This window comes from Heterodontus francisci, chromosome 47, assembly GCF_036365525.1.
Source record: "Heterodontus francisci isolate sHetFra1 chromosome 47, sHetFra1.hap1, whole genome shotgun sequence".
Lineage (NCBI taxonomy): Eukaryota > Metazoa > Chordata > Chondrichthyes > Heterodontiformes > Heterodontidae > Heterodontus > Heterodontus francisci.
In genome coordinates, this window is record NC_090417.1 from 52,843 (window position 1) to 124,931 (window position 72,089).

The following is a 72,089-nucleotide window of genomic DNA, read 5'->3' on the forward strand; positions in this document are numbered from 1 at the left end:
AGGCCCCGCACACTGTGTTTATACAGAGACCCCTCACACTGTGTTTATACAGAGACCCCTCACAATGTGTTTATACAGAGAACCCCCCCACACTGTGTTTATACAGAGACCCCCACACTGTGTTTATACAGAGACCACTCACACTGTGTTTATACAGAGACCCCCCTCACTCAGTATTTATACAGAGACCCCTCACACTGTGTTTATACAGAGACCCCCCCTCACACTGTGTTTATACAGAGACCCCCCTCACTCAGTATTTATACAGAGACCCCTCACACTGTGTTTATACAGAGACCCCTCACACTGTGTTTATACAGAGACCCCCTCACACTGTGTTTATACAGAGGTCCCCCACACTGTTTTTATACAGAGATCCCCCACACTGTTTATACAGAGATCCCCCATACTGTGTTTATACAGAGACCACTCACACTGTGTTTATACAGAAACCCCCACACTGTGTTTATACAGAGACCCCTCACACTGTGTTTATACAGAGACCCCTCACACTGTGTTTATACAGAGATCCCCCACACTGACTTTATACAGAGACCCCCCTCACTCAGTATTTATACAGAGACCACTCACACTGTGTTTATACAGAGACCCCCCTCACTCAGTATTTTTACAGAGACCCCTCACACTGTGTTTATACAGAGACCCCCCACACTGTGTTTATACAGAGACCCCTCACACTGTGTTTATACAGAGACCCCCCACTCTATGTTTATACAGAGACCCCTCACACTGTGTTTATACAGAGACCCCCCTCACTGTGTTTATACAGAGATCCCCCTTACTGACTTTATACAGAGAACCCCCCACACTGTGTTTATACAGAGACCACTCACACTGTGTTTATACAGAGACCCCCACACTGTGTTTATACAGAGACCCCTCACACTGTGTTTATACAGAGACTCCCCTCACTGTGTTTATACAGAGATCCCCCACACTGTGTTTATACAGAGATCCCCCACACTGTGTTTATACAGAGACCCCCACACTGTGTTTATACAGACACCCCTCACACTGTGTTTATGCTGAAACCCCTCACACTGTGTTTAAACAGAGACCCCGTTACACTGTGTTTACACAGAGACCCCCCTCACACTGTGTTTATACAGAGACCCCTCACACTGTGTTTATACAGAGACCCCCCACTCTATGTTTATACAGAGACCCCTCACACTGTGTTTATACAGAGACCCCCCACTCTATGTTTATACAGACACCCCTCACACTGTGTTTATACAGACACCCCTCACACTGTGTTTATACAGAGACCCCCCACTCTATGTTTATACAGAGACCCCTCACACTGTGTTTATCCAGACACCCCAGACACTGTGTTTATACAGAGACCCCCTCACACTGTGTTTATACAGAGACCACTCACACTGTGTTTATACAGAGACCCCCCACTCTATGTTTATACAGAGACCCCTCACACTGTGTTTATACAGAGACCCCCCACTCTATGTTTATACAGAGACCCCTCACACTGTGTTTATGCTGAAACCCCTCACACTGTGTTTAAACAGAGACCCCGTTACACTGTGTTTACACAGAGACCCCCTCACACTGTGTTTATACAGAGACCCCTCACACTGTGTTTATACGGTGAACGCCCCCACACTGTGTTTATACAGAGACCCCTTACATTGTGTTTATACAGAGACCCCCCACGCTGTGTTTATGCAGAGAACCCTCTCACTGTGTTTGTACAGAGACCCCTCACACTGTGTTTATACGGTGAACGCCCCCACACTGTGTTTATACAGAGACCCCTCACACTGTGATTATACAGAGACCCCTCACACTGTGTTTATACAGAGACCCCTCACACTGTGTTTATACAGAGACCCCTCACACTGTGTTTATACGGTGAACGCCCCCACACTGTGTTTATACAGAGACCCCTCACACTGTGTTTATACAGAGACCACTCACACTGTGTTTATACAGAGACCCCCTCACACAGTATTTATACAGAGTACCCTCACACTGTGATTATACAGAGACCCCTCACACTGTGTTTATACAGAGACCCCCGACACTGTGTTTATACAGAGACCCCCCACGCTGTGTTTATACAGAGACCACTCACACTGTGCTTATACAGAGACCCCCCACACATTGTTTATACAGAGACCCCCCTCATACTGTGTTTATACAGAGAGCCCCCCACACTGTGATTATACAGAGACCCCTCACACTGTGTTTATACAGAGACCCCCGACACTGTGTTTACACAGAGACACCCCCTCACACTGTGTTTATACAGAGACCCCCCGCACTGTGTTTATACAGAGATCCCTCACACTGTGTTTATACAGAGACCCCCCCACACTGTGTTTAGACAGAGACCACCCCAACACTGTTTTTATACAGAGACCCCCCACACTGTGTTTATACAGAGATCCCTCACACTGTGTTTATACAGAGACCCCCCCCACACTGTGTTTAGACAGAGACCCCTCACACTGTTTTATACAGAGACCCCCACACTGTGTTTATACAGAGATCCCTCACACTGTGTTTATACAGAGACCCCCCCCCCACACTGTGTTTATACAGAGACCCCTCACACTGTTTTTATACAGAGACCCCTCACACTGTTTTTATGCAGAGTCCCCCCACACTGTGTTTATACAGGGACCCCCCTCACACTGTGTTTATACAGAGATCCCTCACACTGTGTTTATACAGAGACCCCCCTCACACTGTGTTTATACAGAGACCCCTCACACTGTTTTTATACAGAGTCCCCCCTCACACTGTGTTTCTACAGAGATCCCTCACACTGTGTTTATACAGAGATCCCTCACACTGTGTTTATACAGAGACCCCTCACACTGTTTTTATACAGAGTCCCCCCTCACACTGTGTTTATACAGAGACCCCCCTCACACTGTGTTTATACAGAGATCCCTCACAATGTGTTTATAGAGACCCCCCTCACACTGTGTTTCTACAGAGACCCCTCACACTGTGTTTATACAGAGATCCCTCACACTGTGTTTATACAGAGACCCCTCACACTGTTTTTATGCAGAGTCCCCCCACACTGTGTTTATACAGGGACCCCCCTCACACTGTGTTTATACAGAGATCCCTCACACTGTGTTTATACAGAGACCCCCCTCACACTGTGTTTATACAGAGACCCCTCACACTGTTTTTATACAGAGTCCCCCCTCACACTGTGTTTCTACAGAGATCCCTCACACTGTGTTTATACAGAGATCCCTCACACTGTGTTTATACAGAGACCCCTCACACTGTTTTTATACAGAGTCCCCCCTCACACTGTGTTTATACAGAGACCCCCCTCACACTGTGTTTATACAGAGATCCCTCACAATGTGTTTATAGAGACCCCCCTCACACTGTGTTTCTACAGAGACCCCTCACACTGTGTTTATACAGAGATCCCTCACACTGTGTTTATAGAGACCCCCCTCACACTGTGTTTATACAGAGTCCCCCCTCACACTGTGTTTATACAGAGACCCCCTCACACTGTGTTTATACAGAGATCCCTCATAATGTGTTTATAGAGACCCCCCTCACACTGTGTTTCTACAGAGACCCCTCACACTGTGTTTATACAGAGATCCCTCACACTGTGTTTATACAGAGATTCCTCACACTGTTTTTATACAGAGTCCCCCCACACTGTGTTTATACAGAGACCCCTCACACTGTTTTTATACAGAGTCCCCCCACACTGTGTTTATACAGAGATCCCTCACACTGTGTTTATACAGGGACCCCCCTTCCCCACTGTGTTTATACTGAGACCCCTCACACTGTTTTTATACAGAGTCCCCCCTCACACTGTGTTTATACAGAGTTCCCTCACACTGTTTTTATACAGAGACCCCTCACACTGTGTTTATACAGAGATCCCTCACACTGTGTTTATAGTGACCCCCCTCACACTGTGTTTGTACAGAGACACCTCACACTGTTTTTATACAGAGTCCCCCCTCACTGTGTTTATACAGAGACCCCCCTCACACTGTGTTTATACAGAGATCCCTCACAATGTGTTTATACAGAGATCCCTCACACTGTGTTTATAGTGACCCCCCTCACACTGTGTTTGTACAGAGACACCTCACACTGTTTTTATACAGAGTCCCCCCTCACTGTGTTTATACAGAGACCCCCCTCACACTGTGTTTATACAGAGATCCCTCACAATGTGTTTATAGAGACCCCCCTCACACTGTGTTTATACAGAGACACACCCCTCCCCTTCACACTACGACCACTTACACCCTGAGCATTATCACGTTGCAGGACCCTGAGACAGAGTACGGAGAGGCTGAGACGAAAACAAAATCCTTCAAACCGGTGGTATGCCGCTCACCCTGAGCTGGACCTCTGAGCTGGAGTGGTGGCAATATCTTCACGGTGTTTATGTTACCCCGAAATACAACACTGTGGACCTTCGTAGCCCTTTAAACTTCCCAATCTCTCTGGACCTTGCTCTCAGCTGCTCCTGTGCTCACGGCTGCCCTCCAGTGACCAACGATGGGTACAGCAGCCCCATTCACATCCAAGTTCTCGAACTGAGCACGGCTGCTCTTGCGAGGCGAGAATGTGCATGGGCAGGGAGGGGCGAGCGCACATGCAAGGTAAGTTGGTGTGAGGCGCAGGAGGAAGCTTTGGGAGGCAGAGTGAGGGAGATTCGGGTCGGACACACACGTTCAAGAGGTACTTAATGGCAAGGGACAGAGGGACCCGGGGGTGCATGTGCATCTTTGAATGTGTCAGACGTATTGAGAGAGACATAGAAACATAGAAAATAGGAGCAGGAGTAGGCCATTCGGCCCTTCGAGCCTGCTCCGCCATTCATTAAGATCATGGCTGATCATCCAACTCAGTAACCTGTTCCCGCTTTCCCCCCCATATCCTTTGATCCCTTTCGCCCCAAGAGCTATATCTAACTCCTTCTTGAAAACGTACAGTGTTCTGGCCTCAACTGCTTTCTGTGGTAGTGAATTCCACAGGCTCACCACTCTCTGGGTGAAGAAATTTCTCCTCATCTGAGTCCTGACAGGTTTACCCCCACATCCTTAGACTATGACCCCTGGTTCTGGACTCCCTGTCAAATCCTGTTAGAATTTTGTAGGTTTCTATGAGACCCCCCCCCGCCCCCCCCCCCTCACTCTTCTGAACTCCAGCGAATAAGGATAAGGATAATAAGGATAAGCCAGGGAACTACAGGCCGGTGAGCCTCACATCAGTGGTGGGAAAGCTATTGGAAGGGATTCTGAGAGACAGGATTTATTTGCATCTGGAAAGGCATGGTCTGATTAGGGATAGTCAGCATGGCTTTGTGCTTGGGAAATCATGTCTCACGAATTTGATTGAGTTTTTCGAGGAGTTGACCAAGAGGAGTGATGAGGGCTGGGCGATGGATGTTGTCTACATGGACTTTAGCAAGGCCTTTGACAAGGTCCCGCATGGTAGACTGGTCTGGAAGGTTCAAACACATGGGATCCAGGGTGAGCTAGCAAATTGGATACAAAATTGGCTAGCTGATAGGAGGCAGAGGGTGGTAGTGGAGGGTTGTTTTTCAGATTGGAGGCCGGTGACCAGTGGTGTGCCGCAGGGATCGGTGCTGGGCCCTCTGTTGTTTGTCATATATATTAGTGACTTGGATGTGAATGTAGGGGGCATGATTAGTAAGTTTGCAGATGACACCAAAATTGGTGGTATAGTGGACAGTGAAGAAGGTTGTCTAAGGTTACAACAGGATATAGATCAACTGGGAAAGTGGGCAAGGGATTGGCAAATGGAATTTAATGTAGACAAGTGTGAAGTGATGCATTTTGGGAAGTTAACCAGGGCAGGACATATACAGTAAATGGCAGGGCCCTGGGGAGTGTTGTTGAGCAGAGACACCTTGGGGTGCAAGTACATAGTTCCCTGAAAGTGGCAACACAGGTAGACAGGGTGGTGAAGAAGGCGTATGGCATGCTTGCCTTCATCGGCCGAGGCATTGAGTACAAGAGTTGGGACGTCATGTTACAGTTGGACATAACGTTGGTTAGGCCGCATTTGGAGCACTGTGTGCAGTTCTGGTCGCCGCACTACAGGAAAGATGTGATTCAGCCAGAGAGGGTGCAGAAAAGATTCACAAGGATGTTGCCTGGTTTGGATGGCTTGAGTTATACAGAGAGATTGGATAGGCTGGGTCTGTTATCCCTGGAGCGAAGGAGGCTGAGAGGGGACATGATAGAGGTATATAAAATTATGAGAGGCATAGATAGGGTAGATAGCCAGAGTCTGTTTCCCATGGTAGGGGTGACTAAAACTAGACGGCATAGATTTAAGGTGAGAGGGTGGAGGTTTAAAGGGGATCAGAGGGGTAAATGTTTCACACAAAGAATAGTGGGTATCTGGAATGAGCTGCCTGAGGAGGTGGTGGAGGCAGGAACAGTAGCGACATTTAAGAGGCATCTGGACAGGTACTTGAATGAGCAAGGCATAGAGGGGTATGGAATTAATGCAGGCAGGTGGGATTAGTATAGATAGGCATTATGGTCGGCATGGACGCGGTGGGCCGAAAGGCCTGTTTCTATGCTGTACGACTCTATGACTCTGAATATAATCCTAACCGACTCGATCTCTCCTCATACGTCAGTCCCACCATCCCAGGAATCAGTCTGGTAAACCTTCGCTGCACTCCCTCTATAGCAAGACCATCCTTCCTCAGATAAGGAGACCAAAACTGCACACAATATTCCAGGTGTGGCCTCACCAAGGCCCTGTATAATTGCAGCAAGACATCCCTGCTCCTGTACTCGAATTCTCTCGCTATGAAGGCCAACATACCATTTGCCTTTTTTAACCGCCTGTTGCACCTGCATGCTTACCTTCAGCGACTGGTGTATGAGAACACCCAGGTCTCGCTGCATATTCCCCTCTCTCAGTTTATAGCCATAGAGAGTGTGGTCAGTAATCTTGGGCTTTATAATTAGAGGCATTGAGTACAAAAGCAGGGAAGTGATGCTGAACCTTTATAAAGCTCTGGTTAGGCCCCAACTGGAGCATTGCGTGTAGTTCTGGTCACCACACTTCAGGAAAGATGATGAGGGTCCTTGCTCTTGTGTGGCTTTTGGGAAGTAGTTTGCCAGTTGGTATTGGCAGTTGCTGCATTATTTCCTGCCCACCCTTATTTTCTTTCCCAGGGTGCTATGCAAACTGTTCCTCTGATCAATACATCTCACAATTACAGCCTTGTGTTGTGAGTTCGTCTGCAGCTTCCACGCTTTCGCGAAATGCGCCAAATGGAACAAGGTCCTCCTCATTACAAATAACGTTTAAAAAAACAGAACAGTGAGCAGCCAAGATGGCCCTGCATATGAGCAGCCAAAGGCTAGCTAGAGGCAAAGGAGTTTGCCCAGCCCAGCCAGAACAACGGCATGCTCTCTGATTCACTTATCTGGGATAATCTTACCAATGGGGGTCATCGAAAGCCATCGGCACCCATTGACTTTGAAAGAGCCAAACCCCTTCCTGCCAAGTATGTTTAAACAGCTTGAGAGGAGGACCTTGAATTTCAAAGCCCCTTCCGGAAACCCTTCCTGAAAAACATAGAAGATTCTCATTCAAACACAAAGAGGTGGTGCTATCACATGACTGCTTGGGCCCCTCTGGATATCTGTGAGTTTTGATTCAGAAGACAGTCAGTAACTGAGGTCCAGCAAGCATCTCTCTCTCTCTCTGTCCAGTAGCTTCCCGGAGAAGACTCGGTTGCAGCTACTAAGCCTGAAGATTACAGATCCTTACAGTCAACAACCAGGGCACATGGATAAAGCCCCTCTTCTGCCTTCCGGAATCTGAGGAACCAGTCCGAAATCTGAGGAACTGTGGCTCAGTGCGGACTGACTTCAGGACTACAATTTCAACTAAAGACACCGGGACTCGGTATTTAGATTCCATTTATTAAGGACTTGACTTCAACCTCTCAACTCTGTTTTTCCCTCTGTAATCTATTTGTGTGTGTTTGGGCATGGATGCGTGTTGTATTTTAGTCATTTTTAACCGGTTCAGTGTGTTAAGGTTAATAAACGTACATCTTTCTTGTTTAAACGCAAGAAAACCTGTCTGATTGGTTCATTTGCGATTATATCCTGTGTCCCCTAGTCCTTGTACCATTATTTAATGGGAGCATTAACTTATTGAAGCCTGTCAGAATCTTGTACACCTCGATTAAATCGCCCCCCCAATCTCCTGTAGGGGGGGGGGGGCCTCGGCTTAACGTCTCATCCGAAAGACGGCACCTCCGACAGTGCAGCACTCCCTCGGTACTGCATTGGGAGTGTTAGCCTTGATTTTTGGGCTCAAGGTGGCAGAGTTTTGGCCGGTCCTGTATTTTCCCACGAACATTTTTGTCATTCTCAGCCACAGTGTTGTCCGATATCGCTCAATCTACTAGCAACCTAGAAACAAATTTCTTGCCAAGAGAAGTAGCTGAACAGCACTTTGTATTTAAAATGGCTAAGTGCACATTAATATTTTATATGCCTCTCTGTTTGACCTGTTCCTTATTATTTATATATGTGTGACAGGCTTTATTCTGTAATAGTCTAGCTTTATAAAGAGTACATTAAAATTTGTCTGTTTACTTTGATCTTTCGGTTACGGAAAATATCTCTTTTCATTCATATTCTTTGCTTTTTTTCCCCGCACTTAAGTGTCCTTGACCAATTTTTAAAATGAGCTCGATAACAGATGCCCAGAATCATTTTCCCAGTCGTGGGCGTTAGCACGATGACAGAGGTCTGTGGACTGGTGAAAAGAAAGTGATGCAAATAAAGTTTGAAGTAAAATCGAGCGTCGGATCCTGTTTTCACACTCTGCTCTGCGCCCATGTTTGGGCCAGAGGGGGACTGGATGGTGAGCGAGGGAGGGTCTGGATAATGATTGGTGTGGACAGTCTGGATGCTGATTGGTGGGGGAAGTTATAGAGTCATCATGGGACAATAGGCGACCATTCGGCCCATCGAGTCCACGTCGGCTCTCTGTCGAGCCATCCAGTCAGATGCACATGCACCCCCGGGTCCCTCTGTCCCGGCACACTCTTTAGAACTGTGCCATTAAGTCTATATTGCCTCTCCCTATTCCTTCTGCCAAAATGCATCACCCTCACACTTGTCTATATTAAATTCCATCTGCCACTTGTCTGCCCATTCTGCTAGCCTATTTATCTCCTGTTGTAGTCAATTGGTATCATTCTCACTGTCAGCCGCACCTCCAAGTTTTCTTTATCCAAGTTAAACTGATCCTCCCATTCCATGATCCTCTATTTTGTTAACCAGCCTTTCAGTTGGTACTTTGTCGAAAGCATTCTTAAAACCATATAGATCACATCTACCACATTCCCTTTATCTACCTTCTTATTACTGCATCAAAAACTTCAATTAGATTAGTCAAGCATGATCTGTCATTAAATTCACCTCTCTGTCATTTCCCTGCAGATGTGCTCCTCGTTCTCCCTATTTGAAGACCTGGAGTTACCAATATGGGTTGCGACTGAGGGGCAGTCTGGTTGCTGATTGGTGGGATGTCGTACGCAGGCCGACATTCTCCGCATTGCTTCTGGTCGAGATTCGACTTCAGTCCGACGGTACCAAAACTGAAATGTTTCACTGGGATGTGGTGCAGAGAAAGATTGCCAAGTTTCTCAATGAATGGTGGTCGATGTTTGGTCGGAAAATATATACATGAAGTGTATATGACCATCGATAACCTGCTCTGTTGATGAATCTAACCTCAAGCTTCATTCTGTAATCTTCTTTTATGTACTAGAGAGCTGGGCCCGCGGCAGAAGAGGTACAAATTTTTCAAGAGGAGTTGAATAATTCAGGGGCTTTAGCTGTGCATTGTGGCAGTACCAGAGGGAGAGGGAAGCGGAGGTTACAAGCTCTGAAAGCAACAACATCAACCTTCCTTGAACTCGTCCTCGGAGTATACTGCAAGTGCTTTTCAGCGCCTCATTTCCTTCTGAATCAAGCTGTCAGATTTTGATTAACTCCGCAACTTTGCTGCCTTATAATTTAACGTGAAATATTGCCCGTTTCTCTATGACAGCGAGATGCAGCAGAGAGGGTGGTAGCTGATCACGGAGCGATTGGAGGAGAGCGCTCAGCACAAAGCCTTGCCTCTGGGTCCTCAGAGAATAATTCTCAGACCTGCACCTCAGCCAGGGGCTGTGTCTGCACTGGCTGCCCTTCACCGAGGAGGTGGCCTCTCATAAGATCATAAGAAGTAGGAGCAGGAGTAGGCCGTCCGGCCCCTCGAGCCTGCTCCGCCATTCAATAAGATCATGGCTGATCTTTTCGTGGACTCAGATCCACTTACCCGCTCTCTCACCGTATCCCTTAATTCCTTTATTGTTCAAAAAGATATCTACCTTAGCTTTAAAGATGTTTACTGAAGAAGCGTCAACTACTTCACTGGGCAAGGAATTCCATAGATTAACAACCCTCTGGGTGAAGAAGTTCCTTCTTAATTCAGTCCTAAATCTGCTCCCTCTAATCTTGAGGCTATGCCCTCTTGTCCTAGCTTCACCTGCCAGTGGAAACATCCTCTCTACTTGTATCTTATCTATTCCCTTCATAATTTTATATGTTTCTATAAGATCCCCCCTCATTCTTCTGAATTCCAATGAATATAATCCCAATCTACTCAGTCTCTCCTCATAAGCCAACCCCCTCAACTCTGGAATCAACCTAGTGAACCTCCTCTGCACCCTCTCCAGTGCCAGTACATCCTTTCTCAAGTGAGGAGACCAAAACTGCACACAGTACTCCAGGTGCGGCCTCACCAGTACCTTATACAGCTGCAACATAACCTCTCTGCTTTTAAACTCAATCCCTTTCGCAATGAAGGACAAAATTCCATTTGCCTTCCTAATTACTTGCTGTACTGCAGACCATCCTTCTGCGATTCATGCACAAGGACACCCATGCATGCTGCAACTTTTTACCATTCAAGTAATAATCCTTTTTACTGTTACTCCTACCGAAATGAATGACTTCACATTTATTAACATTGTATTCCATCTGCCAGACCTTTGCCCACTCACTCAATGTATCTATGTTCCTCTGCAAAGTTTCACAGTCATCTGCACACTTTGCTCTGCCACTCATCTTAGTGTCACCTGCAAACTTTGACACCCTACAAGTGGTCCCCAACTCCAAATCATCTATATAAATTGTAAATAATTGCGGACCCAACACCGATCCCTGAGGCACACCACTAGTGACTGATTGCCAACCAGAATAGCACTCATTTATCCCCACTCTCTGCTTCCTGTTAGTCAACCAATCCTCTATCCATGCTAATACTTTACCCCTGACGCCATGCATCCTTATTTTATACAGCAGCCTCTTATGCGGCACCTTGTCGAAGGCCTTTTGGAAATCTAGGTACACCACATCCACTGGGTCCCCATTGTCCACCTTGCTCGTAATGTCATCATAGAATTCCAAAAGATTTGTCAAGCATGACCTGCCCTTCATGAACCCATGCTGCGTCTGCCCAACAGGACAATTTCTATCGAGATGCCCTGCTATTTCTTCCTTGATGATAGACTCAAGCATCTTCCCCACTACAGAGGAACTGGGCCTGCAGCCACAGAGTGGGGCAAGATTGGCACTGCCATCAAGGTGACTGCAATCCTCATTTCTACGTCTTCCAGACTGGAGCTGGCATCATCGCCAACATTTCACAGCCCGCCATCCATCAGGGAGGTCACTCCTTGTCGGCCAGGAGAGGAGGCTTCATCGTCTCCTTTCTAAGCATGGCGGAGCATGGAGGAGCATGCACATGGCTTTGCCAAGGGCACCAGGCTTCCTCGTGGTGCCATCGACTGTTGCAGCCGCCACATGTCAGTGGGGAAGGGTACCAGAGTGGCAAGCGGTGGCACTCCCTTCATAGGCAGTTGGTGTGCGAGCATGCCCAGGACATCAAGTCGGCGAATGCCCGCTGTCCCTGGCAGCAGCCGTGGGGCTGTCGTCCTGTGCCAGTCAGCACGGCTGCTTGGCAATGAAGACGCCCCCTGCCACACGTGGGCAATGCTCCTACGCTGACAGCCAAACTGGCACCAGGAATGTCAGTGTAGGGGAAAGCAACAAATTTATACTGTTATGTAAACATTGACTCTCAATTCTTCAGGGTCACCAGAGATGAGGTTTAAGCAAGTGTTATCACACGTGGTAAGGAGTGTGGGTGGTCCCCACTGTTGCCCTCCAAACTGACCACAGCAAGTGTTTCTGTTACTTGAGTTTTAACCCCTATCATTTTATTTGTCATGGAAACAGGTTTTCTTGTAAGTTTAAAACAGGTTAACTATTTATTGAGCAACATTCATTTTCGAAATGGTCACAACTGTACCTCATACATCACGCATCCACACATACAAGAGATAGAGAGGAAAGGGAGTAAGTGCTTTGAAGTGAGGTTTTCGGGATTCGTGGGAACCCTGTTGTGTCTTCTCAGAGGTCGATTTCTCTTTTAAAGTTGCAGGCCTGGGTTGTTTGCAGATTTTTCTGTTGGTCGAGATTTCTGACTGGAGATGGTGAAGGCTTTCAGTTCCTTGCTGCGCAAGTTGAAGTGTAGAATTCGCAGTGGGGCATCTGCTTTAGCTTTTGTCAGAGATCTCAGCTCTCGGCTATGCAGGCTTTTGGGGAAGATGTTCTCATTCTCTCTCTCTCTCTCTCTCTCTCTCTCTCTTTCTCTCTCCAGCAAGCTACTTTTTAAGGTCAAAATGGTGCCTCTGCTGGGAGATGTGAGCCCTCTCCATGTGGTGACCAACAATGGCCCAGGATGTGGCTACTTCACACCTTCTTTGTTTCAGGAGAACCCATTCAAGTCAAAATGTCTCTTGATGGGTTCAGGATGAGCGTAATTTAACCTTGTAACCTGGAATGTATCCTTTAGTCCTCAACAGATAGTAAGACAGTTTGAATATACAGGGCCAGGTCAGCTGACCTTTGGCGGCCATTTTGCCGCACATGCTCCGCTTTTTAAAGGAACAGTCAATTTTTTTTTTTACAACTCTTCAGTTTGGGTTCTGTATTTCAGTCGCTGCAGGTCACGTGAGCATGACACGAAGGTTCATGACTTTCCTAACTCGGTTTTATTAATGGTGAAATGCAAAGCAGTTTACGGATATAGACTTAAGCAAGATTTAAGTCAGTGGGACAACGCGAAGCTTAGAATGGTCTCGAGAGACTGTCCGTCGACATCCTGTGTGGTGTTTTGGACCGTCTCTGGCAGATTTTGTGTTCTGTCTCTCGGTCTCACTAAAATGGCTGGCCTTCGTTCTGGTACAAAGCAAGATTCCAGTAATTTTCCATGTGCTGTCTCACTTTCCCATGATTTAAAACAGACTGATAGCTGTTTACGACAACTTGCTGAATGTCTTTTTCCATGTTCCCAGCTTGTCCAACTTTCTTCCTTGATCAGGATGGTTAACAGATCCTTTGTGGAATTAATACCTTTGAGAGTAAACTGTTGGGGTGGTAATCGGTCAGATAGGATCTGTCCTGCTTTTTACGTTCAGGATATACCTGGGCAATTTTCCACATTTCCGGGTTGCCAGTGTTGTAACTGTGCTGTAAAAGCTTGGCTAGGGGCGCGGCAAGTTTTGGAGCAAGTCTTCAGTACTATTGCCGGAATATTGTCAGGGCCCATAGCTTTTGCAGTATCCAGTGCCTTCAGTCGTTTCTTGATATCATGTGGAGTGAATCGAATTGGCTGAAGTCTGGCATCTGTGATGCTGGGGTCTTCAGGAAAAGGCTGAGATGGATCATCCACTTGGCACTTCTGGCTGAAGATTGTTGCAAATGCTTCTGCCTTATCTTTCGCACTGATGTGCTGGGCTCCCCCATCACTGAGAATGGGGATATTTGTGGAGCCACCTCCTCCAGTTAGTTGTTTAATTGTCCACCACCATTCACGGCTGGATGTGGCAGGACTGCAGAGCTTAGATCTGATCCGTTGGTTATGGGATAGCTTAGCTCTGCCTATCGCATGTTTGGTAGCTTCGCCAGGTTGGCACCTCATTTTTTTGGGTGTGCCTGGTGTCGCTCCTGGCATTTTCTTCCATACTCCTCATTGAACCTGGCTTGTTGGTGATGGGAGAGTGAGGGCCAGGCAGGCCATGAGCAAACTCATTTCCTTTAGCAGGTCTCATTAATCCTGGTTTTTAGCCAATCCTTCCAATTCCCTTAAAATTGATATTTTGGTATTCCCAAAGATATTGGAGTACCATCAGTTAATCCAAAATTGGGGGTCAGTCGGATTCAATTTTGTTTTGTTTTGTTGGTGGTCTCCACGGGAATCCCACGCCAGTAGATTTATAGACAGTCTTTAACTTAGATATGGAATAACGGATTTCTTTCATTCAGAGACCTATAAGATGAATAGATCAACATTCCCATTGTATCAATACCTATATATGAATTATGGCCAATTTGACTGCACTGGACAGCTTTGATTGTATTTTATCCAAAGGCTTTTTTGCCGATGGTACTTACTGCTGCCACTATATGCCGGTGACGGAGGGAGTGAACGTTTAAGGTGGTGGATGGGGTGTTTATCACTGGTGTCGAGCTGCTTGAGTGTTGTTAGAGCTGCACTCATCCAGGAAAAGTATTCCATCACACGTCTGACTTGTCGATCATGTTGGGATCCCCGTGGAGACCACCAACAAAACAAAACAAAATTGAATCCGACTGACCCCCAATTTTGGAAACAAAAACCAAACGGACAAGATTTCACTTTCATAAATTTTACTTTAACACTCAAACCAACACCGACATAAATTAAATATGAGCTCACGATCACTGTATCTTAAAGGTTACATGTTAACAATCAGATGCAACACATGTAGTCCTTACTAGTCCTCTGGATAGACTTATCGGCAAGATGGCGTTGAACAGTCCCACAGTACGACAAAATCGGGATCTTCCTCAGGTAATTTTTCAAGTTTTGTCCTCCAGGATGCAATTACAGAAGTAATGAGGTCCCGTCAATAGTGGGCAATGCAATCTTCCCTTTAACGATTTGGTTTTGTCACCTCTCAGACAACCTTGGCCTTTCCCACTATCATCCTGATGGCGTGACTTTACTGATAACATTTCAGTCACCGAAGACAACTGCTGTAAGTTATTCACCAACGGTCAGCCCTCAGTCCAGGCTCCTTTGCATGCAGCCAAACTGCTCCAACCAGATGCTTTGTAGTCTGGTTCTCTAGATAACCAGAAATGTGTAGCTCTCAGTCTCCTTAAAATAATCTGGCTAATTTCCCATCCACTGCAGAGTCCTTTACAATTCCCAAAAGTCCTCTTTTTAAAAACACACACAGCCTTTAGCTGGCTTAACCTCCAGTCACATGTCCTTGGTAAAAAAAAAACTGCTTGCTTGTTCTCAATCACAGGACTGTTTGCTTGTCTAACCTGGATTTAACTCCCAGAACCTGGAAACACCACCTCAAATCAGGGACCGTCTCAAAAACACAAACATAAGTTGTACAGTACTCAGCTTACACACCAAGACTCCATAACAATGGTGGACAGGCTTTGGGAAGACAGGACCTGTTGCAGAACTCCCAGTCTCTGATCTGCTCTTGCAGCCACATTATTTATTACAGCTGGTCAAGTTCAGTTTCTGGTCAATGGTAACCCCCGGGATGTTGATGGTGGGGGATTCAGTGATGGTAATTCCGTTGAATGTCAAGGGGAGATGGATAGACTCTCACTTGTTGGAGATGGTCAAAGCACCAAGAATGCCAAGGGTCTGTGTGACACAGCAATCAATGCTAACACATTTTTTAACTGAGTGACATTGAATAATAATTTGTAATAATTTCAATACTTTATATCAACTAATACTCATACGTCACAGCAAAAAAAAATTGGGTGTCAGTCGGATTCAATTTTGTTTTGTCTTGTTGGTGGTCTCCACGGGGATCACAACACAATCTACAAGTTCCACCTGATTTGAGCTGTTCTTACTATTTCTGACCTATTACAAATGTCCTGCCTGCAGCAACATGCAAGAGCCAAATTATTGAGTCCGAAAAGGTGAAGTTGATGGCATTGTGAATCGCAGCTTCCATTCAACCCTAATTCTGCAACCTGCCGTATAAAAGACCCTTTAAACTTTGGCTATAGTTGTTCAGCTTTTGTTGGCAAATGGAGTCTAATGTGGGATAAAATGTGAAATTGTCCACTTTGGCAGGAGGAATGAAAAAGAAGCACATTATCTAAATGGTGAGAGATCGCAGAGCTCTGAGATGCAGAGGGATCTGGGGTGTCCTCGTGCATGAATCGCAAAAGGTTAGTATGCAGGTTCAGCAAGTGATGAGGAAAGCTAATAGAATGTTATCATTTATTGCAAGGGGAATTGAATATAAAAGTAGGGCGGTTATGCTTCAACTGTACAGGGCATTGGTGAGACCACATCTGGAGTACTGTGTACAGTATTGGTCTCCTTATTTAAGGAAGGATGTAAATGTGTTGGAAGCAGTTCAGTGAAGGTTTACTAGACTAATACCTGGAATGGGTGGGTTGTCTTATGAGGAAAGGTTGGACAGGCTAGGCTTGTATCCGCTGGAGTTTAGACGAGTAAGAGGTGACTTGACCCCTGAGGGGTCTTGACAGGGTGGATGTGGAAAGGATGTTTCCTCTTGTGGGAGAATCTGGAACTAGGGCTCACTGTTTAAAAATAAGGGGTCGCCCACGATGGGCCGAATAGCCTCCTTCTGCTCTTCACTTGCAGCCAACTGTGCGACAGCAGATGGCACTGGGGAAGCTGTGCGAGTTTGAAAGAATTAAGTGCAGCTCAGCTCGGATGAAATTCAACGCTTTGACCTGAGGCTGTTTCACAGCGACTGAGTGAGAATACAGCTAGTGGCGAGACAAGAAAAGACCCTGGGGTGGTTCAGCCTGTCCCACACATCTGGAATGTCCTTGAGCATCGCAATATGTAAACTCTCCACTCCACTCAAAATGACGTGATCCCCTGGGTAAAGCTAGATTAAAAACCTAGACTAACTCGGAGGAGGACAGCTCTGGAAAATTGCCCATTGGATCCAGCCTCCTTTCAGCTGACAGGCTTCCCCCCTTGCAGGTGAACCTCGACTAGGACTTTGAGCCACAAGGCTTATGGTGCAGTTTTAGAAGTGATCACAAGCAATATCACAGGATCTGTGTCATAAATAGATCACACACTGACTTCTATTGATTGGAGATTATTCGTCCATGTGCCTAAATATGTTCATCGAGGCTAGAAGAGTTAAGAATACAAAGTTCATCTCTTTACATCATACACAACTACTTCCTGCCTTCCATTAACAATGACACCTTCGCAAGAAAGGTCACTGGGGCCAGAGAAAACTATATTTCCACATCCATTGTCAAAATTCCTTGATGGATTCCCACAGACACTTTTCACAACTCACTGCACTTAAACTGTAGACAGATACTGCAACCGTGGTTTCCCTCATTCCCCCTGCTGTTTAATACAACCAGGGGGTCTCTTATCACCGCAAACAGGCTTTCTTAGGTTTAAAGTTGACATTTTATTCAACTTAAACTCTAATTCAATTGACGCCTATGGATACACGACGCGCCCACGCCAGCATTCATATGCAATGCAGATAGAGACAATAAAGAGCAGAAGAAAAATAAAGTGGGAAAGTTTGAGGCAGTATCTGAAGAGTTTTTGTTATGCGCCATCGAGCTCACTGCAGAGTCCTTGGTTGTCGGTAGATCTTGCTTTTCGTTGGGGCCCAGTATTCTTCTTAAACCTTGTTCGCTGTCGGAGACTTTTCTCTCTTGGGGGTTTATGCGTCTTCAGTCGGTTTTTGGAGTTCTGTTAGAAAGAGATGGGAACAGCCAAGAGAGGGGTCATTTCAATCCAGGTGCTAACAGCTTTCTGCAGGCTCTCAATTCAAACTGCACGACTCAGAAAGAAAAAACCCAGACTGCCAAGCAGGTTAGTCATGTGACCAACGGGTCTGACCACGTCTGTTTGTGGATTGTATTGGAGTAGGGGATAGCTCCTTTGTTCCCAAACACTGTCTGTTAATGTGCATCGGGCGATACCAGGAGGTCTCGGGGCCAGTCCTGGAAGTCCCAAGGCCACCACCCACCCCCCGCCCCCCCCCCACAATCATCCCTGATTGGTGCTTATGATATTTCTCTCAAATGGATGAAGTGCATCTAACTATTGAGTTAGATACAAATCTTCCTGCTGTATAATAAATCCAATTCAAAAGAGCTCGGCAGAAGGCAGTGTTAGGTGCTCTGACTGGAGTATCTTGAGATGGACTCCTTAGAAGGAGTGCCTGTTTTGGGTACGTCATGTGCCTGAAACACACAGGGTCAGATCATGCATTGTCTTAAGGGAATAAAGGAATAAAATTTTTAGATTAGAGATACAGCACTGAAACAGGCCCTTCGGCCCACCGAGTCTGTGCCGAACATCAACCACCCATTTATACCAATCCTACACTAATCCCATATTCCTACCAAACATCCCCACCTGTCCCTATATTTCCCTACCACCTACCTATACTAGTGACAATTTATAATGGCCAATTTACCTATCAACCTGCAGGCCCCTGGATCTCCTGAATCCTAACGTTTCGGACCTGGACATCTATTCGATCATGTTCGTCAAGGGTTATGGCGGGGGGGGTGCAGGAAAGTGGAGTTAAGGCCACAATCTGACCTTATTGAATGGTGGAGCAGGCTCGAAGGGCCGAATGGCCTACTCCTGCTCCGATTTCCTATGTTGTTATGTAGGACCTGAATCTATGGAGGGCAACTACCTGACTCCTGATGAGTGGGTCCCGAGTGACTATCAGGTGAGGATAGGATTGGATGTGACGCCATCACAGTTGAACAGCCTGCTTTTTCTCCTGGTTTCCATATGGTCATTTGGGCACAGCAGAGACTCCCAACCTCTAGTCAGGAGGTCGTGGGTTCAAGTCTCACTCTCGAGACTCGCGCACAAAATCTCGGCTGACACTCCATTGCACTACTGAGGGAGGGCTGCACTGTCGGAGGTGCCGTCTTTCAGTTGCAACGTTAAGCCGACGCCCCGTCTGCCCTCTCGGATCCCAAGGCCCTATTATCCTGGACAGTACTCATCTCTCAATCGACATCACTCACACTGCCTATTTGCTTATTATCTCATTGCTGTTTGTGGGAGCTTGCTGTGCGTAAATTGGCAGCCACCTTTCCGACACGACAACACTGACGACACTTCCAAAGTCCTTCATTGTTTATAAAGCACTTTATTGGAATGCAAGCAATATTTTTTGTGATGTTTTTTAATCTTGGGAATACTTGACACTTCAGGACTGTGTGAAGAATCTATATTTTAATTCGGGCACTAAAGTGGCCCAAGGGAGTGGTCCTCAGTCCTATAAGATATGCATATAGTTTGAACGCGGAGCTTTAATGGAGACTTGCTGTTGCCTCAGCTTACACGATAGGAATGTAAAGCCTTTCACGTCAAATTCTGCAATTTTGAACACCTCTATCAGATCTCCGCTTAACCTTCTCTGCTCTAAGGAGAACAAGCCCAGCTTCTCCAAGTCTCTCCACATACCTGAAGTTCCCCCATCCCTGGTACCTGGGTTCTTTGTGAATAACGCCAGTGCCATTTGGTGGAACGTTGGTCCTTGTCTACGTCAGTCTGGAGTCTGCAAACATTTATGAATTATTATACACTCTTGACCATTATAAAAAAGAAACCCATTAATACTGAATGAGTCCTCATTGGAAACCCTGAGGTCATTTTTGTATCCACATCCATCCGTTTTAAGAATTCCTGGAAACGAAATCCCTTTAAATAGTAAATCTCTTCCGAGTCAATATAGGCTAGGTACACCCACAGTGCTGTTAGGGAAGGGAGTTCCAGGATTTTGATCCAGTGAGAGTGAAGGAACGGCGAAATAGTTCCAAGTCAGGATGGTGTGTGACTTGGAGGGGAACTTGCAGGTGGTGGTGCTCCCATGCATCTGCTGTCCTTGTCCTTCGAGGTGGTAGAGGTCGCGGGTTTGGAAGGTGCTGTCTAAGGAGCCTTGGTGCGTTGCTGCAGTGCATCTTGTAGAGGAGTTACTGTCTTACATTAACTGTCTTCTGCAGGTTCTTCAAGGCACTGCGGGCCATCAGCAGCAGAATTGTGTTCCACCACAATCTGTTATTCATGGCCTGGCATGTCCCTCTCTCTACCTGCCCACCCATCGACGGCTGGGTCCAGGACCTGCTGCAGTCCCAGCAGCTGCCACCGCTCCTGGTGGCACTGCCAGCACGGAAGAGCTGCCGCCCTCTGATTGGCCAGATGTCCCGCCTCCGACGGGGTGGAAGCCACAACTGCAGGGAGTTAGTTGCCTGAGGGCCGTAATGTAAGATCGTGGTTTTCAGGGACAGCAGAGGAGGGCTCACCCTGAGCTTTCCAGTCAGTGGCCTCCTTGTAAAATCCCAGCCTATGACTCTAAGAGCGGGTCAGTGGCTGGGAAGTCTGCAGTGAGTAACTCACCTCCTGACTGTCCCAAAGCCTGTCCACCATCTACAAGGCACAAGTCAGGAGTGTGATGGAATACTCTCCACTTGCCTGGATGGGGGCAGCTCCAACAACACTCAAGAAGCTCGACACCATCCAGGACAAAGCAGTCCGCTTGATCGGCACCCCATCTACAAACATTCACTCCCTCCACCACCGACGCACAGTGGCAGCAGTGTGTACCATCTACAAGATGCACTGCAGCAACGCACCAAGGCTCCTTAGACAGCACCTTCCAAACCCGCGACCTCTACCGCCTAGAAGGACAAGGGCAGCAGACGCATGAGAACACAACGGCATTCCTTGTTTGAAACTGCTCGGCATTAATCGTCACCAATTGTCACTCGAATTGAACAGTCAGCTCCCTTAAGCAATCCCTGCTAATCAGGCAGTTCACACCGATGTTGCTGGAGGTGGCAGTTTTGGCTCCCTAAACTCTGGAATCCCCTTCCTAAACCTCTCTGCCTCCCCCTCCTCCTTTAAGACCTACCTCCTTGACCAAACTTTCAAAGAGAGTTTGCCAATACTGCTGTGAAAGCACCCTGAGACTTTTATTTTACTCGGATAAAGGCGCTATATAAATGCAGGACCCCCCTGCAAGTGACATGTTCCTGGGCCAGAAAGCTGACGGCAAATCGAATACTGCTTTCCCCAGCTCGGCGTTATTACCTGGAGCCCCGTCCGCAACTTAACAAAGACGACCCCTCGTACAGGCTGCCTCCGTACCAAGCCCATCAGTGTTTAAGGTTGAGTGCCTGAATCCTGTAAACCTCACTGGTAAACCCCACTGGTAAACCCACGAGCGTATATGTGTGGGAGATTAGTAAAAGCAAGTAATGTTAAGTGAGGCAAAAGTCACACCATAGCTACAGAAACTGCGTACAGCAAGATCCCACAAACAGCAATGTGATAGAAGTGATATTGAGAGCGATTGGCTGGGATACCCCTGCTCTTATTTGAGATGCAATCCTTTATGTGCACTAGAGACGGCAGGTCAGTTTCACATTTCCTCCAAAAGATGGCACCGCTGACTGTGCAACACTCCCTCAGGACTGCCCCTCAGTACCTCCTGTACCCGCCCTCGGGGCACCGACCACTCTGACCAAGTGCAGATGAATTCGAATCATTGTGACAGTCACGGTGGTGATACTGAAAGTATTGTCAGCAAGTTGCAACTGTTACCCTGTCTGCAGCTAGCGTGCCTCACAGTCACAGGCATTTTAAAGTTCAGCTTTTAATTGCAGACTCTCACTAGTGAGGGAACATGTTCTGCATTCATCTGTCCATTCCAATTATACTTCTGCTGTGAGGCAAGGGAGGGCTGTGGGAGGAAAGTGCATTAAGTTGCTGTGGCATTGAGTCATTTAACAAAGAGACAAGAAGCCCAGCCCAGCGGGTGTCTTAACAGCAAGCAGGAATCATTACTGAAGAGTTGTCGCTGAGCAGCTGACAGGAAAGAAGTGGATTTCCCCGTGGATTAACACACAAGGAGGGGGAGGGGGGGCGGGCTAGGGGCCAGCCCAGGGAGGTGTGGCTCTGCTTCTGTGTTTGTGAGCTAAGATCGTACTGCTGTCACTGTTGAGCAGACTGCGATAGAAGGACAGTCTTTGTGTGGGTCTGGCAGCGTTTGCCGAACTCGCCCTCCTGTGCAACCCCTGCGCCCGCTCCGAGAGGCACAAAGTCGCCGGTTGCAACCAAGAGATGGTCACTCGCCCTTTTCAAAGGTAACTCGTCCACCCTTTTCCTACTTTTGAAGACGCCAGCGGCTTAAATGCTGTTTGTGCGATTTGGATTCGTTTTAATTACAACGGGGTTTTGAGCGTGTTCAATTTGAATGTTGTCGGGACGGGGCGTTGGGGGGCTGGTGGGTCAAAGTCCTGAATGAGGAAGCTTGTGGCACCAATACCCGTCTGCAGACGCGGTAGGGTCCCGTTCTCCACGTCTGCCGATGAACAAGTCGGAATCGAGTGGCGTGTTTCTGTGCTGCAGTCTATTCTCCTCGCACTGTGTACGTTAACACAAAACGGTGTAGTTACCAGGCAACTACATAATGTTCCCTGTGCATCAGGAACCCTTGTCTTTCGATCTGTTCTATATATAGCAAATGGGAAAAAAATAATATTTTCAATGTTTCAATTGTCTCTGGAATTCCTGCCCTAAGCTGCTCCAGCTGGTTACCTCTCTCCCTTCTTTTAAGACAAGAAGTTGCATTTGTATGGCAGCTTTAACAAAGTAATGTTGCACATCTGGCAGACGACCAAAAGCTCAGTTCAAGGACCTTGAATTTTAAGGATCAGCTTAAAGTGGAGAGGTTCAGGGTAGGAACGGCAAAGCTTGGGGCCCAGGCAGCTCAATGCACGCTACCAATGGTGGGATGATTAAAATCGGGGATGCTCACGAGGCGTGCAGAGAGAAAGAGCTTTTTTTTTCATTCATTCGTGGGATGTGGGCATCGCTGGCCAGGTCGAAGTGCCCTCGAGAAGGGGGTGGTGAGCTGCCTTCTTGAACCGCTGCAGTCCATGTGGGGTAAGTGCGCCCACAGTGCTGTTAGGGAGGGAGAGCCAGGATTTTGACCCAGCGACAGTGAAGGAACGGCGATATAGTTCCAAGTCAGTCCTATGTGTCTGCTGCCCTTGTCCTTCTAGTTGGTAGAGGGCGCGGGTTTGGAAGGTGCTGTCGAAGTTGGTGAGTTGCTGCAGTGCATCTTGTAGATGGTACACACTGCTGCATCTGTGCGTCGGTGATGGAGGGAGTGAATGTTTGTGGATGGGGTGCCGATCAAGCGGGCTGCTGTGTCTTGGATGGTGTCGAGCTTCTTGAGTGTTGTTGGAGCTGCACCCATCCAGGCAAGTGGAGAGTATTCCACCACACTCCTGACTTGTGCCTTGTAGATGGTGGACAGGCTTTGGGGAGTCAGGAGGTGAGTTACTCACCACAGAATTCCCAGCCTCTGACCTGCTCTTGTAGCCATAGTATTTATGTAGCTGGTGCAGTTCAGTTTCTGGTCAATGGTAACCCCCAGGATGTTGAGAGTGGGGGATTCAGTGATGGTAACGCCATTGAACGTCAAGGGCAGATGGTTAGATTCTCTCTTGTTGGAGATGGTCATTGCCTGGCACGTGTGTGGCGCAAATGTCACTTGCCACGTATCAGCCCAAGCCTGGGCATTGTCCACGTCCTGCTGAGGCTGTTGATTCAGTTCCGAGCCTCTGCTAGAATTCCTAACCCCCTTAAACCTGCTGATGTAAAGCCGGGAGAATTAGCTGTATGTCATTTGGTTGTGTCACAAAGTTTTGAAGCACACTTTCAACACGACCCCCAAGAAGGATCTAAATCGCCAAGAATATTGCAACCCTTTCTCTCATTACTTCCTCATTAACAGTTGTTCTTCAGTTTAAAATGTGTGGTCTCTGACTGTATCCTTCCGATGAAGAATTGACAAAGAGGATCAACAGCCTATCAGCAGACTGGAAAATACAGTTCTATTGACTTGCATCTTGGGAGCTATGAACCCATTGGTTAGCTGGGATTATTGACTGGTTACTGATCGTGTCCAGTCAGTATGAAGCTTTTACCGACCAATTGAAGTCAAAAGTTTAGGGGTGGTGTCGTGGTAATGCCATTAGACTAGTAAGGCTCCTTTAATGTGGCACCCAGAATTGGATGCAATACTCCAGTTGAGGCCAAACTAGTGTCTAATACAAGTTTAACATAACTTCCTTGCTCTTGTACTCTATACCTCTATTAATACAGCCCAGGATACTGTATGCTTTATGGACCACGCTCTCAACCTGTCCTGCCACCTTCAATGATTTATGCACATCTACACTGAGGTCCCTCTGCTCCTGCATCCCCTTTAGAATCGTACCCTTTATTCCATATTGTATCTCCATGTTCTTCCTATCAAAATGAATCACATTTCTCTGCATTGAACTTCATCTGCCACCTGTCTGCCCATTCCCCCATCTTGTCTGTGTCCTTTTGAAGTTCTACACCATCCCCCTCACACGTCACAATGATGGCCATGAAACCATTGCCACTTGTTATAAAAACTCAACTGGTGCACTAATGTCCTTTAGGGAATGGAAATCCGCCATCCTTCCCTGGTCTGGCCTACATGTGAATCCAGACCCACAGCAATGTGGTTGGCTCTTAAATGCCCTCACGCTACACAGTGACGGCAGTGTGTACCAGCTACAAGATGCACTGCAGAAACTCGTCTAGGCTCCTTTGACAGCACCTTCCAAACCCGCGACCTCTACCACCTAGAAGGACAAGGGCAGCAGGTGCATGGGCGCACCACCGCCTGCAAGTTGCCCTCCAAGCCACACACCATCCTGTCTTGGAACTATATCGCCGTTCCTTCACTGTCGCTGGGTCAAAAGCTGGTTGCTTCTCACTTTAAATATCCTTCACGCACAAGCGCCAAATAAATACATCCAATTTAATTAAAAGCAAAATACTGCGGATGCTGGAAATCTGAAATAAAAACAAGAAATGCTGGAATCACTCAGCAGGCCTGGCAGCATCTGTGAAAAGAGAAGCAGAGTTAACGTTTCGGGTCAGTGACCCTTCTTCGGAACTGACAAATATTAGAAAAGTCACAGGTTATAAGCAAGTGAGGTGGGGGTGGGGCAAGAGATAACAAAGGAGAAGGTGTAGATTGGACCAGGCCACATAGCTGACCAAAAGGTCACGGAGCAAAGGCAAACAATATGTTAATGGTGTGTTGAAAGACAAAGCATTAGTACAGATAGGGTATTAATGCACTGAATATTGAACAGCAGCAAGTCCAAACCTGAGAAAAACAGTGGGTAAGCAAACTAAACAAACTAAGATGAAATGAAATAAATGCAACAAAAAAAAAAGATTGTAAAAAGAAGAAAAAATAACTAAAAATGAAAGTAAAATGGGGGGCTGTCATGCTCTGAAATTATTGAACTCAATGTTCAGTCCGGCAGGCTGTAGTGTGCCTAATCGGTAAATGAGATGCTGTTCCTCGAGCTTGCGTTGATGTTCACTGGAACACTGCAGCAATCCCAGGACAGAGATGTGAGCATGAGAGCCGGGGGGAGTGTTGAAATGGCAAGCAACCGGAAGCTCAGGGTCCTGCTTGCGGACTGAGCGGAGATGTTCCGCAAAGCGGTCACCCAGTCTGCGCTTGGTCTCCCCAATGTAGAGGAGACCACACTGTGAGCAGCGAATACAGTATACTACATTGAAAGAAGTACAAGTAAATCGCTGCTTCACCTGAAAGGAGTGTTTGGGGCCTGGGATAGTGAGGAGAGAGGAGGTAAATGGGCAGGTATTACACCTCCTGCGATTGTAGGGCAAAGTGCCATGGGACGGGGTCGAGGTGGTGGGGGTAATGGAGGAGTGGACCAGGGTGTCGCGGAGGGAATGATCCCTTCGGAATGCTGACAGGGGAAGGGAGGGGAAGATGCGACTGGTAGTGGCATCACGCTGGAGGTGGCGGAAATGACGGAGGATGATCCTTTGGATATGGAGGCTGATGGGGTGGAAAGTGAGGACAAGGGGAACCCTGTCACGGTTCTGGGAGGGAGGGGAAGGGGTGAGGGTAGAGGTGCGGGGAATGGGCCGGACACGGTTGAGGGCCCTGTCAACCACAGTCGGGGAAATCCTCGGTTGAGGAAAAAGGAGGTCATATCAGAAGCACCGTCATGGAAGGTAGCATCATCAGAGCAGATGCGTCGGAGACGGAGAAACTGGGAGAATGGAATGGAGTCCTTACAGGAGGTAGGGTGTGAAGAAGTGTAGTCGAGGTAGCTGTGGGAGTCAGTGGGCTTATAATGGATATTGGTAGACAACCTATCCCCAGAGATGGAGACAGAGAAGTCGAGGAAGGGAAGTGTCAGAGATGGACCATGTAAAGGTGAGAGAAGGGTGGAAATTGGAAGCAAAGTTGATAAAGTTTTCCAGTTCGGGGTGGGAGCAGGAAACGGCACCGATACAGTCATCAATGTACCGGAAAAAGAGTTGGGGGAGGGGGCCTGAGTAGGACTGGAACAAAGAATGCTCGACATATCCCACAAAAAGACAGGCATAACTAGGACCCATGCGGGTACCCATAGCGACACCTTTTCCTTGAAGGAAGTGCGTGGAGTTGAAGGAGAAGTTGTTCAATGTGAGAACAAGTTCAGTCAGGCGGAGGAGGGTGTTGGTGGATGGGGACTGGTTGGGCCTCTGTTCCAGGAAGAAGCGGAGAGCCCTCAAACCATCCTGGTGGGGGATGGAGGTGTCGAGCGATTGGACGTCCATAGTGAAGAGGAGGCGGTTGGGACCAGATAACTGGAAATTGTCAAAATGACGTAGGGCGTCAGAAGAGTCACGGATGTAGGTGGGAAGAGACTGGACCAGCGGAGAAAAGATAGACTCTAGATAGGAAGAAATAAGTTCAGTGGGGCAGGAGCAGGCTGACACAATGGGTCTGCCGGGACAGTCCCGTTTGTGGATTTTGGGAAGGAGGTAGAAGCGGGCTGTCCGGTGTTGTGGGACTATGAGGTTGGAAGCTGTAGAGGGAAGATCTCCAGAGGAGATGAGGTCAGTGACAGTCCTTTGGACGGTGGCTTGATGTTCGGTGGTGGGGCCTTGGTCCAGAGGGAGGTAGGAAGACGTGTCTGTGAGTTGGCGTTGAGCTTCTGCAAGTGAGAGGTCGGTACGCCATACGACAACACCACCCTTGTCTGCAGGTTTGATGACCATGTCAGGGTTAGACCTGAGAGAACGGAGTGCCTCAAGTTCAGAGGGGGACAGGTTAGAGTGAGTGAGGGGGGGCAGAGAAATTGAGATGACCAATGTCTCGCCGACAGTTTTCAATGAAGAGATCAAGAGCGGGTAAGAGGCCAGGGGGAGGGGTCCAGGTAGAGGGAGAATGCTGGAGGCGGATGAATGGGTCTGCTGGTCGTGCCGAGGACTCCTGGTCAAACATCCAATTTAACTCTGGCCTTCCCATCCCTTGACGGGTTAACTATTTTCACTGAAGTTCTTGGCCACAGAATTCAGACACCTCCATTACTCGGTGCTAGTTGCTGCCGTCAACTCTCTATGAACTGCAGTGTCAGCCTGGTTTTTTTTTTCGTGCTTAAGCCCTGGAGGGATTTGAACCCACAAACCTTCTGACAGGTTTCTGAGTGGTGCGGTCCATGTTGAGGAACGTTGTCTTGACATCAACGATAGTGCAGGAGCCATTTGTTCCCATGCAATCGGGGCAGTAGTACATACACACGCCCTTGGACTACAGCATGACAGAGAGAATGAGCAGAGGCCACAGAGCGTGGGATAGGCTGCTGGAAGAGGGAGGAGGGTGAGGTCAAGCGGGGGTCGGGTGCTGCCCTCTAGTGTCTCAGCTCACACATGACAAATGGTCACCTGGGCAAAGCCCATTCTCACATCACATGGAACTGATGGGATGACACGTTGTTTCAAGAACAATTTCCATGAATCGGCAACTTGTAACTAGGCAACAATGGGCAATAGTGAGTGTTGGCAGGATGTTTGGCCATGGTGTACATAGCTGCTCAGCCAATCCCATCAGCCAAAGTCATCAGTATCTGCGCATGTCCAACAAGCACTGACCTAAAAGCCAATGGACCTTCCCGTCCCCACCCCACAGGAGGGGAAACATAATTGTAGCTCCCTTTACCGCTGTTCCGGGCACCAGTAAATGGGGAATTGGGGGAGGGGCACCAGTAAATTGGGGAAATGTTCGAGGCAGCAGTAAGTGGGGGAAATTGGGAGGGGCACCAGTAAATTGGGGAAATGTTCGAGGCAGCAGTAAGTGGGGGAAATTGGGAGGGGCACCAGTAAATGGGGAATTGGGACGGAGTCACCAGTAAATAGGAGAATAGGGGGAGGGGCACCAGTAAATGGGGAATTGGAACGGAGTCACCAGTAAATAGGAGAATAGGGGGAGGGGCACCAGAAAATGGGGAATTGGAGGAGGGGCACCAGTAAATGGGGGAGTTGGGAGGCACCAGTAAGTGGGGGAATTGGGGGAGGGGCACCTGTAAATGGGGAATTGGGACGGAGGCAGGAGTAAATGGGGAATTGGGACGGAGTCACCAGTAAATAGGAGAATAGGGGGAGGGGCACCAAAAAATGGGGAATTGAGAAGTGCACCAGTAAATGGGGGAATTGGGGGAGGTGCACCAGTAAATGGGGGATTGGGGAGGGACACCAGAAAATGGAGGAATTGGGGGGGTACCAGGAAATGGGGGAATTGGGGGAGGGGCACCAGTAAACGGGGGAATTGGGGGAGGGTCACCGTTAAATGGGGAATTGGGGGAGGGGCACCAGTAAATGGAGGATTGGGGGAGGGGCACCAGTAAATTGGGGAAATGTTCGAGGCAGCAGTAAGTGGGGGAAATTTGGGAGGGGCACCAGTAAATGGGGAATTGGGACGGAGTCACCAGTAAATAGGAGAATAGGGGGAGGGGCACCAGTAAATGGGGAATTGGGACGGAGTCACCAGTAAATAGGAGAATAGGGGGAGGGGCACCAGTAAATGGGGGAATTGAGAAGTGCACCAGTAAATGGGGGATTGGGGGGGGGGTACCAGGAAATGGGGGAATTGGGGGAGGGGCACCAGAAAATTGGGGAAATGTTCGAGGCAGCAGTAAGTGGGGGAAATTGGGAGGGGCACCAGTAAATGGGGAATTGGGACGGAGTCACCAGTAAATAGGAGAATAGGGGGAGGGGCACCAGTAAATGGGGAATTGGGACGGAGTCACCAGTAAATAGGAGAATAGGGGGAGGGGCACCAGAAAATGGGGAATTGGAGGAGGGGCACCAGTAAATGGGGGATTGGGGAGGGACACCAGTAAATGGGGGAATTGGGGGGGGACACCAGTAAATGGGGGAATTGGGGGAGGGGCACCAGTAAATGGATTGGGGGAGGAGCACCAGTAAATGGGGGAATTGGGGGAGTGGCACCAGTAAATGGGGGAATTGGGGGAGTGGCACCAGTAAATGGGGGAATTGGGGGAGTGGCACCAGTAAATGGGGGAATTGGGGGAGTGGCACCAGTAAATGGGGGAATTGGGGAAGGGGCACCAGTAAATGAGGAATTGAGGGAGGGACACCAGTAAATGGCGAATTGGGGGGTGGGCACCAGTAAATGGGGGATTGCGGAGGGTGCCAGTATATAGGGGATTGGGGCAAGGGACCAGTAAATGGGGAATTGGGGGAGGGGGCACCAGTAAATGGGGGAATTGGGGGAGGGGCACCTGTAAATGGGGGAATTGGGAGGTACCAGGAAATGGGAGAATTGGGGGAGGGGGCACCAGTAAATGGGGAAGGGGCACCAGTAAATGGGGAATTGGGCTAGGGGCACCAGTAAATGGGGGAATTGGGGGAGTGGCACCAGTAAATGGGGAATTGTGGGAGGGGCACCAATAAATGGGGGAATTGGGGGAGCGACACCAGTAAACGGGGAATAGGGGGAGGGGCACCAGTAAATGGGGGAATTGGGGGAGTGGCACCAGTAAATAGGGAATTGTGGGAGGGGCACCAGTAAATGGGGGAATTGGGGGAGTGGCACCAGTAAATAGGGAATTGTGGGAGGGGCACCAGTAAATGGGGGAATTGGGGGAGCGACACCAGTAAATGGGGAATAGGGGGAGGGGCACCAGTAAATGGATTAGGGCAGGGGCACCGGTAAATGGGGAATTGGGGGAGGGGCACCTGTAAATTGGGGAATTGGGGGTGGAGCACCAGTAAATGGGGAATTGGGGGAGCGGCACCGTTAAATGGGGAATTGGGGAGGGGCACCAGTAAATGGAGGATTGGGGGAGGGGCACCAGTAAATTGGGGAATTGGGGAGGGGCCCCAGTAAATGGGGAATTGGGGAGGGTGCCAGTAAATAGGGGATTGGGGCAAGGGACCAGTAAATGGGGAATTGGGGAGGGGCACCAGTAAATTGGGGAATTTTGGGAAGGTCACCGTTAAATGGGGAATTGGGGGAGGGGTACCAGTAAGTGGCAGATTGGGGGAGGGGCACCAGTAAATGAGGAATTGAGGGAGGGACACCAGTAAATGGCGAATTGGGGGAGGGGCACCAGTAAATGGGGGATTGGGGAGGGTGCCAGTATCTCGGGGATTGGGGCAAGGGACCAGTAAATGGGGAATTGGGGAGGGGCACCAGTAAATTGGGGAATTTTGGGAAGGTCACCGTTAAATGGGGAATTGGGGGAGGGGTACCAGTAAGTGGCAGATTGGGGGAGGGGCACCAGTAAATGAGGAATTGAGGGAGGGACACCAGTAAATGGCGAATTGGGGGAGGGGCACCAGTAAATGGGGGATTGGGGAGGGTGCCAGTATCTCGGGGATTGGGGCAAGGGACCAGTAAATGGGTAATTGGGGGAGGGGCACCAGTAAATGGATTAGGGCAGGGGCACCGGTAAATGGGGAATTGGGGGAGGGGCACCAGTAAATGGGGAAGGGGCACCGGTAAATGGGGGAATTGGGGGAGTGGCACCAGTGAATAGGGAATTGAGGGAGGGGCACCAGTAAATGGGGGAAATAGGGGGAGGGGGCACCAGTAAATGGAGGAATTGGGGGAACGACACCAGTAAATGGGGGAATTAGGGGAGTGGCACCAGTGAATAGGGAATTGAGGGAGGGGCACCAGTAAATGGGGGAATTGGGGGTGGGGCACCAGTAAATGGATTAGGGCAGGGGCACCGGTAAATGGGGAATTGGGGGAGGTGCACCAGTAAATTGGGGAATTGGGGGAGGGTCACCGGTAAATGGCGAATTGGGGGAGGGCACCAGTAAATGGGGGATTGGGGAGGGAGCCAGTAAATTGGGGAATTGGGGGAGGGTCACCGGTAAATGGCGAATTGGGGGAGGGACACCAGTAAATGGCGAATTGGGGGAGGGCACCAGTAAATGGGGGATTGGGGAGGGAGCCAGTAAATAGGGGATTGGGGGAGGGTCACCGTTAAATTGGGGAATTGGGGGAGGGCACCAGTAAATGGGGGATTGGGGAGGGTGCCAGTAAATGGGGGATTGAGGCAAGGGACCAGTAAATGGGGAATTGGGGGAGGGGCACCAGTAAATGGGGAATTGGGGGAGGGGCACCAGTAAATAGGGAATTGGGGGAGGGGCACCAGTAAATGGGGAATTGGGGGAGGGGCACCAGTAAATGGGGAATTGGGGGAGGGGCACCAGTAAATGGGGGGAATTGGGGGAGGGGCACCAGTAAATGGGGAATTGGGGAGGGGCACCAGTAAATGGGGAATTGGGGAGGGGCACCAGTAAATGGGGAATTGGGGAGGGGCACCAGTAAATGGGGAATTGGGGGAGGGGCACCAGTAAATGGGGAATTGGGGGAGGGGCACCAGTAAATGGGGAATTGGGGGAGGGGCACCAGTAAATAGGGAATTGGGGATGGGGCACCAGTAAATGGGGAATTGGGGGAGGGGCACCAGTAAATGGGGAATTGGGGAGGGGCACCAGTAAATGGGGAATTGGGGGAGGGGCACCTGTTAATGGGGGAATTTGGGGGAGGGGCACCTGTAAATGGGGGATTGGGGAGGTACCAGTAAATGGGGGATTGGGGAGGTACCAGTAAATGGGGGAATTGGGGGCGGGACACCAGTAAATGGGGGAATTGGGGGCGGGACACCAGTAAATGGGGGAATTGGGAGGTACCAGGAAATGGGGGAATTGGGGGAGGGGCACCAGTAAACGGGGGAATTGGGGGAGTGGCACCAGTAAACGGGGGAATTGGGGGAGTGGCACCAGTAAATAGGGAATTGAGGGAGCGGCACCAGTAAATGGGGGAATTGGGGGAGGGGCACCAGTAAATGGGGGATTGGGGAGGGTGCCAGTAAATAGGGGATTGGGACAAGGGACCAGTAAATGGGGAATTGGGGGAGGGGCACCAGTAAATGGGGGAATTGGGAGGGACACCAGTAATTGGGGAGGGGCACCTGTAAATAGGGAATTGGGGGAGGGGCACCAGTAAATGGAGGATTGGGGGCGGGGCACCAGTAAATGGGGGAATTGGAGGAGGGGCACCAGTAACTGGGGGTTTGGGGGAGGGGTTCCAGCAAATGAGGGTATTGGGAGAGGGCACCCGTAAATGGGGGATTGGGTGCAACCCCCAACTGGATGGCCAGTGGCCTCAGCTGCGGCAATGATATGGCAGTTGAGGGCGGAGGGTTCGAGCAAGATGGAGGACTGGCCACATTCCCCAACCTCACGGCCCCCCCCCCCCCCCACCCCACCCCGCAAATCCTGGCCTGCCACTTGCTGTTCCTATCGGCCGTGTTTTGGCCTCAATGTCAGGGGCAGTGCCTAGCTGCCGAGTGGAAAATTCCAGTTGTCGTCTGCTCTTAATGGGCCCTTGATTAAAGTTAAGGGCAGTTACTGCAGGGCTGCAGTACAGGGTAAGTGACTGAGAGGGTGCTTCAACAATTAGGTGCCCTCTGAACCACTTTTTAAAAAAACAGATACATTAGCCAGGCTGCCACTGTGAGGGCATGGGAAACCCCTCCACAGGATGGTCGTTGTCTGTATCCCCAACAAGGTAGGCACAGAAGCACTGGCACCCCCCCCCCCCCCCCGCCTGCCACTGGACACCCGCCTCCAGGTAGGGTTGGCGAAGCTGGGGGTTGTTCTTACAGCAGAGAAAGTTGAGATGCGATTTGGCTGAGGTGTTCCCATTGGGCGGAAGAATGGAGGAAAAAAAGAGGGCACGGGTTTCGGCTAATTGGCAATAAGAGGCAACAAGTAGTTATCTCAAGAGAAAACTTAGGCGTGGGCTATGGGGGAAAAGGCAGGAGATTGGGACTTAGTTGAGTTGCTATGGCAGGGAGAGCACGATCACCCCTGATGTTTTACTTTTTGTTTTACAACAGCTGGAGCTCAACCATGTTCTGCCAAGGCACATAAGGGTTTCCGCACAGCGTTCGGGAGCGTGTTCCGCTGAGGGTTTGCTTGGCTCCCTCCTGATGACCTGGCCCGTCGCTGGAGTGCTGATCCTTCTACTGAAGGTATCTCTACACCTTTCGAGTGGACGGCCAACGAGTCTGGCATTCCCAGACCGCAGACACCCCGTGAAGCTGCCAGCGCAGAAAAGGGACGTCCCACCCATGGGTGCCAATGCCACTCGCAAGGTATGTCAACCCTCGCGACCATTTCACCGAGGGCTTCAGCCAACGCAAGGCGCTGACCAACCCAGGGCGCGATCCGCCCCGCGTGGCTTGCTCGTCGCATCAAATTACATCGACGTTGCCGGCCATTCGGCCCGACTGCCCCACGACCCCCCCCCCCCCCCCCCCCCCCCCCCGTCATTTCACGGTGTCCCTTTCTCTCGCTGTCGGGTCGGAATTCCGCTGGTGTTAACCCTCCCCGGTGGATTCAGGAGCTTTTTCCGTGCTCCGCGCTTGCAGGCAAACCCTCCCCCCCGCCATCCCGGTCGGGGTGATACGCTTCTGAGGATTCATGATCCCCTTGCGGGAGTTTCAGAGATATCAATGTACGGTGGGCTAACCTCACTGAGGATTGCTTTCTTTGCAGGTTCCGCAGTCCATTATCATTGGAGTTCGGAAAGCAGGGACCAGAGCGCTGTTAGAGATGCTGAACATCCATCCCGATATTGCTGTAGCCAATGCCGAGGTTCATTTTTTTGACTGGGAGGAGAATTACCGCAAGGGCCTCGGCTGGTACCGTCAGCAGATGCCAGTGTCCTTACCTCACCAAATCACCGTGGAGAAAACGCCTGGTTATTTCACCTCCCCAAAGGTCCCTGAACGAATCCACAGCATGAGCAACTCCGTTCGGCTACTGCTTATCCTTCGCGATCCCGCAGAACGCGTTATATCGGACTACACCCAGGTGCTGTACAACAGAAGGGCGCGTCACAAGCCAACTGAGCCGGTGGAGGAGATTCTCGTGCAGGATGGGCAGCTGAACGGCAAGTACGAGGCTGTGAAGCGGAGCCTCTACGACGTCCACATGGCCGCCTGGCTGAAGCTTTTCCCCCTGCGCCAAATCCACATTGTGGACGGGGAGCGACTGGTCGAGGACCCGCTGTCGGAGCTGCGTCAAGTGGAGAGCTTCCTCCGCCTCCCCCCCCGCCTCGAGGCGTCCAACTTCTACTTCAACCGGACCAAAGGGTTCTACTGCCTGCGCGCCGCGGGGCACGAGCGGTGCCTGGACGACTCCAAGGGCCGGCCCCACCCGGCCGTCAATGGTACAGTCCTCGGGCAACTCTGCCACTATTTCAGAGAGCACAACAGGAACTTCTTCAGGATGATTGGGAGGACATTCGACTGGTGCTGAAGCAGGACAGTCGCGGGTCCACCTCTCTCTGTCCCTGTGCAGGTACAAGATACAAGTCCCTCCACTAAGAGACAAACAAAAGTTGTCTCATTAATGTAAGGATACAAACAATGGTCATGAAAATTTTCTGCGCACTTCAGCCACAGTTAATTCCGAGGCACTGATCTTTAGCTCTGGCAGTTCGAACTGGAATTGAATCTGGGGATCGGTCGTCTAACCACAGGCTGAGTGGTTACTGTTCAATTACATTTGCAATAAAAGCTCTAGCTGTTTTCACGACAAAAATGTAAAAAATGGATCTATTTATTTGAAAAGAACCAGCGGTTGTAAACTGGGTTGTTCCTCATCCTCGCCAGGGCTCCGTAACTGGAGAGGAGAAATGTTCCATTGGGTTCTTCTTGCAGACCAGCTTGTTAAAAAAGTCGCACTGTCAGTTTCACAGCTGAGATTGGGAACAGCGGTTTCCCAACATCGGACAGATTCGGGGTTTTCTGGCCAGCTTTAAAAAAAAAATTGTCCGGGAAAACCCCGAATCTGTCCGAAGTTCAGAAACTGCTGTTCCCAATGTCAGCACCTGTCAGCTGTGAAACTGACAGCGCCATTTAAAAAAAAATTGACCAACCAACTGCTGAGTGTTCCCGCTCTCTGCAACTGTCAGAGAGACAGAGAGAAAGAGAGGGGACAGAGAGAGAGGGGACAGAGAGAGGGGGGGGGGGTCAGAGAAAGAGAGAGATGGAGATAGAGAGGGAGATGGAGCCAGAAAGAGAAAGACAGAGAAGGACGGGGTGTGGGGAGGGGGGCAGAGAGATATCGGGAAAGAGAGAGAGGGGGACAGAGAGGAGGAAGGGATGGGGGGGGGGACATAGAGAGAGAGAGAGAGAGATAGACAGATGGGGCTAGAGTGAGAGAGGGACAGAGAGAGGGGGAGGCCAGAGAAAGAGAAAAAGGGGAACAGAGAGGGGGTACAGAGAAAGAGAGAGAAGGGGACAGAGAGGGGACAGTCAGAGAGAGATGGGGGGAGAGAGAAAGAGAGGGGGGGCACAGGGAGAGGGGGGAGAGAGAGAAGGCACAGAGAGAGAGGGAGGAGAGAGAGAGATTGGGCCAGAGAAAGGGGGCCAGAGAGAGAGAGAGAGAGAGGCACAGAGAGGGGGTACAGGGAGGAGGGACAGAGAATAGGGAAAGAGAGGAGGAGGGACAGGAAGTGGGTGGGACAGAGAGGGGGGAACAGAGAGAGATAGAGGGGACAAAGAGAGAGAGAAAGGCACAGAGAGAGAGGGGAGGGGGAGGAACAGAGAGAGGGGAGACAGAGAGAGGGACGAGGGGGACAGAGAGAGGGGCAGAGCAAGGGGATAGAGACAGAGAGACAAAGAGAGAAGGGGGACAGAGAGAGAGAGAGGGGGGGGGGACAGAGGGAGAGAGAAAGAGGTAGAGGGAGTGATCAAAATCACTCCTGACAGATGGACATCTATCCGGAATACTCTGCATCGCTACAAGTGTGTGGGCAAACATTGTGAAAGAAAAAAGAATGCCAGGTATCTCACTAAATCAGCGTCCAACATAGTGACAAGAAAGTAAGTCAATAAATTAATCTTCTCATTTAAAGCTTCTTCACAAAAATGCTCATTTGTTGTTGTTTTGATTAATAGTAAGATAAATTTTTTATGCCTTTATCATTCTGAAATTGTCTCACTAACTCCCTATATAAGACAAAAATTGTAATGTGGCCCCCACACGTGAAAAGATTGGACAACCCTTGGTTAGACTAATGGCACTCACTGTTATTTAAGCACAAATCGGACAGCAACTTCAGGCGAGCACAGATGCGCAGTACGAAGTGAAAATCCAGAGCTTTCTGACCACGCTCGCTTCACTCCTGCGCAAGAGCAGCATCTTGCCATCTGACTGCCCATTCATATGTATTAAACGCCATTACACTCCTGCACTTGGATAGTCGATACGGACTAATCTAGCCCCAGAAAGTTAGAGCATGCCCATTCCAGTCTAAGTACCCTTTTAACAGTGTGGTAAGTCTTAATTACTGCCAAACAAACCCTCTGGCACTGAAAAATAACTTTTACAAGTGTGGATTCTCATTCCTTAATCGATGTTGGGGCTTTCAAAAAAAAAGGTAATTATTTTTAACATTACATTTAATTTTTGTCCTTTTGTCTCTTAATCCCATCTTTCTTTCCTGATCTTTATTTCTTTTTAGCTGATTGGACGTTGAATTCACTATTCCAATTGACACTTCCTAGTTCCGGGGCTGTGTTGTTAATTTAACAACACTTCAATTACTTTAACTAAGTAGGCACCCAGTTGTGCACCCCATTCGTCCCAGCTGCCCTGTAGAGGGAGCCGCGCGGTTTGGATGTCTAACTTACAGCCAGCTCTGAAGCAAAAGCTCAGAGAAATGAAGCGGTCGAGGGCAAGTCTAGGGGTCACTGTTTAAAAATAAGGGGTCGCCCATTTAGACAGAGATGTGGGGAATTCTTTTCTCTCAGAGGGTTGAGAGTCTTTGGAACTCTCTTCCTCAAGTGCACACAGCTCAGCCAGAACTCACGCGTCAGGTGTTGGTGGCGCCCAGTGTAATATGGACTGTTTAAAACCCTTCGGTCGCAAATCTGTCCCAAAGCATCAAGCCAGTGTTACTGAAGCCCTGACTCTGTTGAGAGCCACTCAGGAGATAATGGGGAAGGGGGCAGGTGGGTCTCCAGCCCTTACCTTCTCAAAGCAATCTCAGTCTTTTGATCCCAAGGCAACCTCAAAGTAATTGCACTGTAATTGTCCAAAAAAAATCAAAGCTGACCGCAAAAAAAAAAAAGCAACTTAGAAAGCGCACTCTTCAATTTGTGGTAATGAAAGCAAAATCCTGCGGATGCTGGAATTCTGAAACACAAACAGGAAATGCTGGAAATACTCAGCAGGTCTGGTAGCATCTGTGGAGAGAGAAGCAAGAGATAACGTTTCAGGTCAGTGACCCATCAGAACCCTTGTATTTGTGGTCATCTGTCAGTAATAGGTGTGTTCATCTTTAAAAGTTTATTTAAAATGCAGTAGTACTTCATTTAGCAATGGGGACCTTGTGTGTACAATCTCGTGGGGGCTTTTCGCCTCTACCAGGAAATGATATGGCTGCAGGAAGGAAGTCTCGAGTTAGGATGGTTTGGCTGCTACCAGGAGCATTGGAGAAGTTTGATTTTTCCTGCCTGTCATTTTGTTATGTGCTATTAAATTCTGTATTCTAAAATCCCCCCAGTGATTATTGTCAACAGTACCCTGCATTCTTTCTTTTCATCTAACAGTCGTATTCCCTTTTGAATGTTTCCTGAAGTGTGGTACCCAGAATTGGACGCAATACTCCAGCTGAGGCCAAAGTAGTGGTTCAACATAACTTCCTTGCTCTTGCACTCTTATGCCCCGATTAACAAAGCCCTGGATACTGTATGCTTTATTTTGATTCCCTTTTATGTTAACTGCCTTCCTCTTCTCATATTCTCTTTCTTGCTTTTAATTCTTTTCATTTCTTCTCTGAACCCTCGATATTCAGCCTTATTCTCACTTATATATTATCAACCTGACAACTGTCATACGCACCCTTTTCTGCTTCATCTTACTCTCTACTTCTTGTGTCATTTGGGAGCTCTAGTTTTGTTTGTCTGACCTTTCCCCCTTGGTGGGAATGTCCCTCGACTGCACCCGAACCATCTCCTCTTTAAAGGCAGCCCATTGTTCAATTACAGTTCTGCCCGTCAATCTACCTGGGCCAGATCTGATCTCATACCACTGAAATTACCCCCCCCCCCCCCCCTCCCCCAATTACTCTGGATTGCTCTTTGTCCTTTTCCATAGCTAACCTAAACCTTATGATATTATGATCACTGTTTCCTAAATGTTCTCCGACTGACACTTGATTCACTTCATCCACCTCATTCCCCAGAACCAGGTCCATCAATGCCTCCTTCCTTGTTTGACTGGAAACATACCGTTCTGGGAAAATCTCCTGAACAGACCTCAGAAACTCTTCCTCCTCTCTGCACTTTACACTACTGCTATCCCTGTCTATATTAGGATCATTAAAGTCCCCCATTATAACTACTCTATAATTCCTACACCCCTCTAATTTCCTTGCAAATTTCTTCCTCTATATCTTTCCTGCTAGTTGATGGCCTATAGAATACACAGTAGTGTAATGACATTTCTATTATTTCTTAGCTCGAACCAAATAGATTCTGTCCTTGACTCCTCTCAGACATTCTCTCTCTCCAGCACTGTAATATCCTCGCTAATCAATACTGCAACCCCTCCTCCTTTCTTTCCTTCCTTAACTTTTCTGAAGACCCTTGTATTCAGGAATATTTAGTACCCAGCCAGGTACTTGGTTTGAGCCAGGTCTCTTGTGATATCATATGCCCGTGTGGCTATCTGCATCTCACCAACCTTATTTACCACACTCTGTGCGTTCACATACATACTCCACTTAAATATTTTACCATTTCTTACTCCCGTGCTCTGTTGCTCCAATATCTTTGTGCAACTTGTTTTTACTCTCTAATATGTTACCTCCTGACAAGTTAGTTTGAACCCTCTACTAGCAAACTGCACTAGCGTCCCACCACCCTAATTCATCTTACCCCAGCAGCACATCCTTCTAGTCCTGTCTCCCTCACGTGTTTATCCAGCTTCATAATTTTATTCGGTCACCCCCCTCAGCCTTTTCATTTCTCGAGAAAGAAATAAGTCTCCCACCCCGTTCAGCCTTTCCTGATAGAAAAATCTTTCTTGTCGCACCCCAAGGTGCTTTACAGCAGCGTTATCTAACTAAATTTGACACCGAGCCACAGAGAGAGATATTGGGACAGACCTAGGGGCTGCCCATAATCCATTTCATTCCAGCCTCCCATCCTCTATTGAATTGCTAGCAGTTGCATGCAAATGCACTCCTGTTGCATCGGGGCGATAGCACCACCTTGGTGCTTGCCCGTTGCTGCCGACTAACTACGGACTTGACATCACGATGTGGGATTTGCGGGCGGATGCATCCGGCGTTATCCGCCGGCTCCCCCACCCCTCGATTCCCAATGCAAGCAGGATGAAAGACTGCCCGGTGTTTTTGGTCGTGGTTAAAACCTGCCACCTTGTGGTGGCACTGAGAACTGCCCGGAATCAGAAACAATACCAACCGATAATATCGAGCATTGAGTCGATTAAGTTGATCTAATTAATGGCGGAGCCCTGCAACCCTCCGAGGTCTCTGCGCTTCTCCAATTCTGGCCTCTTTGCGCATTCCTGATTTTAATCATTAGCAGCTATGCCCTCAGCTTCCTGGGCCCCCAAGCTCTAGCATTCCATTCCCAGTCCTCCCCAGCTCCCTTTCCTCCTTTAAGACGATCCCTTAAAAGCTACGTCGGACAAGCTTTTGGGCATCGGCCCTAATATCTCCTTATGTGGCTCGGTGTCCAATTTTGTTTGGCAACACTACTGCAAAGTGCCTTGGGATGTTTTACTCTGTTGAAAAGCCATTTTAAAAGGTGCTATATTAGTTGTTGTGGTCTGGCACAAATTTTACTCGAGATAAAAAATAAGGGGGGGGGGGGGGAAGAGAACATGTTGGGTAGTGTGATCCCAGTTCCTTGTGCACATGAAGCCAGAGTATAAAACTAATTAAATTAACAATGTTACTTAGAGTCAGAAAGATGGCTGATGTCGCAGACATTGCTTCAGTACTGGCTGTTTTCAGAGGTCATGCCTGAAGTACATTCTTGGGACAGAATTATAACTTCACTCTGCACTTAATTTAGAAGTGTTTGTTGGCAACTCTGAATGCCCCAAATACAAAAGTATTCAAATCCCCATCATTAACAATCCGGAGAAACGCAACAGTTTGAACTTGCGAGAACGGATTTCTTCCTCAGGTTGTGTCTCAGTAACGGGAGCCGCGAATCCAGAGGGCACTTGGCGACAAATAAAAAAACACTGCAGCTTCTAGGAAGGAACAAATGCAGAGCAGCGGCATGTGTTTGACTGCAGAAATCTAATTCATATTGATGGCAATTTTTTCCTCTGCTAACTTTTCTTCCCACCTGCCAGTTTCATTTTGAAGGAACCAGGAGCCTTCCTGCTTTATGGCTTTAACTACTCAGTGCCATAAATAAGAGCCATTGGGGGAAACTGCTTGTGATGTTTTATAATGATAGAAGGAACACTATAATGTGAGTTATTATACTTAACCATACCACTACCTAGGAACTCATAAGGAGGGGACAAATACAGACGCATAGGGAGGGAACATAGGTAGGCTCTCTCAGCACTTTGCCAAACGGGCGGCAAAGTTTTTTTAGCTTGAAGTTTCCGAGTGGTTTCAGCTCCTAATGTGGAATAGGCATGAGTTTATACCACCGACAAATCATTTATACATTTTCTAAATATAAAGCCGACAAGTAGGCCAATCAAAATAATTTAATACGCTACTAATGACCCCACTAGCAAGTTTGTCAAGAGCCTGTAATAGATTTCCACTTTACCATAGTACTTCTGAGTGTTTTAACAGACTTCAGTTGGAATGAATCATGCATGGAATGAGAATCGTGTTGTCAGTACATAAATACTGCTAGCTCTCCTTTTTAGAAGTTTTTATCTAAACTTTGCTTGACGGAGGTTTATGGAAGGCGAATTCCCTTACCTGGTGAACATCCTGACTAATGTTTCCCCGTCCTGAACTGAGGAGTGTTCACCAAAGTTAATTGCTGCCCCCGCTAACACTACAGGTTGGAATCCGCTGCTTTGCATAGCTTCATACATTTGGCATCACAATGGAGGCATTTTTGTGCTCTTAAATTCAGCCATTGTGGAAGTCAGTAATGCTGAAGCTACTGCTCATTTTATCCCAACTAAGTGAAGCCATGGTCGCTGGAGTCATAAGAGTTATACAGCACAGAAACAGGCCCTTCGGCCCATCCTCTCTGTGCCATAAACATCATAATCTAGTGGATTCCTAGTCGCAAAGTTTACAGAAAAGTGCCATGCCTCTCTGGCTTTGGGCACATCAAGAAACTCTCAATGAACCTTGTCTATTTCTAAGTTTCCGTTCATTTACTACCACTGAACCTCAAGTTATTTTAAAGTACAAACCCCACCCACCAGGTTGTAGCTGTCCAAACCGACGCCAAGGATCCAAAGTTTGAAACATCTTTTGACTGCCTATAGAAAGCCCACACATTTGGAAGGAGGAGAGAAAAACCATGATGTCTCAGATGAATCTTTCGCCAGCTTAAATGCAAAAACAGCTATCAACAAGTCCCTGACTGACCCTGCAAACTGATTTCAGGCAATACACAATGACTCTGCTACTCAACCCCATGTAATTTCCTTCCCCATCAGCACACACAGGAACTCTGCTTCAACCCTGCTTTTGAAAGCCTATCAGAAACATTTTAAATACATGCTCTCTTCAGATAATTTCCAGCTCTCTCTCATGGTTAGGTATGCCTTCACCACGTTCTTTGGCAGGGCATCCCAGGTCCGAACCACTTGCTGCATAAAATGGGAGAGGGTGGACCATCTCCGCTCTTGAAAGGAGAAAATTTGCAGGGCTGCGAGGAGGAGTGGAGCTGGCATAGACATGACGGGCCAAGTGGCCTCCTTCTGTGCTGCGACCATTCTATTATTCTATGGCTTTCTGCCACCTCTCCACTGCATGCGACTCATTTAGCTCTCCAATGAAGTACTCTAGAGCACTAACATGAGCACAATACTATAATGCATTTTTAATTACAAAAGGTATTTTAAAAAATCAGAAGTAAATTGAAAACTCATTTCAGGCACAGACAAATTGATCAGCAGAACCACTAAAGCAAGCAATAAAATTACAGACAATTGAATAGTTTAGAAGAAAGGGATTTTGACAAGGAGAAAACAAGCCCAACCCAAGAAAAAGTCTTTAAAAAACTCCTGCTTTCTGGGCTAAGTAGAGATGAGGCCATTTGTCCTTCTAACTAACCTTCCTTGGAATTGATCACCCATCAGTTTCTCTCAAAGTTTCTGTCTCAAAAAGGAAACGGCCAACGCCCATTTGCTCATCCTCAGCTTTAGGTCACCATTTCCAAATCAATTATTTTCAATTACTGCAAAATTTACAAGAAAATTATACAGAACATTCTGGATATCAGTGCAGCACTCCAGGAAATCATTCCAACATAGTTACAACTCTCATTACAACACAACTAGGAAAGAGATTCACCCTTGCACACAAAAAACTTTAAATGAAGTGCTCAAATGGGTATAATTACGCCACCTTGTCCTCTGATCCAATTTGTGTATCCCACTTATTCAATGATGTGTTGCAGTTGTGCCACATCAAACCATTTACAAAGTAGGACAGAATCTGCAACTGTTTACAAATGCACTTATGTAGTTGCTAGAGTTGTGACTTTACTTATGTAATCTTATCAGGCAGAGATTATAAATGCCAAGAACACCACAATCACATAGCATGGCCTACAGCTATACTTCTATAAAGCCAGAACGAATTGGCAATCCCACCTGCGACTGGGTAAATGCAGCCTGGGCTAGTCATTAAATCATGGGAGAATGTAATCCCCGACAGAAGTTTGCTGTGGGCTCATCTGAAGGGGAAGAAAAGCAGCTGTTCCACCCCACCTCAGAACCAAGCATTCAGTGTGAAAAGACAATTATATATAGCATTCTGAAGTAGTGGAAATTTTATCTTGCACAGAGGGTGAGCAAAGTAGCCAACATACTGCATCATTGAGCAGTTAAATGCAGGCTGATGCTTACAATCCTTTACAAGTTTGATAGGTCCTGTCACAAGAGTTGTTCAGCAGCAGCTGCCATGATAGGCGAGGCAGAGAAGAGCTCATTCACCCAACAGTGGGGGACTTTGTGTAAAACGTTGAGATACTATGCAGGACATCAAATTAAAAAGGAGCAGAAGACAACAATTAATGATTAAATGGTGCCAAGTTTGGAGTTCTAAAATAAAAAGCTCGACTATAGAAGGCTGAGCCAAGGAGTTCTATTAGTTGAGTTGCTGGGAAATCTTTGTCTTTATTTTAGTGAAGTCCATGTATGGTGGTATTTCATATTATGTAAAGATCAGAGTACTAACCATAATAGTATTGATGAGACAAAGAACAAGTCATTCATCTGGGAAAAGTATGCAGCACAGCAAACAATATCTCAAGAATCGTAGCCTTACCACACAATACAGAAGCAAAGAATTTCTTGCTACTCAGACCAAGTAACTGATGAAATGAAGTACAGGTTTTAAAATGCAATCAAGACATTAAAACCAAAATACAAATTTATCCCCAAATCTTTAGCCATTCAATTCAGTCAGTGTTTTATTGCACTTCAACTAACGTAAGCATTGAAAAGTCAATTATATAAAATTACTTAGAAGGAAAACATTTACTCCCCAATTGCTTCCAACCTTCCCTAGTAATTACTTCAAACTTCTGAAAGGACACACGGTAAACACAAGATTTTTAAAAAATGGTTTTATGAATTGTTTTATTGTATAAAACACACTTACGTAACCTAGCTGTTGACAAACTGCTGTATTTTCTAGTTACATTTTCATACAGCTTCAAATCTAAACTGTAGGACATACAAACAGGTCTCTCGGATATATTGAACACTAAAGTAATCTCCTAAAACTCTTCCCATTTTATTTTAACTACTCTTTTTAAAAAAAATATGCCAAGTATCCCCAGGTTTTTTTCTGTCCAAATTACAGTACGACAGTAGGGAGGAAGAGGGTAGGTTCAAAACTGGGCTTTATGCAGTTTTCTGCTGTCCCTTCTTCCCAATCAGAGACTTATGGATGTGAGGGATCACACCTGCAAGAGAAAGCCAAAATAAAAGGTGCAAATCCAACATCTCAAAATAGCTTCAAGTATATACAGTTTCATGCAAAATGCAGCCCTCAACTCCTCTCTCCTCACACCCCCAATAAACTTCATGATCATTCTAGGAGATGGGAATGTTCCCCACAGCTTTAAAAGGCCAACATACAGCAGTTAAAACTTTACACAATGGGAAATAAACAATTATGATGGAAACAGCAATCAGATACAAGCTTACAAAATTACGATCTAATATTTTATATACAATGAGTCCCACTGTCCAACCGATACTAGTTAAAATCAAGTACCTTCCATACATTTGAAACATTTCCGTTGATTGAGAACTTCAGGTTGAAGATTGCTTGAACAGGATTTACAAACTAGCTAAGAGTCTTTGCTATATTTCGATCATTAACACTCAAGAAAAGGGAAAAAATAATTCTGCTAAAATTATTTGGGAGAAGACAATTCAAAGAGCTTCAAATATAAAAAGCTGGGACACCTTAATGACTCATAATATGTCATTTCTTGCCTCACTAAGGCCTGCTTTTTTCTTTACAATTACTCTCTTCAGCTCCTCCATGACCTATTTTATAGGAAAAGGCCTTCTGTATCCCAGAGGAATGCCACTGCAGATTGGAATTCCCAGGAACTGATGGATTTGCTCTAATAGATGAGCAAACCTTTTTTGTGATAGGTCACTGATGGTGCGGACGGCCAGGAAAGAGGAAGCCAAGTTAAGAAACCTGAATAAGTGTTTGTGCAGCTACTAAAAAGTTAATATTTCACATTTTAAAAATCTTTCAAAAACTTCCAAGATACCATCGTGCTGGGTATAAGTTCCACAGCTAGTACCTAACCCAGGCAGTCACACTTCATGAAAAGTTTAGAATATTAGCATGCTATTCATTTAGAATAGGCATTAAAACAGAGCCTAATTTTGTCCTCAATGGACATTCAAGTGTATTTTTCATAAGAGATAACATTCAGAAGTAGGGACTCTAATGATTTCCCTCCCTGACAAAATACGTCTTCCACCAGCAACAGGTACAAAAAACAAAATCAGCAAATGGTCTTTATAGTACTTCTCCAAAGGAAGTTGGTTTACCAGCTCCTCAAACAAATGTTCTCTCCACTTTCCTTCTTTAAATAAAGGTGTCCTTTTAATATTGCAATTATAATGCATATTAAGCACATTATATCTACACACCAAATGGAAGATGAGGTAAACAAAGCTCCAGGTTGAATCCATTGGTCAGGGCAGCCATTCCTTTAGATAAAGTAATACCTTGCTAGAGATAGGTGTACAGATCAAGCTGGACTGGAGTGCTCTCACCATTCATGACACTCACTGACATTCAAGACTGGGCAACCAGCACTCTTTAAAAACACATCCAACACAAGTCAACTTAAAGAGAAGAGATATCGGAAAAAACAATATCACTGCACCCAATTACCACTCAGCAGCCAGTATGCATACCTTCATGACAAAAAAACATTAACCTGAGCTAATGTAAATTTCTTCTTTCAGTGCAGAGATAGATATCTGAATCTTCACTGAATTTCTAATGCAGGATTTTCTGATGTAAAAGCATGGATGAAAAGTAACCAATGCACAATAGCCATGATATATATCCAAAGCAGAGAGATGAACAGCATGCATAATCTTCATCAAGTTTCTAATCTAACAGACCATCTACTTGATATCGCATTTGGAGTTATTAAAAAAATGCACCCACCACTTTAGCATGAGGCCAGCTCAAGAGCTACTCAAATGGCTATTCATTTGTCGAAGTGCACCATACTCAAGAATACACAAAAAAACTCTTCATGCAGGTAGTGCACTGGGTTTAAGAACATTCTACAATTTAGGTCAGTCAATAAATTTAGACCAGGTTGATGTTAAATTCAAAGAATATTTTTCACCAATGAGTCAACTGTATAATTCCCGATGTAGGTAAAAGTAAAAATAAAATCAGCATAATTAACATGGTCAATAACAGACTACAGATGAAATGTTAATAATGCAAATACGGTCATATTAAGATAATGAAGATTATGAGTTAACTATTAGACTCCAAAGTTCCAGCATCACCTTAAGTTTGCTCCCACTTACAGAAAATTCACAGATGTTATGACTTTCCCTTAAATTGCTCAGGCAGTTCCGCCAACATTAAATACTTAAAAGCACGTGTTCATCTCAGCTCGATTCACACACCAGCAGTTGCCCTGAAAAACACTCTCTCGGTACAAAGTTGACACATACCACCACCAGCAATGGTTGCCTTGATCAGCGAATCCAGCTCCTCATCACCTCTGATGGCCAACTGCAAGTGACGTGGCGTGATGCGCTTTACTTTCAGGTCCTTCGATGCATTTCCTGCCAACTCCAACACCTATGGAATAGCAAGTTAGCAAGGTAGCTTTCACAGTTTTTAAAAAATCTGTTCAGAAGCTAAGTAAAGCTAAAATAAAAGCATCTATATAGCAAAATAACAATTCCAACAGCAATAGCATTTGTTTTTGCAACACAGGTTTTGCTGCAAACATAGGGTGTTTACCAGGCTGAGCTCCCCAGATTTCCAGGTTTCAGGAGTAGCTGGGAGAATGAAGGCTGAGGAAATAAAACCAACACTCCGCCAACATCTTCAAACTCGACAACCCTCCATAGCCTCACCCAACCCTACTACTTCAGTGACTCCTCGCAAGCATAAAGTTCTCCAGTCCAGGCAATATCCTCAAATCTCCTCTGCACTTTCTCTCATGCAATATTTTCCTATAGTGTAGTGACCAGAAATGCATACAGTACTCCAGCTGTGGCCTAACCAGTGTTTTATACAGTTCCAGCATAAACTCAGTTCTTATATGCTATGCCTTGGCCAATAAAGGCAAGTATCCCCAGAGCCTTTTGTCCAGCCACCTTCAAGAATCTGTGGGCATGCACTCCAAGGCTCTTATACACTTCAGTATCCTACCTATTCCCTTGCCTTGTTAGCCTTCCCCAAATGCAATAACACTTTTCCAGACTGACCTCCATTTGCCACTATTCCAGCCACCTGATAAGTGCAGACTGTAGAAAGCTTTCTTCTTTGATCACCACATGGCCAATTTCGGATCGTACCCCTACATTCAAGTCCAAACCACTGATATATGCTGCTTTCTGGAATTTCCTGCCAAGATATTTCTGCATCATATCCTACGCAGTTCTTGAAAATCTCTCCTCTACAACCTTTAATCCCTTACCCGAACTACATCCATTTCTCCCTGCTCCTCAGCAGACACTATTCGCTGCTTTCACTGTAAACTGCTTTTAAGTCTTCCTGCATATGAAGAATGCTATAGAAATAAATGCAAGTTTGTGTGCAAAAGTCCAAGTACTTTACATCAGGGTAATCAGGAATGTCAAAAATTAAATAGGCAGATATTTTGTTGCCTTGATTTCATTCACACGCTTCTCAATTAAACCAAAAATATGCAGTTTTTGAAAAAGAAACTCCATCACCTACCTCAGCAGTGAGATACTCAAGGATAGCTGCACTGTACACGGCAGCTGTGGCACCTACACGTCCATGGCTAGTGGTACGAGTCTTCAAATGCCTATGAATGCGACCTACAGGAAACTAGAAGAAAGCTTTCACTTGGTATTCTGTCACGCTAGTCAAAAGACACAAGAGTGTACACCTCCTAAGCAAGGAATACACCATCCACTGGTACTTGTCACTGTTACACAGGTCTTCCAGTTCAAATGTTGCATATCAAGCTATGGTCTAAGATTTTTTTTTTTTTTTAAAAAGCACAAGTCTTTCAAAAACTGGCTGCTAAATTTCACCTAGTTTCTCCAACTGCCTCATTGTCAAACTCCAAGATTCTCTCCTGGGGATCATAACTCTGGCTGGAATAATTGTTCCATAGGCAGCAATACTGAATCCTAGCCAATGAATTTGAACTGTCAACAGAAATACCAGCGAACAGCCTCCCCTTTTCCATTTAAAGACGATTTTGCCTCAAATCCAAGTCAAAAATGCAAAATAAATTTCTGCAGGCATTGTAATTGATTTTGACTGTTGCATTTTAACTTCAAGATTTTACAGAAGTTGGCTTCACAAAGGTTTGCCACTTTCATTGCTTTGAGTAACCCAAAAAGGTACACAAAAAAAATCATAGTTTAAAAACATTAGATGGAAATGTTATTTAACAATCTTTCAATGGTCTTTCTTTCTATGCAAACCCCTTTATATTTCTGCACAGCATTTAGTCCATTTTCACTAAAAAAAGGTCTCAGCTATAATATCATGTCTAATTCTGACCACCACACTTTAGGAAGGCTGTCAAGGCCTTTGGACACAAAGTGAGTGCAAGCCAGAGACTTGAATGGTACCAGAAATGAGGGACCAGTTACGTACTCTCCTCAGTGCAGAGAAGGTCAAGATGGGGGGGGGGGGGGGGGTTGCTGAAAATTGAGAGGATTTGATGTTTCGCTATGTACTCAGTTTCCACTGGTAGGAAGGTCTGCAACCAGACAACAGATTTAAGTAACTGACAAAAGAAGAGAGGGAGAATTGAGGAGAAAATTTTCAGAAGCAAATTGCTATGACCTGAAACACACTGCCTGAAAGGGTGGTGAAAGCAGCTTCATTAGTAACTTACAGAAAGGAATTGAATACTTAAAAAGAAAAATTCTGCAAGGCTATCGGGAAAGAACAGGACAGTGGGACTAATTTGATAACTCTTTGAAAGAGCTAACACAGGCATTGTGGGCTGAATGGCCTCCTTTCCGTACCTTTCAATAATTCTACATTTACCATTCCTCCCCCCCAAAAGGCTGTGGGTACTACATCAACTGAAATTTAAGAGAACGATAATTTTGTCAGGGAAGGGTACCAGGGAGATGGAGGAAAGGCAGATAAATAGAATCTATTCAGATTAACCATGATCGAATCAAATAGTGAAACAGACTTGAGGGAATGAATGGCCTATTTCTATTACAATGGGACTAGCGTCTTTATGCAAATTCCCCTATCTTCATCTGGTTTGCCTGGAGAAATGGCAACAGATGCAGAGATGTAAATCATACCAACTACAGAAGCAAATCAAAAGTACCTTGCAACATTGGGTGAAAGTGTTAGCATGCCTAACATTCCCAATTTAAACATGGAAATTAACAGACACTGAGAACACTGCAGGAAGTACACCACAGTTTTATTACACCTCGGAATAAAATTTGAACCACTTCACAGAACTTTCAGAAACTAACTTAAAATACAGGAGCCTGAAAAATATCAATGGGTGTTCACTTACACTAGTAATTCTAAACAAGCAATTCAACAAGATTAATATCCCCTCTACCCATTCTTCCTGAATATAGGAGGAGTAGGCCATTCAGCTCAGAGCCTGCTCCACCATTCAATATGATCGCGGCTGATTATCCACTTCAATCCCCACACTATCCTCATATCCCTATGTCATTGGTATTTAGAAATCTGTCAATCACTACTTTAAACATATGCAATGACTGAGCTTCTACAGCTCTCTGTGGTAGAGAATTCCAAAGATTCACAACCCTCTGTAAAGAAATTTCTCCTAATCTTGGTCTTAAGTGGCTTCCCCCTTATTTTGAAATTGCCCCTCTGGTTCTAGACTCCCCAAACCAAGGGAAACATCTTAGCTGCATCTACCCGGTGTTACGACCAGCTGAGAAAAGTGTCGAGGGGTCTTTTACTGTCTTCACTTGGTCTTATTGTAACAGGGGTTAATTTTAAACAGTGTTTTGAGCTCCCCCTTTGTGAATCCTTGTTCACAGCATTCCAATTGTAAAGGTAAAGAAATTAGCACACCAGGTTTTCATCATGTTTAAAGAAAAGGGGAAGTTATTAAACCTTAAATTCTAATACAGTTAACTCCTACGGATATACAACACGCCCATGCTAACATGCACATGCAATACACACATGCAAATAGGGACAGAAAAGAGAAGAAAAATAAAATGTGCATTTCTTGTTACTGTTTCTGTTTCCAGCTCGCCGTAGAGTCCTTGATTGTAGACAGCTCTTAATTTTCATTGGGGCCCTGTATTCTTCTTAAACCTTGTTAACTGTAGGAGACTTTTCTCTCTTGGGGTTCATGTCTTCAATCGTTTCTGAAGCTGGAGAGTGCGAGATGAGAGCAGACAGGGGAGAGGTGTTCTCAGTCCAGGAGAAAAAAAAGTTAGAGTTCAAATTCCCTGTTGGAAGTACAAATTCCAAAGAAACCCCAACAGTCAGTCATGTGACTAAACTGGCCTGACCACGTCGGTTTGTGTATTCGGCCATCTTAGTTGTTAACCTGGAATGCTTCAACGTCTGGTAATCAAAAGTCCACTGTGGATTTAATTGAAGCAGGGAATAGCTCCTTTGTCCTTTGAAGTTACTTGTCTGTTGATATGCTAATGTCTCTCTCCAGCCAAAGTCTCCAATTGTTTTTTTTTTAAAGCAAGTTCTTTCTTCACCACGAACAGTCCAAAATCAATGTTCATGTGGCGAAATTAATTTTCCTCATTCTTGGCAGGTGGGGGGCTTGCCGGACACCTGTCTATCCCTTTAAGTATTTTGTAGGTTTCAAAGAGATCACCTCTCATTCTTTGAAATTCTAGAGAATACAGGCCCAGTTTCCCCAATCTCTCTTCATAGGACAGTCCCGCCTTCCTGGGAACAAGTCTGGTGAACTCCTCTATGATAATAATATTCTTCCTAAGGTAAGGGGACCAAAACTGAACACAGTACTCCAGGTGCAGTCTAACTAAGGTTCGATACAATTGAAGCAACACTTTGCTACTCCTGTACTCAAATCCGTTTGTGATAAAGGCTAACATACAATTAGCCTTCCTAATTGCTTGCTCCACCTGCAAGTTAGTTTTCAGTGACTTATTGACAGGATACCCAAGTCCCTTTGTACATCTATACTACCCAATCTCTTAACATTTAAGAAATACTCTGCACCCCTGTTCCACGTACCAAAATGGATAACCTCACATTTTTCCACATTATATTCCATCTGCCATGTTCTTGCCCGCTCACCAAGTCTGTCCAAATCCCCTTGAAGCCACTTTGCATCTTCCTCAACACATTCCCACCTAGTTTTGTTATCCGCAAACTTAGAAATATTACATTTGGTCCCCACATCCAAATCATTGACATATTTTGTGAACAACTGGGGCCCAAGTACTGATTCTTGAGGTACCCCACTAGTCACAGCCTGCCAACGCATGAATGACCTGTTTATTCCTACTGTTTTCTGCCTGTTAACCAATCCTTAATTCATGCCAGTATATTACCTCCTATCCCATGTGCTTTAAAAATTTTGCTAACCAACTTCCTGTGGGGGACTTTATCAAAAGCCTTGAGAATCCAAGTATACTACGTCCACCGTAACATCCTCAAAAAATTCCAACAGGTTTGTCAAACATGATTTCCCATTCATAAATCCACATTGGCATTACCTTTTCTGGGGTAGGAGTCCTCAGTCACCTTCAGTGACTCGTTCAGCTAGGAACTCATCACGAGCTCTAGAAGGATATGTGGCTACAAAAGCATCATCCAACATTCAGTGCGTGTGGGAACAGGAAGAAAAGGCTTAACTGCTTTCTCCCTTCCTTCGCCTAGGGGTCAGACCAGATAACAGTCCAATTGTCAGATTGGGCGAAAATAACTAACCCAGGATTAGGACAGCGCAGTGGTTAGCACCGCAGCCTCACAGCTCCAGCGACCCGGGTTCAGTTCTGGGTACTGCCTGTGCGGAGTTTGCAAGTTCTCCCTGTGAGGTAAATTGGCCATTGTAAATTGCCCCTAGTGTAGGTAGGTGGTAGGGAATATGGGATTAATGTAGGATTAGTATAAATGGGTGGTTGATGGTCGGCACAGACTCGGTGGGCCGAAGGGCCTATTTCAGTGCTGTATCTCTCTATGACTCTATAAAAGATAGACATGGGAAATCAGACTTGGAAGCTTTCCAATGCAGCTTGGTGCCATTTTGATTGATAATGCTCATGATAATGCATTGAGAGACGTTTTACTATGTTAAAGGCACAATATAAATGCAATTTACATAGGAGCAGGAGTAGGCACTTCAGCCCGTCGAGCCTACTCCGCCATTCGATAAGATCATGACTGATCTGGTTATGGTCGCAACTTCACTTTCCTGTCTGCTTCCCACAACCTTCGACTACATTGTCTATCAAAAATCTACCTAACTCAGCCTTGAATAAATTCAATGACCCAGCCTCCACTGCTTTTTGGGAAATAGAATTCTACAGACTAACAACAGAGAAAATAATTTGATGACCTACTTGGTTTAGCTACTCACTGGATAGGCTCACTGACTAAGAGGGTAAAACCAGTCAAGTTCAACTGTGGCCAAACCTTTAGACAACTTTGTGCCACTGTGACTAGTCACTATAAGATTTTTAAAAATCTATACTAGTTCTATGATTACTCGTGCCAAGATATCAAATCCACACCTGCTCCTTATTGAATTGGTCAAAATAATTTGAAAATGGCAGTCAATCATATGGGATGACGCCAAATTTCAAATCAGCTTTAGATAACTTCTACAATACCTTCTGAATTACACAGAAAAGGCTGAAAGATTACCTGCATCTATTAGCTGCTTCCCACTGTCAGGGCCTTTTGCTTTGCAGAACACATTTCCTGGCAGAGTCACATAAGCTTCACATATTTTAGGGAGGGATGAGTCTCAAGAAATCTTATGCTACTTTCTTTCTCCCCTCTCAACTTTCCAAACCTTCAGAAACTATATACAAAATAATCAACCCTACCTGAAGTACTTCAGCCAATTATGAATGTTGGAAAAACAATCTAACAAAAGCCCATGCCAACGTTAATTCACACATTAGTTACTGCACAAAAGAATTCTCCTCTCTCCACCTTTAAACAGCGCAATAAATTTATCAAGTAAGCAGCTGAGATGTAAAGACCAGAAACACCCCAGATCTGATATAAGTTAGCTGATCACAACCAAGACAGTTCAGTGTTCTACAAATGACTTCAGGAAGGGGAATCTTGCCAATTTTGTGGCCACTCATAATACTTTGTCGCCAGAATAATGGTGACAGATGGGTAGATGATCACAAATGTAGAGATACTGAGCCTAGCAAAGCAGATTTTTCCTTCCCTCTCGAGGACATTGATTACCTATGTATGATCAATTGGCACCTTCAGAACTTGCCAGTAGTAATTACTCATCATTTTCTAGACAATGTAGCTTGACATTATCCAGATAACTTTAATATACAGCTGATTATCTAGATCTGAGCAGCACGAGTAAGGCTGCATTTATCACCCATTTAGAATTGTTCCAAGAATGGGGTGACTGGCTGGCACTTGAACTCTGTAGCAGGTACTGATGATGTACAGTTGGGCAGGAATGGCCAGGGAGTTCTCAACATTGACTCCAGAAAGTCTTATGGCTCTGGTCAACTAGAGTCAAGGAAGCCAATTACCTAATGCGCTGCCTCCCATTCCTCCATACTGAACATTTGGAGGAAGCAAGAACACAAGGTACTTTAAAAGGCTGCGTTTGCTGACAACGTAACCACTAGGTGGCACAGTACTAGCACATGCGCAAATGCAGCCTCATCCACTGAAACGTCACTGTCTTAGACTCTCAGGCAGCTACCAGTAATAAAGGTGGCACAGCTCACTTTGGCACAAAATGCAAACGCGGACTTAAACCCAAATCCCCACAGTAGCTGCGATCACTGCCTTCATCCCATCCCCAGCAGTACCTATGTGGGTACAGATCCAAATAATCATTGTAAGGCATCTTTCAATTTGCTCTTTGTATGATGCTTATTATTCTAAAATATTGGTTTGGGGGGAAATAGATTCATGTGGTTTATTCTCTTGCACTACTCAGCAGTGTAAATGGGTTCTGGGCTATAATTCAGATAGAAACCATCGCTCTTCTCTTCGCCACTCCCGTTTGCTCGCCACTTCTCCCCTCAATCACTCGCTCCCGCCTTCGCTGCTTCCCCACCTTGGCCGCTCGCTCCCTGCTTCCCCACCCCACCCGCTTGCTCCAGGCCTCACCGCTTCCCTCTTCTTGGCCATTGGCTTTTGTGTTGCCCCATCGCCCCCTGGCCGCTTGCTCCCCACCTTGCTACTTCTTCGGACAGCGCGGCAGGAAGTGAACAGCCAACGGGGGAAGCCACAAAGCCAGGAGTGAGCGGCCGAGGGGGAGAAGGGCGAGGCAGGGAGCAAGTGGCTGAGAAAAGGCAGTGGGGAGCGAGCAGCCCCATTCCACCATGTGATGGCGTTTGAGAGCACATGCGCGAATTAGTCGTGGCAGGCCGGGTGATGTAGGCTGCGCATACGCAGCACCATACTGGCAGGAAGAAACCGTTCTGCGCATGGGCACGGCTTGGAATGCACTGACGATGTCAGCACTTGGCTGTGCTGTCAGGAGTCACTCTGATTTTAAAATGGCTCTGTATTCCTGTTTATGGAGCTGGTTGAATCCTGAAGGGCAAGATTAGGATTGTCAGGTGATGTGGGTATTAATGCACATCATGCTGGTGATCTTACCTCCACCATTATATAATGTAGCACTCCTACTGTGCTAAGTGGATCAGACAAAGTACCGACTGTGTAGTCTGAGACTGGATAGCCAACTGGTACGATGGACCATCAGAATTGTATCAGATCCCTCACTCAATGGGGAATATAGAAGGGGTGCCAAAAGGAGCACCAGGCATACCTCTGAATAAGGTGCAAATCCAGTGAAGGAATAACAGAGATACCTGCATGCTAAAACACCAAAAGCAACAGGCAATTGTGCAAAGCAGATAAAGCTAAACAACAAATACTTGCACTTGATTTTTCCGCCCCCAACCCCCGCCAGGTCCCTACCCTAGATACCAGTGACCAACAGTTGAATGACATTGAGCAGCTTAGTGTACTGGGCACAGTGAAGACTTTGGGCTTTGACAACAACCCAAAAGGGTGAAGGATCTGTGGACTAGAATTAACTACCACACGAGCAAAGCTATTTCACTGCAGTGGTATCTGCCCCATGAGGAAAATTAAGCACCAAAACAGGATTCATCCAGCCTAAGCAGTTGCTGCTCCATCAGCCTTTTTCCAGTCATCGGTAAAAGTAGGCTACCAATAACATCTAATTGCCAATAACCTCAGATGCTCTGTTCAGATTCTTCTCGAAATACTGCTCCAGAACTCTCAGCCTTGACGCAAACATTCATTTGCGACCTGAATGAAATAACTGTCCTTGACATGCAACATCTTAAATGGTTATAGCATCAAGGAGCTCTAGTAAGAGATTTCAATGGGAAAACATCTGAACGGCTGGGCTAGTACTCGATACGTTGGGAGAACAGCGGTTTGTTGGAGGCCAATTACAACACATTCTTCAGGGAAATGCCCTCATCCCAAATTATCCTCAGCTGCTCTATTATAAAGGTCTGAATTCAGCTGTTACGAACATACAAATCAGGAGGAGGAGTATGGCGTTCAGCCTCTTTGAGCCTGCTCCGCCATTTAATAAGGTCATGGCTGATCTGATTGTGGCCTCAACCCCACTTTCCTGCCAACCCCTGAATACAAGACGTCTTGCATTTCTATAGCACCTTTCACGACCTGAGGACATCTTAAAGCCTTTACAGTCAATGAAGTACTTTGGAAGTGTTGTAATATAGGAAATGCAGCAGCCAATTTGCACACAGCAAGCTCCACAAACAGCAACGTGGTAATCTGTTTTTGTGATGTTGATTAAGGGACAAATATTGGCCAGGACAGTGGTGATAACACCCCTGCTCTTCTTTGAAATAGTGCCATGGTTTACTGATAAAAAAATTGCCCGAAATGGAACGTTAAACGTGCTATACAAATGCAAGTATTTTATATAACTCATTTTTATGCATAGAGTCTCAATTATTTGGAAATTTAGTCCCAATTCTGAAAATGCCTTTTACTCCTTTGTGAAATCTATTCAGAACACAAAGCCTACCTGTAATCCTGCTCTCTGAGAGCGGGAAACTGCTTTAGCCTTGGCCTTTCCCGAGTCCTTCCCAGCTTTCCCGCCAGCCTGCCAGGAGAGAACGAGAAAGTGGACAATAAACAAACCAGCAACACAAGTTAAACTACTTCTATGCATCTAGTAAAAGCTGCAACAAAACAGATACTTCTATCATTAAGAATTTTTAGTTTATAGGGATGCAGTGGGGCTACTCAAAAAAAAACGATGATGCACCAAACAGAATTTCTTTTGCATGCAGTTGATAAGACAATGACTGCTAACATATTCTGGCTCCACATTAGATCAACAAGACCCACATTATTACAAATGCCCAAAAACTATAAATTTGAATATGAGGAACATTTATATTAAGCATTGATCAGCGCAGTTTTTTAAAAAACTAGATGTCAGTTTTGGAAAGAGACATAAGGTGCATTTTAATTCTCACTAGGGACATCACATGATGCAAAGTCAACATTTCTAGTTGAAACAGCAGCACTCTAGAACTAAGCTAGAATCTTATAAACATAGCGACATCTTTATTGGGCTAGACAAAAAAGGAATTTAACAAATTAAGAAAAAAAAAAATGCTATTCAAAACCCCCATTAAAAGGTATATAGAATACCTTTTAATTATTTTTATTTATTTAGTGATACAGCACTGAAACAGGCCCTTCGGCCCACCGAGTCAGTGCCAACCATCAACCACCCATTTATACTAATCCTACATTAATCCCATATTCCTACCACATCCCCACCTGTCCCTATATTTCCCTACCACCTACCGACACTAGGGGCAATTTATAATGGCCAATTTACCTATCAACCTGCAAGTCTTTGGTGGTGGGAGGAAACCGGAGCACCTGGAGGAAACCCACGCAGACACAGGGAGAACTTGCAAACTCCACGCAGGCAGTACCCAGAATTTAACCCGGGTCCCTGGAGCTGTGAATATGCAATGCTGGCACTTCACAATTGGAGATACTGGTCCAGTCTTCCAAATGTAAAGTATTCAAGAAATTCAGGAAGCAAAATGCATCTGTAAAGAACTTTTAAGACAATGAGCCTACTTTCAACACACTGGAATGAATTATTTCCAATCCTACTTCTGTAATGATGCACACTTTCATGAGATTAACCAAAGCTTTGGTTTCCAAAGTATATTCGTCTGAAAAAACAGCAATCTGAACTTGTGTCTTACTTACTGATGTGTATTTTGGCCTATGAATTATATACCCCTCTCAGCAAGTGAACACTGGAATGGGACATTGAACATAAACCAGCATATATTGGTTCTGAATCTACTGTTGACTGTCACGATGCAACATTAAATTGAAGACCATAAAATATTAACAACTAGGTAAAGTTTGTTCAGCTGCTGAATTATCCAGTTCAAATACAATTCGATCCTCACTTCTTGATTCGCCAACAGTACTCAAGGCAGCAGTAGATGCAGGTTAAATAATGCCATTTAAACACAGGGGTACATTCAATGTTTGGAGTCATTCAGCCTAAAAGCAAGACTTTTCGCTCATTAAATAGGACATAAAAATGCACGACAAACCCAAAGGACTTGGGAACAATTCATTCCCTGGCACGCGAGGCATTGGAATATCTGAAGTTGCAGCTTCCCACCCTCTCCTGTAAATAAGAGCTCAGTAAATGCCTGCTTTATTTCAGTTCGACTCCCCGCCTGCTCCAAAAAAAGCTCATTTTCGGCTGACAAACAGTTCAAACTGATCGAACGCCGAGGGGTCCAGGCATTTACAAACACTCCACACGCCACCCAGCTGACATAAGCGTCCAAACTGAAGGAAAAGAGCAAAAGAGGGTCAAGCTTGTCACCTTAACCTCTCTTTCCCGGTGCTTCAGTGAACCATTTGTGGCGGGACATGAGATCAGCAGGGCACTTTTGGCAGCTGAACGAGTTGGGGTGGGGTGGGGGGGGGGGGGGGTTTGTAACTTATTCGATTCTTTTTGTTGGGAGCTGAACAAATTGAACATCCAAGGGCTCGGCAGAGGGAACTCGAGGGTCGGAGTGCCAAGTCCAGAGGAGCAGCCACTAAGCTGGCAGGAATCAAATGGGATCAGCACTTATATATATATATATATATAAATATATATATATAAAAATAAAAAGAGGGGGAAAAAAAAGGCAAAACCACACTTTTTAAAACAAAAACACTAACAACTGGTGGAAAGGAGGGGGGGGGGGGGGTTGGCAAAGTCAGAGGCAAACCTTCCCTCAGTGGGAGGAGGAGGAGGAGGAGGGAGGCAATAAAAAAAAAGGGAGGGAAAAACAACTCCTGTAGCAATTTAATAAATAAAAAAAAGCAGTCCCCGCCGCCTTCAGCCCGGCTCACAATATATACACATGGAAGAAACATTTTAAACACGCATCTGAGGGGGAAAGAAATACATTTAGACGAGGGCCCGAGATGTGAGGAGGAGAGGGGGGGGGGGGGCAGATTTCGACAGACGGGGAGAATGAATGCAAAATTCGCATATAAGGAGTGACACATCCCAATATTAACTCCGATAATAGAGTGTGTTATATATTGGAGGATAGATAGAGAGATGGAGAGAGGGTTTAGCCCGGGGGCCGGTTACCCCGCGCTCTCACACGGCGCCTGTCAAAAAAAAAAGGCGCCATCGGCCGCCGCTGAGGAGAAAAAAAAAACAGCTCCCTTCCCCCCCTCGAGCGGGAAAAACAATAATGGCGGTGGGGTGGGAGAAAGGGAAGGTGTTACTGGCGCCGGCACGATTCTCCACTCACCATGTTTTCGCCGCTAAAATCCGCTCTCCCCGCCTGGCGCCCACACTTTCTCCCTCAAACAATAACCGACACCGCGCGCGCCGCGGAGAGAGGGGGGGAAGGAGGGCCGACATCCGGGCACCGCCGTCCCGCCAAGCGCTCGGCCAATCGCCGCCCCGCACACTCATTCAAACGCCGCCGGCCGTCCAATAGCCGCCCGCCGCCTTCCGACGTCTCTTTTCGCCCTCCCGCCCTCGCTCGCCCGTCAACGGTTTTTTTTTCAAATCTGTCGCACGCGGCCTTGACGGGAGTCCGCCCGCCATCGTCGGTTATTTCTTCCTTCGGTCAACCGCAATTCCCTCCAGCTGCCATTTAACGCAACAACAACAAAAAAAAAAAATTCGAAAAGAGGCCTCGCATTTGACAGGTGACGGTTGACCAATCGGACGGGAGTTTCTACCTTGGTCCCGCCCCCCCCTTTCCTCCTCCCCTTTCCCCCGCGCAACGGTATTGCGCACATATTGAGAAAAGGCGCTGTGTTGTTTTTAATCGGTCGGAAACGTCAGCGTTTGAATGCGTTATTGTTGGGCCCGCTTCTCGCTCTTCGAGAGCAAAGGGTGGGGGGGTGGGGGCGGTCCGCGTGTGATTGACGGCGGGATTGTCCACTCAGAGCGACGGTGGGCGTTTAACGGACAGCTCCAGCAGCCAATCAGCGGGCGGGCGCCCTGCCAACGCCGCCCGCCGTTAGCAACGGGAAAAGGGGGGCGGGGAATCAAAATGGCAACAAGGCGGTGATTGACAGCCAGATCGACCAATGACAGAAGGGAATGCCATCTGAAGCACCATTTGAAACTGATTTTGAAAAACAACAGCATCTGCGTCCTGTGTGTTGCAACTTATCCATTTGTTTTCACGTTTGCTCTGGTCAGTTCCCCAACTATTCCGAGCCACCACTTGGTATATGCAGAAGCTTATAAATACCACCTCCCAAGGATTGGCTTTCAAACGAGTGCCTGGCAATGAATGACAGGTTTAAGCGTGGTATCCATTTATTTAAACCTTGTGGTCGCAGAGTAAACAGGTGCCCTTAAGACAAGTTGCACCATATGCTTCTCCCAGTTCGCAGCAGTGCATAAAGAACTTCACAACCACGCCATTTCCAAGGTGAAGGAGTCATGAGCTCCTTGCCATGCTTACAAACGTTGCATTGCTGGTTTGGTCACTCTACGCCTTTTATACCTTGGATAAAGCCCCTTGGATAAAGGCATTTCTGCGAAGTCCCCCTGTAGTGACCGCCATTCATTAATATCTGTGCCTCGACTCAGTATGCCTGCCTTTGCTCCCGATCCCTTGTTCAACAAAAGTCGATGGGCCTCAATCTTGAAAGTTTCAACTGAACGAGTTCTAGATTTCTACCAGCCTCGGCATGCTTCCTGATTTTACTCCTGAATCGCCTGCCCCATATTTTGAATGTAACTGAATCCCAGAGCACAGCTGTCGGATAAGACAGGTCTGAATAGTGCTTGGAAAGAGAAGCTCAGACAGTGTGAAAACACAGGGCTGGGGGAGGGGGGAATATTGGTGGCCAGTTGCTGGATGCCCAGGCTCACCCAGTCGGCTGCTAGCGAACCAGACAGATTAACTGGGAGTGTCACTGCTGAAAACGAACATTGGGAACACGGAATGGACATTGCTCGGAAAGCAAAAGGGATTCGAGATGGCATTATGGAGACCTGGGGGGGGGGGGGAGGGGGGGGGGAAATCAGCCCTCAAATCTTCTGCCTTTCATGGTCATTGTACACAAGTTTCTGTTGTAATAAGTTAGCCATAACCTATCATTTGAGGCATGGTTCCAGTGGTATCAATCAACTGGTGTCATAGAAGGAACTGAAGCAAGGAGTCAGGAATGTCATTGCCAAACAGGATTAAGGAAAATCCCAAGGCTTTTTATATGTATATGAAGAGCAAGAGGGTAACCAGGGAAAGGGTTGGCCCACTCAAGGACAGAGATGGGAATCTATGTGTGGAGCCAGAGGAAATGGACGAGGTACTAAATGAGTACTTTGCATCAGTATTCACCAAGGAGAAGGACTTGGTGGACGAGGGAAGGGAGTGTAGATAGTCTCAGTCATCTCATTATCAAAAAGGAGGTGGTGTTGGGGATCTTGCAAAGCATTAATGTAGGTAAGCCCCCAGGGTCTGATGGGATGTAACCCAGAATACTGAGGGAGGCAAGGGAAGAAATTGCTGGGGCCTTGACAGAAATCTTTGCATCCTCATTGGCTACAGGTGAGGTCCCAGAGGACTGGAGAATAGCCAATGTTGTTCCTTTGTTTAAGAAGGGTAGCAAGGATAATCCAGAAAATTATAGGCCGACGAGCCTTACGTCAGTGGTAGGGAAATTATTAGAGAGGATTCTTCGGGAAAGGATTTACGCCTATTTGGAAACAAATGGACTTATTAGCGAGAGGCAGCATGGTTTTGTGAAGGGGAGGTCGTATCTCACTAATTTGATTGAGTTTTTTGAGGAAGTGACAAAGATGATTGATGAAGGAAGGGCAGTGGATGTTATCTATATGGACTTCAGTAAAGCCTTTGACAAGGTCCCACATGGCAGATTGATACAAAAGGTGAAGTCACATGGGATCAGAGGGGAGCTGGCAAGATGGATACAGAACTGGCTCAGTCATAGAAGACAGAGGGTAGCTGTGGAAGGGTGCTTTTCTGAATGGAGGGATGTGACTAGTGGTGTTCCGCAGGGATCAGTGTTGGAACCTTTGCTGTTTGTAGCTGGTCTGATTAGTAAGTTTGAGGATGACACAAAGGTTGGTGGAGTTGCGGACAGTGATGAGGATTGTCAGAGGATACAGCAGGATATCGATCAGTTGGAGACTTGGGCGGAGAAATGGCAGATGGAGTTTAATCCGGACAAATGTGAGGTAATGCATTTTGGAAGGTCTAATGCAGGTGGGAAGTATACAGTAAATGGCAGAACCCTTAGGAGTATTGACAGGCAGAGAGATCTGGGCGTACAGGTCCACAGGTCACTGAAAGTGGCAACGCAGGTGGATAAGGTAGTCAAGAAGGCATGTTTGCCTTCATCAGTCAGGGCATAGAGTATAAAAATTGGCAAGTCATGCTGCAGCTGTTTAGAACTTTAGTTCGGCCACACTTAGAATATTGTGTGCAATTTTGGTCGCCACACTACCAGAAGGATGTGGAGGCTTTGGAGAGGGTACAGAAGAGGTTTACCAGGATGTTGCCTGGTCTGGAGGGTATTAGCTATGAGGAGAGGTTGGATAAACTCAGATTGTTTTCACTGGAACGACGGAGGTGGAGGGGCGACATGATAGAGGTTTACAAAGTTATGAGCGGCATGGACAGAGTGGATAGTCAGAAGCTTTTTCCCAGGGTGGAAGAGTCAGTTACTGGGGGACATAAGTTTAAGGTGAGAGGGGCAAAGTTTAGAGGGGATGTGCGAGGCAAGTTCTTTACAGAGGGTGGTTAGTGCCTGGAACTTGTTGCCAGGGGAGATGGTGGAAGCAGGTACCATAGAGACGTTTAAGAGGCATCTTGACAAATACATGAATAGGATGGGAATAGAGGGATATGGGCCCCGGAAGTGCAGAAGGTTTTAGTTTAGGCAGGCATCAAGATCGGCGCAGGCTTGGAGGGCCGAATGGCCTGTTCCTGTGCTGTACTGTGTTCTTTGATCTGCTGCTGCTTAGCCTCTGTTGTAGTAGAGGCAGGGGTTTTTAAGGTTCAGCATGCAAGCAATTCTTGTTAGGTGAAATCGGTAATTTATAGCTGCCGAAGTAGTGAACCTGCTGTTCTGGGGGTGAGAGAGGTTGCCACTCAGTATCATCCGAAAGGCATGAGACACACTTGCAAAGGTTCCTCCCAAGGGCTCCCAGCATTCTATATCACATTTCATCGAGGAGTGTCTAAAAAGTTTGGCCTCATTAAAAAAGGTTCCACTTTTCTGCCTCCTTCCAGTACTCTGATCATCTTTTTTCAGGTGCCTCAAAGACTAACATGGGCCGTCTACTTTATAGCTACCTAGCAGTCAACTAAGTCGTGCCAAAAGTTGACTGCTCGCCTGGTGTTCCCTCAGCATGTTTCTGAATTCTTCAGCTATCCTCACCCTGTTAAATCCTCTACTTTAAAAATTGCCAACCCACTCTCCCCAGCTCAGCGCTCCAACATTACCCAGGAGTTGCATTCAGCTGATTGGGTTGCCAATAAGCTGTGAATTCTGTGAATGTGGGGGTCAGCACTCGAGTGGGGTGCGCATAAAGAAGCTTGCCTCCACAGCAAGTGGCCACTGGGAAGGTCAGGTCATGTGTTTCATGAAATGAAACAGAACAGATCTCCAATATGTTATAATTCAATCAGTATCCTTCTTGTGACCTTCACTGTGCCAGAAACCCTTGTAATGGTTAGGCAGTGGCATTACCTAGCAAGATTTCAGTGGGAAATACAGGAACTCGGAGTACCTGTATATGTTACACTGTACGAGCTGCCTCAGGCAGATTTATAATGGCCCTGTTGAACAGTCCTGATTCACGGGAGGATAGGTCAGATTTAAACGCAGCACCTTGCTCTACACGGAGAGGCTCTGTTGCCTCGCACACAAAACGAGGGATTATGAGAGGACACGCAGACCATAATGGGATATGGCACAACAGCTATTGCTCATTGCTTACTGAAAGCATTAGTATAAAGAACTCGTTGTGTGTTGAACCACCCCTCAGGCTGGAATGTGGGTGGATCATTCACAACGATTTCAAGATCAGAAGCAGACCATTCGGCCCATCCAGCCTGCTTTGCCATTTAATACAATCATGGCTGATCTTGGGCCTCAATTCCACTTTCTTGCCTTCTCCATATCCCTCATTTTCCTGCAAGATCAAATATCTGTGTCTGTCTATGCCTTAAATGTATTCAATGATGGAACATAACCCTCTGGGGTATAGAATGCCAAAGATTCATAACCCTTTAGCAGTAACATACTGTAGTAATTTCTCCTCATCTCAGTCCTGAACGATCAGCCCCTTATCCTGAGACTGTGCCCCCCGTGTTCTAGATTCCCCGATCAGCAGAAACAACCTCTCCAGTTCTACCCGAACAAGCCCTTTCACTGCCTGCCAACTTGAAAATGCCCCATTTATGCCCACTCTGTTTCCTGTCTGTTAACCAATTCTAAATCCATGCCAATAGATTACCAATAATATAACAGTTAGGGGCCCTGTAAACTACTCCCACCAAGTGTTTTCTGACTCCTGCTATTCCTAACTTCCACCCCTACATCAAGATCTTCTGAGGCCAGATCCCTTCTTATTAATGTCTTTATGTCATCCTTTACTGTCAGGGCTACCCCTCCTCCTTTGCCATTCTGTTTGTCTCAAAATATTGTGTATCCTGGAATATTCATTTCCAATCATGATCTCCTTGTGACCATGTCTCAGTAATAGCAATTAGATTTAGATCATTTACTTCTATTCCTGCCACTAGTTCATCTATCTTATTATAGATGCTTCATGCATTCAGTCCCATTCTGTTGGCATTTACCCACATCACTACCCTGCTCCGATGCCCTGACCTCTCTGGATTTATAAATTGCCCTTTATCCAAACCCTCCACACTGCCCGTTAGTTTAAAGCCCTGTCCACAGCCCTAGTTATGCTATTGGCTAGGACACTGGGCCCAGCCCAGTTATTTTCCAAGAGTTATTTTCCTACTAATAGGATGCTGCTGTCAAGCCAGAAAGATGTTCTGCCTATCACACAAATAGACTAGATCCTCTTCCTTGAGTATTGATGCCAGTGCCCCAAGAATCAAAACCCCCTTCTTCCCGCACCACTCTTAAAGCCACGTAACTCTCCCCCTCCCTGATGCTCCACATTGTCTGCAACTCAGTCTCCAGCTCAGCAAAAGTCATGAAAGCTGGAGACATTTACTACAGATTTGGTTGTCCAGGATTGCAGTGCATTCCACAGATACCCACATGCTGCAGTTGCAGCACACCACCGGCCCTTCCATCTCTGTACAACCATATTTATTAATTAGTTAATAACTCACACAGCTGAAGTAATGAAAAGTTGCACTCACCTACCTTGGAGTCAAAGGAAGAAGGCTCCCTAGCTCCTGGAGGCTAAAAAAAGGGAGGAAAAGAAGCCCCTTTTTTTCCTTTCTGAACCAAATTCCCACATGCACCAAATTTCTAACTTCACTTTGGCAATGTCTCAGTCAGGAAGATGTCTCCTCTCACTGCATTTGGCTAGGAAACTAGTCTGCTTTATATAGAGATTCTGATGACTCACTAGCTAGCTCAGCTTCCTGCTACAATAATTAAGACCTATTGAACCTAACTACTTTCAACTGATTGACAGTTGACTGATCAATTGATTGAACCTGAGCTGACACAGTGACAGAAAGGGAAATGACATTTTTAATCCTATGTCTCATTTTTTAAAATTAAAAGTGAGATTTGTTATGAAAAAGCATGTTTTTTCTCCCCCCCCCCTCAACCCCCGCCATCTTTCTCATCCAAAACACTACTGCCTGTGTCCTAAGTCACATCTGTTGCTTGCTGACCCACCTCAAATTTAAAATTCTCGTCCTTGTTTTCAATTTTTCTTTTGGTATTGCTGAAAAAGGAGACACGCTGTCGAAGCTTTTGGTCTTGCACTCATCAGGACAGACCCAAGAATGCCAAATTTCAAAGGGATCAACAATTTATACTGCATGCGAAAAGGGTGCTGATTGGTTGCCAAGTCAACTCTGATTGGTCGAGGCATTGTCACGGAGAATGCACCGGGGAACTATTGTCTCTCATGCTTTTGTTTACTTCAAAAAAGGCACAAAGCCTGGACATGTTCCTTTTGCTTGCAGAGGACAGTTCACTGCGTATGAATATATGTAGCTTCTAGTAAGCATAAGTGAGGCACATTACGAGCCCGACTGGCAGTCTTCAAGTTGTTGTTAGTGTAATTCTTAGCACACTGCGTGGGTTTTCTCCGGGTGCTCCGGTTTCCTCCCACAAGCCAAAAGACTTGCAGGTTGATAGGTAAATTGGCCATTATAAATTGTCACTAGTATAGGTAGGTGGTAGGGAAATATAGGGACAGGTGGGGATGTTTGGTAGGAATATGGGATTAGTGTAGGATTAGTATAAATGGGTGGTTGATGTTCGGCACAGACTCGGTGGGCCGAAGGGCCTGTTTCAGTGCTGTATCTCTAATCTAAAAATAATCTAATCACTCCGGATTGTTCGGTCAATACACTGCCCATTGCGAACAGCCAAAGGGACATGCTGTTTGATACAATCTTCCAGTCTTTGGGACATACAGCCTGCGTACCGTGCTTCGCACCAGCACTGGAATTCATGTACCACATTACCCATTTGTGTGGTAGGCAGAACATCTTTCTGGCTTGACAGCAGCATCCTATTAGTGGGAAAATAACTCTTGCTTCTCTCTCCACAGATGCTGCCAGACCTGCTGTGGCACTCCACTAGTTACAGCTTGGCAACCTGAAAACAACCCATTTATGCCTACTCTCTGTTTCCTGTTAGCTAGCCAATCCTCTATCCATGCTAATATGTTACCCCACCACCACCCAATACCATGGGCTCTTATTTTGTTTAGTAACCTTTGATGTGGCACCTTGTCAGATGCCTTCTGGAAATCCAAGTACACCACATCCACAGGTTCCCCTTTATCCACATTGCTTGTTACTTCCTCAAAGTACTCTTAACAACTTAGTTAAACACAATTTCCCTTTCACAAAACAATGTTGACTCTGCCTGATTGCATTGAGACTTTCTAAATGCTATAATCTTCTTAATAATAGCTTCTCGCATTTTCCCTATGACAGATGTTAAGCTAATTGGCCTGTAGTTTCCTGCTTTCCTGAACAGCAGAGATATACTTGCGATCTTCCAATCTGATGAGACCTTTCCAGAATCTAGGGAATTTTGGAAAATTAAAACCAATGCATCCATCATCTCAGCAGCCACTTCTTTTAAGGCTGAAGTCCATCAGGACCTGGGGACTTGTCAGCTTTTAGTTCCAATCATTTTCTCAGTATCCTTTCCCTGGTGATGGTAATTGTTTTAAGTTCCTCCCTCCCTTTCAACTCATGATTCACAATTATTTCTGGGATGTTATTTGTCCTCTACAGTGAAGACATATGCAAAAAATCTGTTCAGTTCCTCCGCCATTTCCTTATTTTCCATTATTAATTCCCCAGACTCACTCTCTAGAGAACCAACACTCACTTTACTTATTCTTTTCCTTTTTAAATACCTGCAGAAACTCTTACTATCCGTTTATATATTGCTAGCTAGCTTTCTCTCGTACTGTAATTTCTCTCTTATTCTTTTAATCATTCTTTGTTGTTTTTTATATTCTGCCACTACTCTTTGCTAAATTGTGCACTTTTTCTTTCACTTTGATACTATCTTTAACTTAGTTAGCCATAGATGGTACGTCCTTCCTATAGAGTCTTTCTTTCTCAATGGAATGTATCTTTGCTGGGTGTTATGAAATATTTCTTTAAATGTCTGCCACTGCATCTCTAATGGCCTATCCCTTAACCGAATTTCCCAGTTTACTTTAGCTAGCTCTGTCCTCAAATCCTCATAATTACCCTTATTTAAGTTTAAAACACTCGTCTTAGATCCACTCTTCTCATCCTCAAACTAAATGCAAAATTCAATCATGTTGTGATCACTGCTACCTAGGGGCACCTTTACTATGAGGTCATGAATTAATTCTGTCTCATTACACATTACCAGATCTACAGTAGTCTGCTTTCTGGTTCGCTCCAGTACGTGCTGCTCTAAGAAACTGTCCCGAAAACATTCCATAAACTCATCTCCCAGGCTACCTTTGCCAATCTGATTTTTCCAATCTATCTGTAGATTAAAATCACCCATGATTATCGCCATACCTTTCTCACAAGCCCTCATTATTTCTTTCCATATACACCGTCTTACAGGATGGTTACTGTTAGGGAGCCTATAAACTACTCCCACAAGTGACTTCCGACCTTTACTATTTCTTATCTCTACCCAAACTGATTCTACATCTTGATTTTGAGAATTATTCTCACTTTGCTTTCTTGCCTTGTCCTCTCTCTTTAATTTATTGAATCTTCTCTCACTTGATCCCTTGCCCCCAATATTAAGTTTAAAGCCCTCTCTACCACCCTAGTTATGTGACTCGACAGAACACTGGTTCCAGCACGGTTCAGATGAAGACCGTCCCAACGGTCCGGCTCCCACTTTCCCCAGTACTAGTGCCAGTGCCCCATGACTCAAAACCCATTTCTCCCACACCAATCTTTGAGCCACACATTTAACTCTCTAATCTTATTTACCTTACTCCAATTTGCTCATGACTCAGGTAATAAGCCTGAGCTGCTCACACTCTCTATGCAGAACCTCTTGCCGAGTCCTACCCATGTCTTTGGTACCTACGTGGACCACAACAACTGGATCCTCCCCCCTTCCCACTGCAAGTTCCTCTGCAGCCCTGAGCAGATGTCCTGAAGCCTGGCACTGGGCAGGCAACACAGCCTCGCGCACTTGGCTGCAGAGAACGGTGTCAGGTCCAAAAGTGGCAGCCTAAACCCCATTCATTTTTTTTTTGTGGAATGTGAGCAACATTGGCAAGGCCAGCATTCATTGACCATCCCTAATTGCCCTGAGAATGTGGTGGAATTCCCAGCCTCTGACCTGCTCTTGTAGCCACAGTATTTATATGGCTGGTCCAGTTAAGTTTCTGGTCAGTGGTAGTGCCCAGGATATTGATGGTGTGGGATTCAGTGATGGTAATGCCATTCAACATCAAGGGCAATGGTCAGATATCTGTTGTTGGAGATGGTCATTGCCTGGTATTTGTGTGTTGCGAATGTTACTTGCCACTTATCAGCCCAAGACTGGATGTTTTTTTTAATTCATTCAGGGATGTAGGCATCACTGGCCAGGCCAGCATTTATTGCCCATCCCTAATTGCTCTTGAGAAGGTGGTGGTGAGCTGCCTTCTTGAACTGCTGCAGTCCATTTGGGGTAGGTATACCAACAATGCTGTTAGGAAGGGAGTTCCAGGATTTTGGCCTAGCGACAGTGAACGAACGGCGATATAGTTCCAAGTCAGGATGGTGTGTGACTTGGAGGGGAACTTGCAGGTGGTGGTGTTCCCATGCATTTGCTGCCCTTGTCCTTCTAGTTGGTAGAGGTCGCGGGTTTGGAAGGTGCTGTCTAAGGAGCCTTGGTGCATTGCTGCAGTGCATCTTGTCGATGGTACACACTGCTGCCACTGTGCGTTGGTGGTGGAGGGAGTGTATGTTTGTAGATGGGGTGCCAATCAAGCGGGCTGCTTTGTCCTGGATGGTGTCGAGCTTCTTGAGTGCTGTTGGAGCTGCACCCATCCAGGCAAGTGGAGAGTATTCCATCACACTCCTGACTTGTGCCTTGTAGATGGTGGACAGGCTTTGGGGAGTCAGGAGGTGAGTTACTCGCCTCAGGATTCCTAGCCTCTGACCTGCTACTCCAGTTCAGTTTCTGGTCAATGGTAGCTCCTAGGATGTTGATAGTGGGGGATTCAGCGATGGTAATGCCGTTGAATGTCAAGGGGAATCCGTTAGATTCTCTCTTGTTGGAGATGGTCATTGCCTGGCACTTGTGTGGCGCGAATGTTACTTGCCACTTATCAGCCCAAGCCTGGATATTGTCCAGGTCTTGCTGCATTTCTAAACAGACTGCTTCAGTACCTGAGGAGTCACGAATGGTGCTGAACATTGTGCAATCATCAGCAAACATCCCCACTTCTGACCTTATGATGGAGGGAAGGTCATTGATGAAGCAGCTGAAGATGGTTGGGCCTAGGACACTATCCTGAGGAACTCCTGCAGTGATGTCCTGGGACTGAGATGATTAACCTCCAACAACCACAAACTTTGTGCTAGGTATGACTCCAGCCAGCGGAGAGTTGTCCCCCTGATTCCCATTGATTTCATTTGTGCTCGGGATTCTTGATGCCACACTCAGTCAAATGCTGCCTTGATGTCAAGGGCAGTCACTCTCACCCCACCTTTGGAAGTCAGCTCTTTTGTCCATGTTTGGACCAAGGCTGTAATGAGGTCAGGAGCTGAGTGGCCCTGGCAGAACCCAAAATGGAGAAGGTTATCGCTGAGTAAGAGCTGCCTGATGGCACTGTTGATGACACCTTCCATTACTTTGCTGATGATTGAGAGTAGGCTGGTGGGGCGGTAATTGGTTGGATTGGATTTATCCTGCTTCTTATGGACAGGAGATATCTTGGTAATTTTCTACTTTGACGGGTAGATGCTAGTGTTGTAGCTGTACCTGGTATAGCTTGGTAGGGGGTGTGGCTAGTTCTGGAGAACATGCCTACATGGTCTCACCCCTCACTACCTCTGTAATCTTCTCCTGTCCTACAAGTATGAGAACTCTGTTTTCCTGTAATTCTAGCCTTTTATTCATCCCGTTTTTCACCGGTCCACTGTTGGTGGCCGTGCCCTCAGCTGCTTAGGACATAAGCTCTGGAATTCTCTCCCTAGACCACACCGCCTCTTTCTCCTCATTTATGCCACTCTTTAAAACCAACTCTTTGACCAAACCTATAGTCATCCTTCCTAATAATCTTCTTACGAGACGGTGTCAGTTTTTGTCTAGTGACACGCCTGTGAAGTGCATTCGGACGTTTCACTATTGTGAAAGGAGCTGTATAAATGCAAGTTATTGTGATTTTCCCCCTCCCCTTTCCTGGAAGTGTTGGTTCCTTTGTTGCATTTGGTTCCACAGTCACCCTCTGATGCCTCACTCAAGTAACTATTCTTCAGGTTGTGAGCTTAGGTATGGAGGGTCAGGAGGATGTACTAACTCGGGGGACGTCAAAGGCCAGCAGAAACCGATCCTAGGCAATTATAAACAATTATTATCACTAGAAAAAAAGTACTCGGAAAACTAATGAGACTAAAAGCTGACAAGTCCTCTGGACCTGGTTGCCTCCATCTTAGGGTCTTACAAAAAGGGGCTGCATCGTGGATGCATTTGTTGTTATCTTCCAAAATTCCCTAAATTCTAGAAAGGTCCCAGCGGACTGGAACACTGAAAATGTAACGCCCCTATTCAAGAACGTACCCTATTCTGGGTACTGCCTGTGTGGAGTTTGCAAGTTCTCCCTGTGTCTGCGTGGGCTTCCTCCGGGTGCTCCGGTTTCCTCCCACAAGCCAAAAGACTTGCAGGTTGATAGGTAAATTGGCCATTATAAATTGCCCCTAGTATAGGTAGGTGGTAGGGAAATATAGGAACAGGTGGGGATGTGGTAGGAATATGGGATTAGTGTAGGATTAGTATAAATGGGTGGTTGATGGTCGGCACAGACTTGGTGGTCCGAAGGGCCTGTTTCAGTGCTGTATCTCTAAAACTAAAAAAAAAGAAAGGAGGGAGACAGAAAGCAGGAAGCTATAGACCAGTTAGCTCAAAATGT

General features: G+C 46.4%; 2 protein-coding genes across 2 annotated transcripts; one reads left to right on the top strand and one right to left on the bottom strand.

Annotated features, from left to right (window-relative positions):
• Positions 1–9,571: 9,571 nt before the first annotated feature.
• Positions 9,572–35,199, top strand: LOC137357253 (heparan sulfate glucosamine 3-O-sulfotransferase 1-like). Its single transcript, XM_068023451.1, has 4 exons — positions 9,572–9,655; positions 16,279–16,376; positions 33,501–33,758; positions 34,162–35,199. The coding sequence occupies exons 2-4, from the start codon at positions 16,308–16,310 to the stop codon at positions 34,924–34,926; spliced, it is 1,092 nt and encodes a 363-aa protein (XP_067879552.1). The 5' UTR covers positions 9,572–9,655; positions 16,279–16,307; the 3' UTR covers positions 34,927–35,199.
• Positions 35,200–44,426: 9,227 nt separating this feature from the next.
• Positions 44,427–59,700, bottom strand: LOC137357204 (histone H2A.V). Its single transcript, XM_068023363.1, has 5 exons — positions 59,590–59,700; positions 56,805–56,882; positions 48,296–48,409; positions 47,056–47,185; positions 44,427–44,783 (listed from the first exon to the last, which is right to left on the bottom strand). Exons 1-5 carry the CDS (start codon positions 59,590–59,592, stop codon positions 44,722–44,724), a joined length of 387 nt encoding a protein of 128 aa, XP_067879464.1. The 5' UTR covers positions 59,593–59,700; the 3' UTR covers positions 44,427–44,721.
• Between the last annotated feature and the right edge of the window lie 12,389 nt (positions 59,701–72,089).

Coding starts and splice junctions, on each gene's coding strand:
- LOC137357253 (XM_068023451.1), top strand. CDS start 16,308: ATGGTGAGAGATCGCAGAGCTCTGAGATGCAGAGGGATCTGGGGTGTC. Junction 16,377..33,500: donor TCGTGCATGAATCGCAAAAG/GTTAGTATGCAG, acceptor GTTTTACAACAG/CTGGAGCTCAACCATGTTCT. Junction 33,759..34,161: donor GTGCCAATGCCACTCGCAAG/GTATGTCAACCC, acceptor CTTTCTTTGCAG/GTTCCGCAGTCCATTATCAT.
- LOC137357204 (XM_068023363.1), bottom strand. Junction 47,186..48,295: donor TTGAGTATCTCACTGCTGAG/GTAGGTGATGGA, acceptor GCTATTCCATAG/GTGTTGGAGTTGGCAGGAAA. Junction 44,784..47,055: donor GGCAACCATTGCTGGTGGTG/GTATGTGTCAAC, acceptor TTTCTCTTGCAG/GTGTGATCCCTCACATCCAT.